This window comes from Cibotium barometz, chromosome 23, assembly GCF_041138505.1.
Source record: "Cibotium barometz isolate CiBa-2024 chromosome 23, ASM4113850v1, whole genome shotgun sequence".
NCBI lineage: Eukaryota > Viridiplantae > Streptophyta > Polypodiopsida > Cyatheales > Cibotiaceae > Cibotium > Cibotium barometz.
Window position 1 is genome coordinate 18,717,292 of NC_141068.1, and position 55,193 is coordinate 18,772,484.

General features: G+C 43.5%; 2 protein-coding genes across 3 annotated transcripts; both read right to left on the reverse strand.

Annotated features, from left to right (window-relative positions):
* Window positions 1-12,364: 12,364 nt before the first annotated feature.
* LOC147625704 (uncharacterized) lies at window positions 12,365-24,579 on the reverse strand. 2 transcript variants are annotated; one of them, XM_086817224.1, is made up of 2 exons: window positions 22,433-24,579; window positions 12,365-14,095 (listed from the first exon to the last, which is right to left on the reverse strand). In XM_086817224.1, exon 1 carries the CDS (start codon window positions 24,562-24,564, stop codon window positions 23,623-23,625), a length of 942 nt encoding a protein of 313 aa, XP_086673350.1. In that variant the 5' UTR covers window positions 24,565-24,579; the 3' UTR covers window positions 12,365-14,095; window positions 22,433-23,622. The 2 variants fall into 2 exon arrangements, with proteins under 2 accessions (XP_086673350.1, XP_086673349.1); XM_086817223.1 differs by having other exon boundaries at window positions 22,433-23,624.
* A 4,203-nt stretch (window positions 24,580-28,782) lies between these two features.
* Window positions 28,783-30,255, reverse strand: LOC147625705 (UBP1-associated protein 2A-like). Its single transcript, XM_086817225.1, has one exon. It carries the CDS (start codon window positions 30,181-30,183, stop codon window positions 29,068-29,070), a length of 1,116 nt encoding a protein of 371 aa, XP_086673351.1. The 5' UTR covers window positions 30,184-30,255; the 3' UTR covers window positions 28,783-29,067.
* Window positions 30,256-55,193: the final 24,938 nt, after the last annotated feature.

Here is a 55,193-nt window from a genome sequence, read left to right on the forward strand (position 1 = left end):
TAATATAATGGCATGGCTTTTGACAGTAGTTGCATTTACTATTCTTCTTAGGCTTATCATCTCTCTTCTCTCGGTTATCCTTTCCAAAGGACTGGGCTGATTCTGTCTATGGCTTATAGTAGCCACCCTAAGAAAATGATTTTCCTTTACCTTTTTGACTGGCAACAGAGCAAATACTTGATCTCCCATACGCATACTTGTTCAAATACTAGTTTGGTTTTGCTAAGATTGCTCTTCTTGTTCAAATACTAGTTTGGTTTTGCTAAGATTGCTCTTCTTGCAAGAGCACATCAATCAACTCATCAAAAGTAAGGGTATTGGAGTTCCCCTTCATCATAACCCAAAGTGTAGATGCAAAACTTGGTATAAATCCAGTAGAGCTGTGAGAGACCAGTAGACACCAATGAACTATATGGATAGAAGCTGCTCCATGAGATCTTTAATCCTTGTAAGAAAATCATCCATTAAATCTCCCTCATTCATGTGCTCGGACTCTAACTGTCTGCACAAGTAAGCCACTCATTACACACCACGTAAAGTGCAAGCGCATCCCAAGCACGCTTTGCAATTTCATATGAGCAAATATAAGGAATAATGCTTTTTTTTACTGAAAGTGCCACTAATGCATGTGCATGAGTGCGCAACCCTGCTACTTGGCTTGTGGGGGAGGTGTGAAGGTAGCTATACGAAAGCTACATTTGAACTAGTGTCACCATCTAAAGTACCTGTACTATCCCGTGTGTGCTGGCAAGATAGGACATGCCTCAATGCCAATGACGACGTTCCAAAGCCCTTTGGAAACCAATACATAATGCATCATATATATAATCACAAAGTGTAGTTGGTCTCATCAAGCTAATCCTCGACGAGAAAAGCATCCCAAATACATCATTTCCATTTTAGCCTACTAATAACTAATCTCTAACACAAAATGTAAATATCCCTACTACTTGTTGCAAGTCCTGTCAATGTGTCCCCGCTGAATACAACCAATATGTCTACTACTGCCAACAGATTACTAATCAGACGAACGAAACCTGCAAACTGCATGAAAAATTGTAGAGTTTAGAGTGTGGAAATGATACCTAGCAAGAATGTAGTAATCAATGATAATGTTAATGATGCTATTGAAGATGAGCTTGAAGATGCGATGTCGAAGATGAGAATGGCCTTGTTTACACACCAAATGCTGCTGTTGTGCAAAAAACCCAAAATCAAAAAAAAATAGTTCGAACTAACACTCCCTCTCGAAACACGTGTGAATCGCTTTAAAACGCACAAAAACATAGTTTAGTTAATAGCACACCACGGAGTATACCTCCTTCATCTAATTTGAGACAATTAAAACAGCAACTCAAGAAGAAGATGACAAGGGGATAAGGGCAAAGAGAACCTACTGTGATACTAATTGTTGGAGTAGAGATCAATGTAGAAACACACACATGGATGCAGCAAAGCAAGGAGAGAGAGAGAGAGAGAGAGAGAGAGATAAAAGCACGACGCTCTACGTAGATTGATGGGAATGAGTAAAGTACAAGTGGCTTGACATGATAAGGTCACTTACACACATTCATAAAAGTGCGTACATATCCTTTGGAAAAAAAACCTCCTAAAGAGAGAAAAAGTACCTCAACCCATAACTACCATTTAAATGGCTATGCAAGGCTCAAGCACTAACATGAGAAAAGGTACTGGAAGATGATTTGGAAGCACCAGCAATGGAGTTACCTTCATCGTCTTATCCTCCACAACAATATTGATCTCAGATAAATTTCAAATTTCTATAACTTTTCCAAAAATTCAAGCATTCTTCCTATTCCTCAAACTTTTCCAACCCATGAAATATAGCACCAACTTTTTGATCTAGAACAACAAGTAGCCATGCTTGCTTCTAAATTTGACCAAATATCTATCCGGATCCTTGAGACACAACAAAGAGGAGGGGAAAAAAGAAGAGGTCCTCCAAGGGAAAGATCCAGTATATCAATGTGGGAAAAAAAGGCATTATAGATGAGCTGGCAAAAATGCCTCTCTGATTAGAGAAGTAAACCATGAGATTGAGATGATTCTTTATAAAGAATACCTACAAAGAAAGAGTGTAAAAAAGGGACCCACGTGTAAACATATTGGGTTTAGATGATTCCTTGTTAGTTCTAGGATTATTTGGGGTTAAGAGGACAAGGGATAGTGACAAAAAGGGACCCACATGCAAACATATTAGGTTTAGATGATTCCTTGTCAAACCTAGAATTATTTGGGGCTAAGAGGACAAGAGATAATGAAACTTCACCACCTAGGAGAGTAGGAAGAGACCGAGGAAGCTAGAAAGGAAGGAGCCTAGCAGAGGGAGTCCTTTAGAGCCAATGGTCTTACCTCTAGAAAGGAAGGAGCCTAGCAGAGGGAGTCCTTTAGAGCCAATGGTCTTACCTCTAGAAATTGTAATGAAAGACAAGGGAAAAGAAATTGAGAAGAGAGAAACTACTAAAATGCCTAGAAAACTTACGAAGTGCATTCAACTTAATGATTTGGTGATAGGGGAGAGAGAAGCACATTACTCCATTGTGGAAGATATAAAAAAATGCATGGTATCAATAACGCTACCCCAGCTCCTAGCCCTCAGCCCACAAATAAGGAAGAAAATGTTTGTGTGTCACTTTACAAGACACGCAAGAAAAAAAAGCCTTTCCTGGCTTGATTCAAGAAGTTAAGATGCTTTCATCAAATGTGGACCATTTTAATCACACAATAGATGTTAAATTGAAGGGATAAGGATTAAGGGTGCTTGTGTGGATGGTGAAGCTTCATGCAATGTGATGCCGACATGTGTATGATTAAGAGATGATTAAATGGATTTGAAATGCACTAGGAAAACACCAGTAAGAATCAGAGCCATTGATGGCCGTCGGATTCCTCCAAGGGGTGTGGTTAAAGAAGTTATAGTAACAATGTTTGGTGTAACTACACTTGTGGACTTTCATGTTGTTGATCTAGGAGAGGTTGCACAAGACTATCCATTGATCTTGGAAAGACAGTGGCTATGGAAGATCAATGTAGTAAGTTATTAGGGAATTGGGCACAAGACCCTAGGTGATTCCCTAGTAAAAATTATAGTGCAACCAAGAGCTGGAGAAACATTGGAGGAAGCCATGACTTCTTCAAGTGAGGAGGAAGATTCTGAGGACTTGTCTCAAGAAAGTGATTTCAATGATGTAGATGTAGATGTAAACGTATGCACAATTGGTATGGAGGATCATGAAAAGGTTGACTCTCTCCTACCTTCACCAAGCAACCACATACCTAACAAAACTAGAAGCAGCGAGGCAAATTCATGGTGTACAACACAAGATAGAACTAGAGGAGGGTTGCAAATCAATGGTTCTAAGACAATTGGGGCCTCTTTGAACTCAAGTGCTACTAGGAGACAAGGTGACAAAACTTCTCAGGGTAGGGTTCATTATTTCCATAGAAAGTTATCAATGGGCATTTCCCGTGTAGTGCTAACACCAAAGAAGAATGGTATTTGCATCAACTACAAGAAGTTGAACAAGGTAAAAAGAAGGATCATTATGCTATTCCTTTTCAAGATGTGATCTGGGAAAAAATAGCATGCAATGAAATGTACACCTTTTGTGATGGATAGTCAGGGTACTACCACGTGTCCTGAAGATGTAAAGAAAACCACCTTCACCAGTTAGGATACTTTTGCTTTTAAAGTTATGCCTTTTGGCCTTACTAATGCACTTGCTACCCTCCAGAGGTTGATGGACCGTATCATTTGCACCATACTTGGATATCTTCGTGCAGGTTTATATGGATGATTTTGTAATTTACAATTCTCGAAGGAACACTTGGAAAAAGTGAAAGCTACCTTTACTGAGCTGAATGAGATGCAAGGAGTTACTTGAACCCAAGCAAATGCAAGATTGCTACAAAGGAAGGCAGAATGGTTGGTCATATCATCTCAAGAAGTGGCATAAAGACTGATGTAAAGAAGATTGCAAAGATCCAAGACTGGAGTCCACCTCACAATGTGCAACTAGTAAGAGGCTTTTCCTTGGATTAGCGAGATATTACCACAAATTTGTTTTAAACTTTGCAGTGATTTCCAGACCTCTCACCTTACTTCTTCGTAAAACAATGAATTCTATTTAGGCAAGGAATGCCAGTCTAGCTTTGAAGCTTTAAAAGAAGCATTAAATAGTGCACCCATTTTGACAACAGAAGCATTAACTAGTGCACCCATTTACAATTCTCAAAAAAAACACTTGGAAAAAATGAAAGCTACCTTTACTAAGATGAATGATGCAAGCGGATACTTGAACCCAAGAAGATGCAAGATTGCTACAGTGGAAGGCAGAATGATTGGTCATATCATCTCAAAAAGTGGCATAAAGACTCATCCAAAGAAGATTGCAAAGATCCAAGACTGGAGTCCACCTCACAATGTGCAACTGGTAAGAGGCTTTTCTTGGATTAGCGAGATATTACCGCAAGTTTTTTAAAAAACTTTGCATAGACCTCTAGACCTCTCACCCTACTTCGTCGTAAAAACATTGAATTCTATTCAGGCAAAGAATGCTAGTCTAGGTTTGAAGCTTTAAAAGAAGCATTAACTAGCGCACCCATTTTGAGGAATCTAATGTGGCATGAAAGATTCTATCTGAATGTAGACTGCACTCCCCATGCACTTACAAGAATCCTATTGCAAAAAGGGGAGGACAATAGAATGTTTGATATTTTCTTTACCTCAAGGTTGCTGCTGATCTCAGAAACCAAGTATAAGGAGGAAGAAAAGCTCGGACTCTCATTAGTATTTGGCCTAAAGAATTTTAGGCACTATTTATAGGAAGATTGTTTATCGTACTGGTAGAAAATCGTGCTTAGAAGAAGAGAATTCTATAGGTGTACTGGTAGAAAATGGTGCTTTGAAGAGGAGAAATTAGAGGGGGTTCCCTTGTGGAAGGCTTGTCAAATGGAGTCAATTCTTTGTAGGGTTTGATTTTTGATGTCAAAGTAGTAAAAGAAGTAGCTGTCTTAAAAATGCATTATGACTTTAAAGTGGAGTTTTGCAGTGCTTGCCTTTGGTTTGGAAAAGGATGCATTATGTGGAAGTGAGAAATTACCTTAGCACTTGTTCTTATCCCTTAAATGCTACAACCAAAGAGGAATGAAAAATCCATCTAGATGTGAGGCGATTCTCTCTTGGATAATGTGCAATATAGGGTAGGAAGGGATGGGATCATCCGAAAAGCCATCATTACAAGGAAAGGTCACCACATAAAAGCGCCATGAAGGCATCTGTGGAGGACATTTTGCAATTGATTACACAACTAAGAAGGTTTTGAATGCAAGGTATTACTAGCCAAGTATGCACAAAGATGTGCTAGAGCATTGCAAGTCTTGTGAGGCATGTCAATTCTTTTGTAGGATCTCAACAAAAATCTTTTGCATCCTACTTTTCTCCTCATGGCTTTTCAAAGATGGGGACTATAATTTATAGGTCCTGTGTGCCAATCACTACTATAAAGAAAAGTTACATCTTGGTGGTGGCTACAGACTACTTCACCAAATGCGACGAAGCCTTGACCACTTCAAAGTGCAGTGCTGTCACAAAAGTTATTATCAACATCTATGCCAGTTCTGGTTGCCCCTTCAAAATAATGTCTGATCAAGGTACACATTTCACAAAAGAGGTGGTGACAAAACTCTTGAAGAAATTCTCGGTGAAATGCAACAGAAGCAATCCTTATTACCCCCATGCTAACAGGCAAACTAAGAAGACCAATGGCATTCTCTCTCATCTTTTGGAAAAAGTGTCCATCGAAAGCAAAAGAAATTGGAATAAGCTCTTAGTATCAACACTTTGGGCTTACAACACCACTCATAAGGTAACCACAAAATACACACCCTTTGAGGTGGTGTATGGAACTAAAGACAAAATGCCCTTTAGAATATGAGCTCCCTACCTTGAAGGTGTGGATGCAACACAAATTAAAGATGCGAAGAAGATGAAATTCAAGACTCTCTAGCTAAGAAAGTTGGAAGAAACTCACCAGAACATGGAAGAAATGCAAGTCGAGAGAAAAATTGTATTTGATAAAAGCCTTGACGAAGTCAAATAAGAAACCTAGGACCTACAAAAAAAAAAAAAAGGACTTGGAGTTGATGTTTGATGCTCCGCAAGGAAAGACTTTTAATAAGTTCCTACCCACCACTAGAAAGGACCATATGAGGTGATTGCAATGCTAGACCGAGGAACCGTGGTGCTAAAGAGGTTGCATGGAAGACAACTAACAAAGGTATACAAGTCCATCTATTAAGAATCTCATTTTAATATTGTGGAGTAAATTCTTGTAGTAAAGACGTAGGAAGTGGTTATCGATTGGTAGATGTCCCATTCACACTCTACCCTACTTCTATCCACCACATGTATGGATTAGCTTCATCCACTTCACCTTGTCTCCCATGTGTGCATAGAGTGCCATGGCATGTACCCATGTACTTATCATGCCTCCGCTTGCTATATAAGGAGAGCCATTCCTTTGTATTGAAGCATCAAACTTTTCTTAGTGAAGCTTTTGTTCTAGAAGTCCTCGTCTTTAGCCATGTTTTTAGTTCTCATCCCTAGATATTAAGTGAAAGAGAGTCCTTGTATAGTTCTTTACCCGAGAGTTCTTATATAGTTCTTTACCCTAAACAATCAAGTGTATTGGTTTGTAGTCTTCTCTCTTGAAAGATAAGTTTTAGCTCTTACAAAGTTTAGCTTAATATCACCATGGTGCGATAATATAATTGGGTTTGTATATCAGTTGCATGTAAGACAGAGCGGGTGTGAGATTGTAGTCTTCTCTCTTGAAAGATAAGTTTTAGCTCTTACAAAGTTTAGCTTAATATCACCATGGTGCGATAATATAATTGGGTTTGTATATCAGTTGCATGTAAGACAGGGTGGGTGTGAGATGTTGAGAGATTAAGAGTGTTTTCTTATAAGGTTGAGAGATTAAGAGTGTTTTCTCACAAGGGATTTTGGATCCACTCCCTTAATGGGAAAATTGGTCCATACAACCTACAATACATTATTGCATGGATGCGCTTTTTTGACCTTATTTGTCAAAGAACTCATCGGCATGGATTTCGATGGCCATCTTTTCAATGATCAGTGGCTTTATTTGAGGCTAACTCCATCTCCACATGGGGAAAGCGATGCATATTGATATGCATCTTAAAAGCATTTTCCACAAAGCATTGCATGATTATCATAGAGAAAAGAACTATCATAAGCTTCATAAATGCTTTAATGAAGCATTAGAACATAACTATGAATTCCACTTATAGAGAGTGTTGATACATGTCAAGCACATATGGCTATCCCATGGTGACAAATCATCAAAGAAATTTGCTGCTGATCTGTTGATATGCAAGAGTTGTTCCATACCTATATTTTAGAGCTACTGATTTGTTGGCATACAAGAGTTGTTTCGTACCTATATTTTAGAGGCATGACGAGCAGTTCCGCATTTTCAAAATGAAAGGAAACACCTGGTACAATCGGAAAGAGAGAAGAGAGTGGCAAAAGCTGAAGCCAAAACCATCTACCACTAGTGATGGAGAAGGTCAAGAAGGCTGAAAAGATCAAGAAGATACCGGGGGCACTGATGAAACCGGAATAAATAGGGAATATCTTTGAGGTCATCAAAATCAGCTTGACAAGAGCAAGAAAGGATCCAATCGGCCGTTTGAAAACTGAAGGATACTCAAAAGAACAACCCAACTTATGTAAGCAAGATGTCAATACCCAAGTATTTGGTGAGAGCAATGCCATCCTTACCCTCAAGATTTTGACCACTAGTATCATGCCCCTCGAGCAGTTACCCAGCTATCAAAAGCTCTAGTTCAAGGTTCACAGCCCCTCTCTGGACATGAGGACATCCTCAACCAGATTAAATATGCTGAAACAAGAGAAAGAGCCAATAATTCAACTTGCTAAAAGAGTCCAGATTGGCTGGACAACTCAAAAAGGCAGATGAAAAAGAAAATCCAAGTACATAGTTCATGAACGGAGCTGAAGGTGACAAATGCAAGAAGTATGAGCAACTTAAACCCACAAAGACATTGCTCGATAGCGTAGTCGGCATGGAAGGGCTTAGCTGAAGATGACAAAACATACTCCCACAAAAGTAGTGACTGCTAATGTCACTAAGGAACCAGCTGTGTAATGAAGTCTGACCTTGTGCAATCCTCAGCACAGGCAGATTCGGAACACGGGTCTACAACTGATTGAAGGTAGCGTACTGGACAGCCATTTTCTACCTCCTACCATCGAGTGTAGGGGCAAATAATACTGCATTACGTGCTGTAATCTTGCACGTCCCAACCCATCACTAATAAGCACTTACAACCTCACTAACATGAAGCAGGGGGCCATCTTTCTACCAGACTGTTTAAAGTACTACTAGGTTCAAGAATGTGTTAACAGAGATATATAAAAAGAAAAAGACTTGCAACACAACTCAAACACAAGCAGCTACTCTAATCATGTACGAATGTAAAGAGTATTTACAACAATTGTCTGCACAGTAATATGGAAACTAATTTTGTGATCATTGCAAAGGTAACCCAAGTTCAAGAAGAATACCTGTTATCCCAATCGTTTACTATCTTATCTGCTGCTCAATCCTGCCTTCAATACATGCTAGGCCCTTCTCTAGCTGCTTGACTATTGCAAGAGGCCTGATTGATTGATTATTGACTGGGGAAGGGAAGGATCCTATTTTTAGGCAATCAGTCCTACGAACCGAGTTGGTTGCTCCAAGTTGGTCATTGACTGAACACAACGAGTAAAAATCCCACAAATTACCCTTAAGATATAACACAACTTTCATATGTGCTTGCCATCCCAAATCTGTCTTCCCAACTGCTGCCCATTGCTTGACCTGCCCAACCTACCCCACAGGTGCCCAGCCTGCCCATTCAGACCTGTACTACTTGGGCACCCGATATTATATGGCCTTGGAGCCTATCTGGTCCTGTCCAGCACCCATGCAATGCTTTCTGCTTAAAACTACAAGATGGATGGATGTAATATACATCCAATGATTAACGCAAGTTGCTTAAGAAGAGAATTGGGCACTGAAAATAATCGGTAGATGAGAAAACCCTTGTTGAATTTATAGAAACCACTAGTCTTCCACATAATTCTGGATCAAAGAGGAAAGCGTACTAGATATACTGAGAATTTGAAATATCTAATAAAGTGGAAGGAAAAGCTTGAGAAAAGTTCAACTTGAAAGAAAGTAAGCAATTTAAAAAAGAGATTCCTTAATTTTGTTTTTGAGGACGTAAAGCTTTCCATACCCTATAATGACAAGCCCCAAGGGACATATCTGCGCTAGGGAATCTAGGGGGCTTTGGGTCCTTTGTGTGGATTAAGGCATTGGCCAGCCCACATGTGAAAGGGCCAGCAAGGGGGGTATTAGAGACACCATTTGTATGACAAGTGTATTGCTAAGCTACATAAATTGAGTGGCCACCTTGCAAGAAGCTAGAGGGTTGTTGATGTGAGAGCACATGAAGGGTGGCGATGATACATGATGCGATATGTAGCAACAAATATCTCTTATTCTCTTTACTCCATGTAATAATGCAGCATTCTCCCCACTGAGACAGCAACTGGCCTGTGTCCCAAAAAGTGCTATGCATGGAAACTCCAATCAAAACTCATCCAAGGCACTGGATATCTATAGCATCGTGAGACTACTTTGGAAACCAACGTTTTGTCCTCACAAACGAATCTCTAGATGAAACCTCTAAATCAATTATCAGGTCAGAGAGAAATGCCCTAGTCGCCTTTCCTGAGGTTCAGAGCACTGCAAAAAGTAACCCAAGTTAAAGAAGGTGACTTGCTTTCCCCAATCACTAGCTCTATACTGTTTAATCTATAAGGCTCAGCCAAGCGCTTATTGAGGCATCTCAGTCCTGTAGGGGCTAAATCATAGGATAGGATTCGATAGAGTCAAGATTACCTTTTTACTCAGCTCTCTCTCTCTCTCTCTTCTCTCCATCTTCTATTTGCATTTTGCATCTATATGTTCCTCGAAAGGTGTTTAGGGCTGAAAGAAAACTCCACATGTGACATTGGTATCAAAGCATCAGGCTCAGCAAGGCTTAACATTGATGGTGTCCCAGATGAATGTGCACAGTCCGAGAAGAGTAACACAAGACATGGAAGAAGTTCCCAAGAGGTTGGTTGATGGTGTTCCACATGACCCATGCCCTGTGAGTCGGATGCCACTTGGGACATACTAGGGAAGGCTTGCAAGAAAATGGTTCCAAGGGATGATGATCATCCAAGGGGTGGAGTGAGAGTGCCAAACTCAATATTCAGGAAAAGAAGACCAAAGAAAATGTTCAGGGTCAAGACAAGAAGGAAAGGGGACAAAGTGGAACAGATGCACAGAGCTTCATCAGATTAGGAGTGGAATTGGAGAATAGGGCAAGGTTTTCAGTCAAAAGGTTGCCAGGAAGGGAATTGTAACCGATAGGGAACCGGGAACAGAAGAGATACACTTCACATACTCACAGAGGATAGCAACAAGAAGCCACAAAATATAAATAGACAGCACACTAAGCCGGAACGGCCGGGCCCCCATAGGAACAACTTTATTACGTAGAAGCTTTTACAAAGAATCCAAGGTAAGGGTACAAAAAGCACCAGATTTTCCACACATGTTTTGGGCAGCTTTCCACATAGCATACAAGAGACTCTGACAAAGTCCTAGCCAGGCCAAGTCAGTGCCACAAAACAGTCCTAAACGAGCTCCAACTCCATCCCAAAAACACCCCTCTGTTCAAAGCCTGTTCCACGCGAGAGAACTCAAACGACAACTGTCTATAGCCTGTTCACAGGCGGCCAGAAGATAGAGAAACTTGCACTGTTTCTGTACGGCCAGCTTCTACAACAACAAAGCAGGAGAGAGGAGATGGCTGCTGTATGGCCAGTCCCTCGTGGAGACAATGTGTTCAACCAGCTTCTACTACATCCAGTATTGAGTAAAAGCGAGATAAAGAGGACAGTAGTTGCTGTACGGAAAGCTTCTGCAGCCACTAGGCGGGGGAGCGAGAAAACCAGATGCTGTCGGTCAGCCTCTGTGGCAATCAGTCAAGAGAGAAAGGAATCACTGCTGCAGGCGGCCAGCTTGTAGGTGACCAGTGGAAAGGCAGGTGCAACATTGCTGTCAACCAGCTCAAAGCCGGCAGCAAAGAAAGAGAGAATCAGCTCCTGTACGGCCAGCGGAGAGAGAGAGAGAGAGAGAGAGAGAGAGAGAGAGAGAGAGGAATGAAATGAAATGAAATGATATATTAACGTCTTCAAAAGGCCAAAATGACCTATGAGACCAAAAAGGTTACAACAATTGGTGGATCTAACACAATGTCTGTGCAAGAAAAGCTAAAAACAACTAACTGAAACTGAAATAACTGAGAGGAAAAGTACGGTACTAGGAGCTCCTAATGGATAACATCTGGGAGGAAAACTCTAGCAACAAAGGTAAGCATCATACACATCACTATCCAAAGATGTCTCTCATCGGTCGATGGCGGATATCCTCAATGTCCTCCATGGTGAGTACTCTGACTGGACGTCTCCCATGCCGTGCTAGTATGGTCCTGATCCTCTGTTGTAGTCTCCGCCAGTGTCGAGATGGGCCTGTCATCTTGGGGCGCCTGGACCGCCCCAGCTCTATAGCCCGATCAATCAGTGTACCTCTAGTGCGGCTATACTCTGGGGCTAGCTGCAATGCCTGCTGACCTGACTGCTCAATCTCTGGTCGAAAGAAGTCTGTAATCTGCCTCTGTAGGTGTGTCTCCCTCTCTGATCCCGTCCCTCTCAAGAGACCCTCTCTATGTCTACGAAGCTCCAGCAAGTATAATCCGAGGCATCTCTGATCCTGGTATCTCATGACTCTAGAAAGTGGTCCGAAACCCTCTCTAAACAGGCAGTGAAAACGGCCTCGTATCTCATAATATACTGGACAGTGACATATGTAATGTAACTCTGTCTCTGGCTCCATCTGGCATAGCTGACAAATCCTGGCCTCAGTCGGTACTCCTCTGAATCTGCCAGTCTCAATCTCTAGCTGGTGTGAGGATGTGCGCATCTGACCAATAACACACCGTCCCCCATGAGAAAGATGAGTATCCATGTAGCTGGGTCTAATCACAAACCCATCCTGCGTGAGCTGGAGAAGATGATCTCTATAGAAAGCCATCTTCGTACCAAGCTCCTGTGTCGGCTGTATCCATGTCCTCCTAGTGTCCAGCTGAATCAAGTCCTGCTTGATAAGTCTGGTAATCTCTGCCCGTGTGAGAGAGAGGGAGGGTGCATCCAGGGAGCACTGAAATGGAGGTAGCTTTTCCATACTAAAGCCATGCAACTGGAACCAAGCTGTCATCTGTGCATACCAACATGATCCGTCTCCCTGTGATGCCAACTGTCGTGAAGACTCCAGGGCTAAGCGAGCATATCTGTCTCTAGGGAGAGCGCAAGTGCTATGTATAAAGGAGACTGATCGAGTGAGTGCCTCTACCACCAATGGGGGGGCAGCCATCTCTGCACGGATAATATCATGTGGTACGGAGGCCTTGGCCCTAATCATCCGGGAAATCATAGAAACCAAGAGCCTCTCCATATGTCTCCATCCATCAGTGCTACCAGCTCGGCTGTGGTGATCCACTGAGGGTCCCCATATCTCCACTCCATACAGCATGGCTGAAGTGACCAAAGTGTCAAAGAGCCAGAGCTTTGTTCGAGGTTCCTGAAACTAAACCTGCGAACACATCCTCTCTAGTCTCTCCAATGCTGCATAAGCTCTGGTCAATCTGGTCTCCGCTGCTCTCCTCAAGGAAAATAGTGGGCCACTGAAAACCACACCAAGGTAAGTATATGCATCTGTATACTCCACTGTCTCCTGACCATATGTAAAGGTGGGTACTGACCTCCTAACCCACTGTGCTGTGGTGTTAAACACCATCACCTTGGTTTTACCAAGGTTAACAGACAATCCACTGTCCTGTGCAAATGTGTGCAATGCATCCAAATGACGCTGAATCCCCTCTGGAGAATCTGAGATCAGCACAATATCATCAGCATACAATAACAGCGGAATCCATGTCCCTGCTAGCTGTGCTCCTCTGTCACCCTCCCGCTCTACATAGTCTGAAACCTCATCCACTTACATCCCAAATAAGGTGGGAGAAAGGGGGCAGCCCTGTTTCACTCCAATAGTGGAGTGAACCATCCCAGATATACCCTGAGTAGTACGTACCTGTCCCACAACTGTCCTGTATAAAGCCATGATTCCCCAAATCAGCTCTATGGGCACTCCCATCTCCTGTAGTCTGCGCATCAATCTGGCTCTCGGTACTGTGTCAAAAGCTTTGCGGAAATCCACAAAGCAACAATAAATCCTCCTGCCATATAATCTGCCCTCCTCAATAATAGCTCTGAGTGTCAATATATGGTCAAGAGTGGAGAAACCTCTCCTAAACCCTGCCTAGCCTGAAGCACGTATGCCCTCTCTCTTTGCCCATCTACTCAACTCCTGCTCAAGAATAGATGCATATAATCTAGCCAATGTGTGACCAATTCATGATGGTACGATAATTCCCAGGAAGCATGGGATCCCCTGACTTGAAGATAGGCACAATCGTGGACATATTCCAAGTCTCAAGAAAACCCTCACACATGGCTCGGTTAAACATCATAGCAATAAGCTCTGCAAGCATATCTCTGGCATGAATAAAGTGCTCTGCTACCAAACCATCATGATCATATGCTCTCCCAGTCCTCATCCTGTCAATAGCTTTCTTTACCATCCCAGCAGTAAAGAAAGCACATGTCTCTGGGCATGGCTCCGATGGGTCTGGCAGGGGCGGCTGTCTTGCTGCTGTGTACAGGGATGCTGCATACTCACCCCAAATCTCTGTGGAGGTAATGGCTGGTGATGGTGAATGCTCATGAAATAGTCTCCATGCCTCGCCTGAGTCCCGACTCATAAATAACTGATACAAATCCCTCTCTAACTGAGCAAGATAAGCCCTCTTGAAACCGGCCTCTGATAGAAAACCAGAGTGCGGTAGATTAGCAATCACCCGTCCACTTGTAGTCTAGATGTGAAAAGAACACAGATTGGAGCTAGAGTGCCCAAATCTGAAAACACAGCGACACCTGTTGGCCCCAAAGCTTGGCGCCCCTTGCGGTATTTCTTTATTCAATTATAATAAAATGAATGGCTGAGTACAAAACAAAGATCAGCCAAGAGTTTACACCTGTATATCCAATCTGACGGCCCACAAATCCTTCTCAGCACAGAGGATCTATGCACACAGATCTGTGTCTCCAAATAACACACTGTGCCTCCCTCTAATCAGCCAAGATCACTAAGCAGGCCAGCCACGGGCATACATCTCGCATAACTCAAGTGCGTGATACATCATCTCACCTCAAACATACATGTGCTGTCCAAACTCTGTCTCAACCCTTGTCAATCTGCCATACCCCTCCTCTCACAAGGGGCCAGATAACTCATATCTGCAACAGACATCAAGCAGTAGAAAGAGAGATAGATGAACAGAAACAAGGCTTACCACGTTCAGCTCGTGAAACAGCAATGGAGGAAGCAACAGCACCAATTTGTACTTGCAGGCACTTGTATCCACAACCCTGCTTCACACATGTGCTTGTTCTTGCCTGTATCCTCCTCCTGATGTTCACTGTTATGCTGTCCTTGAAAATACAGATCTGAAAATCAGCACTGTACCCGTCTGTACCACCTCGGGATACGTGCCAGGAGTTGTACTTGCACACACAGTCCGCTGTCCACTCTTGTACCTGCCTGAATCTGAGTACACAGTCCTGTCCAGCACCTGTTAATGCCGCCTACAGCAGTTGTACTTGCTGTACCTGACTGTCCGTACACTGTACGGCAGTCGTACAGTATGGTACGGGCTGTGTACTTGCTGGTACAGCCTGTACAGGGCCTGTGCGCAGAGTATCCAGAAGAGGGAACACAGCGCTTGCAGCAGATTTCAGCAGCCGCCTGTACTTGCACTGTACGGACTGCACACGTGGGAAGTGCAACTGTTCATGCAGAAGAAAAACAGCAGCAGTACACAGAAAACAGCAGCCGCCTTCTTTCTCTTGTGCTTTTCCACGCTTGAGAACATGCGCATGAAGGCTCCTCCACTTTTGCTCCACGACTCCCAAAAAGGGAAGAGAGAGAGAGAGGAGAGAGAAACACTCCTCCCCAAAATAATCCCTAGGGCCCCAAACTTTAATAAGTTCCCTAGGGCCACTAAGGCCTAGGGGCAAACTTTAATAAACATTAAAGTTTAATGTTTCTAGTTCCCCCCTTCACACCTAGGGATGTCCACACATCTTAAACTCTATCCGGGCACCCCCCATGTGAATCATAAAATATTCTGACTCTGCAACCACTATGCCCACACTTGTACTGTTCCATTTTCACAGGGCCATGACATACCCCCCTCTTGAAAAATGGCAAGCGTCCTCGATTGCATTCTGGTGATGCATCAAAATATCCAAAGTGAAATATACAATATGGCAAGATCAGCGTCCCAATCTCTCTAAGCCATACACATGTATCAACATTCACTGCAAACCAATGGCATAGTAATAGTCCAAGTTGTATACCACTGTGAACCATACATATCCACAAAAATCTCATGTGACTAGTACACATATATCATAGAAGTCCCATAAACAGATGTACTGTCAGCCTCAGTACCTTCAGGTGAGCACCAAGCGCCCTCTAGATGTCATCTGAGCCTGTCTGTATCAAGGGAGTGGAGGTGCTACCCCCCTCTTAAGCATCAGGTAATGCTCCAGACCCATGCTCTGCTGAACCTGAATGAGCCACAATAAGAGTCGGCTCTAACTCAAAGGCATCGAGATAAAGCTGCAAAACCTGAGGTGAATCTGTTAAGTCACCTTCCTCCATCCACTTCGCATCCATCGGTGAATAATTCTTGAACTTCACAAGATAGCGACGGGAAACTTTACCTCGTACCTTCCTTTCTTTATGTGCCAGTATCTGCTTTGGAATCAGAACCTCATCAAGTTCCTCAACTTCCGGCTGAGCCTCATCTGATACATCCTCAGGCACATCCCCACGGAAAGGTCTAAGAAGACTCACGTGAAAAGCATTGTGAATCCTCCAGTGATCTGGTAACTTCAAACGATAGGTTACCTCACCAATCTTTTCCAAAACCTGAAAGGCCCATAATATCGCATGCTCAACTTAGGGAATAAGCGCTCTTTACCCTTCATCTTCTTGAGTCTAGCCTTTTCAAAGCGCAAAAGAACCCAATCACCCAATGCAAACTTTAAATCACGTCTGTGACGGTCTGCGGCTTTCTTTTGCTTCTGCCGAGTTTTCTGGAGGGCCAACTTAACTCTCCGATAAGCTTCATCCAAGCTCTCCACATACTGATCCACCTCAAAGATCTTATCCTTTGTATGCAAAATGGGTGGTACTTTCTTCCCTCCTCCTACAATCTCAAAAGGTGCCTTGCCTGTCGAGCTATGTACAATGTTGTTATATGCAAACTCCACCAAAGGAAGATACTTTTCCCATTGTTGCTTGTGTTCTGACACATAACACTTGAGAAGATCCAATACTGTAGAGTTAGCCTCTTCTGACTGACCATCTGTCTGTGGATGAAATGACAATGAAAACTTGAGAGTTGTACCCATGTTGTCAAACAAACCTCTCCAAAACAAACTCGTCATCCGTGGATCACGGTCACTAATGATAGACGTAGGCAAGCCATGATACTTGAAGATGTTCGCCATGAACAACTTCACCATATGATCCACTTTAATTGTCTTCCGCACGGGAATGAAATGAGCCTGCTTACTGAACCTGCATATGATAGTCCAGATGCCATCATTTCCCGTTTGTGTCCGTGGAAGATCAAATACAAAATCCATGGCAATGCTCTCCCAAGGTCTATCCGGAATAGGTAAAGGTTGTAATAACCCTGGTGTCTTCTGACAGTCAAACTTTACCTTCTGACATACGATGCATTGCCTCAAAGGCATCAACATCTCTTCTCAAGGTTGGCCAATAAAAGAAAGTCTCCACTGCTTTGACCGTGGCGTCAATACCTCTATGACCTGCATACGGTGGAGCATGACTTTCAATCATAACCTTGATGCGCAATGGCCTGGTAACACACAGTCTGCCATGCATCAGCAAAAACCCATCTCTGAGAGTATAGTGCTCATGCCGCTGACCCTCAGACATCTGATCATACAACCTTTCAAAGTCCTCATCATGGGCATACTGCTCTTTCATTTCATCAAGCTCATGATGATAAGCAAGTGAAACTGCAGAGACCTGTGGCTTGCGTGACAAAGCATCTGCCACTACATTCTTTTTGCCTTCCACATGCACAATCTGGAAGTGAAACATTGACAAAAAGTTTGCCCAACGCATATGCTTCTCTGAAAGCTTAGTCTGCGTGAGGAAATATCGCAAGGTCTGATGATCTGTCTGCACAGTGAAATCAGCCCCAAGCAAGTAGTGTTTCCAAGTAGAAAGAGCGTGAATTACAGCCAACATCTCTTTCTCATACACCTGCAAATGCTTCTCAGCATCTTGCAAAACTCTACTCTCATAGGCTATAACATGTCCCTCTTGCATGAGAACTGCACCAATGCTACTTCCACATGCATCACACTGGACAACAAAAGCCTTTCGGAGGTCCGGTAACACCAATACTGGGTCCGAAGTAAGCTTTTCTTTGAGCTTTTTGAATGCTGTAATTTCCCGATCAGCCCATCTAAACGGAGTTGCTTTCTTCGTCAAAGCATGAAGAGGCGAAGCAATTTCAGCAAAGTGCCGTATGTAACGCCTGTAATAGGAACACAATCCTAGAAAGCTGCGTACATCATGCACGGTCCTCAAAGCTAGCCAATTAAGTATTGCTTCCACCTTTGCTGGATCCATACGGACTCCATGACCAGACACAATATGTCCCAAGAAATGTATCTCTTGCAAAAAGAACTCACTCTTCTTGCCATTAACAACCAACCTATGGTTTCTGAGTTCTGCAAACACAATGGCCAAATGCCTTCTATGCTCTTCCTCAGTTTGTGAATGCACAATCATATCATCAAAGAATGTGCCCACAAACTCTCTATGAGGCCTGAAAATCCTGTCCATCATTCTGTTAAATGTGGCAGGCGCATTTGTCAAACCAAAGGGCATAACCAAGAACTCATACAACCCAAACGTGGTTCGGAATGCTGTCTTATGCACATCCTCGGGTCTAATGCGTATCTGATGATACCCACTTTTCAAGTCAATACGACTAAAAACTGTGGAGCCCTGTAAGCGGTCCAAGATGTCATCGATCCTCGGTAAGGGGAATCGATTCTTGATGGTATTCTTATTCAGCGCCCTGTAATCTATACACATGCGCCAAGAACCATCCTTCTTCTGCACTAAGAGCACATGTGAGCAAAAGGGTGATGAGCTAGGCTGAATCAACCCCTTATTCAATAGCTCCTGCACCTGACTCATAATCTCTTCCTGTTGGGCTGCACTAACACGGTACGGCGATCTATTCGGTGGAGTACTACCAGGAATCAGATCTATGGCATGATCTTCTGGCCTCTCAGGAGGTAATTCTCTTGGCAATGACTCGGAAAAACAGTCTTGAAACCCACTTAAGAAATCAGCCCTGTCCTTATCTAACATTGACAAATTAGACTTAGACTCATCATCTTGTGCATCCTTTACATAAATCAAGTACGCGGAAAGATGCTTTTTCATTACTGATGAAATCGCCGAAGCGGATACAATAGGAATAGATTCCCCTTTGAGTTTTACATCCAATACATGCTCTTTCCCTCTATGAGTCAGAGTGATTTTCCTATTGTAAGTATCCACCACCGCATGTACCCTGTGGCACCATGGCATCCCCAACAAAACATCACAGCCATCCAAAGGCATGATGAAGAACTCTTCGCTGTCCACATAACCCTGCAAATGAAGCCGAAGCTTCCCAATAATAGGAGTAACGGGTTCTGCATACCCTGGACAAGCCATATTAGCCTCATGTAACGGCCCTATCTCCTCTGCGCAAATCCCCAATCGGCCAGCCAAATTTGGTGAAATGAAGTTGGCTCTAGCACCTGTGTCAAAGAAGATCAAAGCATTCTGATCTCTCACTTTGCCCCATGCCCTGCACAACTCTGTAGCTTCACCACCTAGCTGCTCCCCCACAAGATCAGGAACTAAGCCTGCAGAAGGCTTTGGTTTCTTTGGCTTGGGCTCTCGTTTGTTGTCAGAGTCCTTTTGGGACTTTCTTTTGGGACAATTGAATGACATATGCTCCTCTTCAGTACAGTAAAAACACTTTTGAGCATCTCTCAAAGCCTGTCTTTCCTCAGAAGTCCTCTTGGGCATTGGCAACTTCTTATACTTTGTCTATGAAGACCCTTTAGCATCACGAGAAGCATGCCCAAATTTTTCAGCTTTCTTGCTCAATTTCTTACTGCCTTTAAATCCAGATGAACCACCCGTGAGTAACGCATTAGCTGTCATAGCATTTTCAATCATCTGTGACATGTTCGTTACTCTTGTCTTTATACAATAATCTCGTACCTCCTTGGGCAGCCCACAACAATACTTCTCTACCTGCTCAGATAATGGCACGGCACGATAAGAAGTCACTGGGAGTAGAGCTTCCCAAAACTTCTTGTTATAATCCTCCGAACTATCACACTTTGAAGCATCCAGCTTGTGCCATGCGGTCATAACATCCACCTCAAATGTAGATGTGAGCCATACGGAAGAGAAAACCTGTTTGAATTGGACCCATGTGGTGGGTGCTATGCCCTGCAAAAGAAGAGTAGACCACCACTGCAAAGCATTGCCCTTGAGAAAAGTGGCAGCTTTCCTCACCTTAGAGGACTCTGTGTAATTCCCACCAGAAAAAGCAGCATCAAACTGCTGTAAAAAGGTAAGTGCCTTCAATTTATCCTTGGCCCCACTGAAAGTGTCAAACTTCACTGTAGCTCCCCCTTCCTTGTAATCCTTCGCCTTTCCCATAGGCGTTAGATTATCATATGGAAGTGGTTTCGTAAGATTGCTGCCCCCAACATTCATACCCATCATTGGGTCAACATTTCCCATTCCCATGCCAGGCATACCATACATTTCCCATTCCCATGCCAGGCATACCATACATTCCAGCCATGTTTCCATACATTCCATTATGCATACCTGGCTGCATGCCACCAAACATATTGCCTTGCATCCCAGGTTGCATGCCTGCAAACATATTTCCAGCCATACCGGACTGCATACCACCATACATATTCCCTTGCATGCCAGGCTGAAAATTGGCTCCAAAAGGCCCATACATACCCATGCCTCCCTGAGAGTAACCCCCAGTCATGGATTGGAACACCGAGCCACCACCAAAATAACCTGGATGCATATTCTGCTGAGGAATAGGTGGCTGTCCATAGAAGGAACTCTGAGAGTTTGCACCATAAGCATGCTGCATATTCGGAAACTGGCCAAAAGATGGTTCCTGTGGGATGGCACCACTATGACCCTGAGGAAGATTCTTCGAACGAACCTTCTTTTTCTGGGGCTCTGTGCGGGGTTCTGTGCGAGATCTCAAAAATTCAGCAAATCTCTCGCTCTGAGTGAGCTGCATAAAAGTATCCATAACACTAGCCAAGCGATCTTTGAACCGAGCATCATCATCCTCTTTACCATGCACATCTTCTAACTGTGTTACATCCTCATAAGGCTCAACATCTACAGCCTGTTCTCCTGCAAAAATATCCTCAGATACATCTCTTTCAGGAGAAGTCTCTTGCTCTTCTTCTTCATGATAGAAGTACTCAACCAAGGTATCAGACATGATTGCTGAATTTTCAGCGATGGCTTTCTTCAAAGCAACCACGAGCTCACCCCCTTCAGAAAGTTGATGATTGGTCCCGGGGACGGAACCTTGAAACCGGCCTCTGATAGAAAACCAGAGTGCGGTAGATTAGCAATCACCCGTCCACTTGTAGTCTAGATGTGAAAAGAACACAGATTGGAGCTAGAGTGCCCAAATCTGAAAACACAGCGACACCTGTTGGCCCCAAAGCTTGGCGCCCCTTGCGGTATTTCTTTATTCAATTATAATAAAATGAATGGCTGAGTACAACACAAAGATCAGCCAAGAGTTTACACCTGTATATCCAATCTGACGGCCCACAAATCCTTCTCAGCACAGAGGATCTATGCACACAGATCTGTGTCTCCAAATAACACACTGTGCCTCCCTCTGATCAGCCAAGATCACTAAGCAGGCCAGCCATGGGCATACATCTGGCATAACTCAAGTGCGTGATACATCATCTCAGCTCAAACATACATGTGCTGTCCAAACTCTGTCTCAACCCTTGTCAATCTGCCATACCCCTCCTCTCACAAGGGGCCAGATAACTCATATCTGCAACAGACATCAAGCAGTAGAAAGAGAGATAGATGAACAGAAACAAGGCTTACCACGTTCAGCTCGTGAAACAGCACTAGAGGAAGCAACAGCACCAATTTGTACTTGCAGGCACTTGTATCCACAACCCTGCTTCACACATGTGCTTGTTCTTGCCTGTATCCTCCTCCTGATATTCACTCTTATGCTGTCCTTGAAAATACAGATCTGAAAATCAGCACTGTACCCGTCTGTACCACCTCGGGATACGTGCCAAGAGTTGTACTTGCACACACAGTCCGCTGTCCACTCTTGTACCTGCCTGAATGTCCGTACACTGTACGGCAGTCGTGCAGTATGGTACGGGCTGTGTACTTGCTGGTACAGCCTGTACAGGGCCTGTGCGCAGAGTATCCAGCAGAGGGAACACAGCGCTTGCAGCAGATTTCAGCAGCCGCCTGTACTTGCACTGTACGTACTACGGACTGCACACGTGGGAAGTGCAACTGTTCATGCAGAAGAAAAACAGCAGCAGTACACAGAAAACAGCAGCCGCCTTCTTTCTCTTGTGCTTTTCCACGCTTGAGAACATGCGCATGAAGGCTCCTCCACTTTTGCTCCACGACTCCCAAAAAGGGAAGAGAGAGAGAGAGGAGAGAGAAACACTCCTCCCCAAAATAATCCCTAGGGCCCCAAACTTTAATAAGTTCCCTAGGGCCACTAAGGCCTAGGGGCAAACTTTAATAAACATTAAAGTTTAATGTTTCTAGTTCCCCCCTTCACACCTAGGGATGTCCACACATCTTAAACTCTGTCCGGGCACCCCCCATGTGAATCATAAAATATTCTTACTCTGCAACCACCATGCCCACACTTGTACTGTTCCATTTTCACAGGGCCATGACACCTCTTCTTCCGTCGCACTAGGTGCCGGAAGGTAATCCGTGACTGTCTGTGAGTGGTAACACCCATGAGCACCTCTCTCTGTAATCTGATCCTCATCTCTCTGCACTCCTCATCATACCAATTGTTCTGGGGCATGTTCCCAGATCGTCTACGTGTAGGCTGACTATGGGGATATGCCTCTGATGCTGCAGCATGAAGCGTATCTATCAATATCTGAGTGAGCTCATCTAATGGCCGTCCCGGCTCCTCGGCACATAAGCGTCTGTATATCTCATCCGTGTACACGGTGTCAGTCTCCCTCGTAAAGGTATAACGAGTGTGTGTGGAGACCTGTCCCAATGGAGCGGTGCTGAACTGAAATGTGAGAGTGAAGGACAAGATAGCATGATCCACTGCTATTCCAACCGGCCTAGTGCCTACCATAAAATCCTGAAAAGAGGGAATGAGACTGGGCTGAGCCATAACATAGTCCACTGTACCAGCACCATGCCTATGTGGAAAGCAAGTGAAACCGCCCGATGTCGAGAATCTCTGTAGGCCATTCAGGATGGCCAATCCATGTGCAGTCCCCATGTCTATCAAATACCGCCCATACACTGTATGTTCCTCATCCTATGATAGTCTAGATAGGCCCATATCCCTAACATCAAGCTCCCTCAACATCTCCTCTGAGGTATCATAAAATACTGTCTGGTTATGGGCGGTCCTGGCATTGAAGTCCCCTAGGAGAATGATGTCACCATCCCTGGAGAACTCCCAAATATCATCATCCAAAATAGAAAAGGGAGACTGCCCGCTAGGTGATGCATACACTAATGTACTAGGAGCAAAATAGCATATAGCAATGTAGAGATATCTGCCCGTCTCTGGCCTCAGTCTAACCCACATGTACCTAGCCTGCTCATCTCTGCGGACTATATGTATCAGTGGCTGTAGCTCCTCTCTAAACAATACTGCCACTCCTCCTGAGCCCCGTCCTCTATGCTCTGAACGAGTCTCCTGTCTACAAGCTGTCTCCCATCGGTATCCACTAACATGTGGCATAGACTGTCCAGGAGCCTGATGCGTCTCACAGTAGAAGATGATGTCCCTCCCAGTGAAACTATCCTCAAAAGCCCCTACATCAAGACGTAGAGATCCATTACAATTCCAAGTAGCAACTTTGAGTGTAGTCCCATAGGTCTCGCGCCGTCATGAAGAGTGCCTCTCCATAATCACCACTCTACCATCTCTATAGAAGGCCACTTTCCCTCTCTCTCGGGCTGCCCTTATCTCTGGCATAACTTCTTTCATGTGAGCAAGTTGCGAGAGTGTGAGGTCATCTCCAAGAAATATTCCCGTCTTCTTGAGTGTAGGACGTCTCTTCAAGAAGTCCTTCTTCGCTTCCATGGAGGGGAAACGAATGATAAGTGCTCTCTCCTTAGAAGATTCGCCACCACTACCTTCTCTCTTCTTTCCCACTCTCCATGCCTTTGTGTGCGTGGCTTCAATGCCCATCATAGAGAAGAGCTCCTTGGTTTCCCCTTCCGCATCATCACGGTCTTTTAGACCGGACACTCGTACATGTAAGGCCCGGGTCTTCCTCCTTTGCTCCTCTTCAAGGGTCATGTTGATGATGGTGGGAGTGGGGATGGGTGGCGATTCTTTACCTTTCCCTTTCTTGGCGACCTCGATCCATTTCTCCGCCTCGTCCATCTTCTTTTGTGTCTTTGTGATCACCTCCACCCATGAAGATGTCTTCTCTTTATGTTGCTCCTCTTCCTCTCGAATGATCCTCATTTGCTCCTTGATGGTATTCAGCTCTTCAAGAAAGGAGGGCTGAAATTTTCCATCCTCAAGATTGCTTTTTGAAGTGGCTGCCAACTCTTTTTTGAGGGCTGAGATTTCAGCCGCTTGACTCTTAGCATGCAATTTGGCCTCCACTAGTTCCTCCTTTAAAGCTGAAATCTCAGCCTCTTGCTTGGAAGATCTCTCTTCGAGCTCTTGGATTTTGTCAAATCCCTTCTCGAGTTTGGAGAGGCGGTTTATGATTGCGGTGACGGAAGAGTCGACCATCTTCTTGTTTTCTTTGATAGTTGTGCCGAGCTTGTCCTCCATCTTCACGAGCTCCTCTTTAAACCCGGTCTTGGTCATGACTTTTTGCAGATTCCCACAGCCAATGGACTGAAAATTAATCCATGGCACAGGAGCAAAACAGCAGCGACAGGGGGGGTTCAAGTCATGTAGGGAAAAGAGGAAAGAGAGGAGAAGAGAGTTATGTTGCTGCCTTGGGGGCCTGAGGAAGGGTGGGCGGGAAAAGGGAGGCAAAGGGCCCGAAACAGGCGAGCAGGGAAGGGGGGGGGGCGCAAGCGGGCAGCGGAGAGAGAGAGAGAGAGAGAGAGGGGGGGGGGGGACGAAACAGGCGAACACGGGAGGGGGGGAGGCGCAGGCGGGCAGCGAAGAGAGAGAGAGAGAGAGAGAGAGAGAGAGAGAGAGAGAGAGAGAGAGAGAGAGAGAGAGAAGGAGCATTCACTGTTGCCAGCTTGTGCGCATCCTCCAAGGGCAGCCCCTTCCTCTTGCCTTTTTCGATTCAGCCCCAGCGACCAGCTAAAGATGCCTGCAGAAGTCACTTTTAGCATCCACTTGAAAGAGCTCATGCAAAAGGCCAAGATCCATCATCTCAAACTCTGTCTCCGAAGCATCCATGACTGAACGGATCCCCACAGATAAGAACCTGTAAAGATGAGGTCATCAACATAGACCACAATGATAACAACTAACCCCCTCTCAAGGAGGATATAAAGGTTCGAATCTACATGAGAACGGCGCAGGCCAAGCTTCTGAAAGAACTCATCAATCCACTGGTACCAAGCCCACAGAGCTTGCTTCAGACCATACAAAGCTTTCTTCAGTCCCAGTACACCTGGTCCTATCTACCTGGAACCTCAATTCCCGACGGCTGATCAACATACACTTGTTGTGTAAGCTCTCCATTTAGGAAAGCCGACTTGACGTCCATCTGATCTATGATGTCCTGCAAGAGCAAGAACGGTTCAAATGGTAGTCATCCAGGCCCTCAGAGCGAAGGTCTTATCGAAGTCGACTCCAAGACGCTAAGCATAGCACTTGGCAACCAACCTCGCCTTGTGCTTGTCCAAGCTGCCATCAACTCAGTACTTCATTTTGAAGATCCACCGCACACCAATCACCTTACACTGTTGTGGCCCAGGCACCAAAATCCAAGTGCCATTCCATTCAATAGCATCCAGCTCTGCCTGCATAGCACGACGCCAAGGCTCATGTGAAGGAGCCTCGCCCACAAAAGTGGGATCAAAAGGACCATGAATAATAGAGAACATAAGAACATAGTTAATAAACATCTGGAATATGAGCCATCTATGATGTCCTGCAAGAGCAAGAACGGTTCGAATGGTAGTCATCCGAGCCGTCAGAGCGAAGATCTTATCGAAGTCGACTCCAGGGCGTTGAGCATAGCCCCTGGCAACCAACCTCCTTGTGCTTGTCCAAGCTGCCATCAGCTCGGTACTTCATATTGAAGATCCACCGTACACCAATCACCTCACGCTGCTATGGCCCAGGCACCAAAATCCAAGTGCCATTCCATTCAATAGCATCCAGCTCTGCCTGCATAGCACCCCGCCAAGGCTCATGTGAAGGAGCCTCATCCACAGAAGTGGGATCAAAAGGACCATGAATAATAGAGAACATAAGAGCATAGTTAACAAACATGTTGCCCTCATGAATTTGTTTCCCTATATTCTGGAAGATCGCCTGAGAAAACCAGGGGGAAGAGCAAAAGGAAGCTCTCGTAACCCAGAATCACGAACTGTCAAAAAATACCATCCAAACACGGATCTACTTGAACTCGCTGGAGGAGGAGTAGAGTCATCATCATCATCTGACTAAGAATCCACAATTGGAGGTGTAACAGAAGCAGGGGGAGAAGGAGGAGGAGGAGGAGGAGGAAGAAGAAGCTCACCACCCCCCTCAAAAGATGCAAGAGTCTCATCGAACAACACATCACGGCTCACAACAACTTTGCTAGCCTATTGATCATACAGACGATATGCCTTGGACATAGAACTATATCCGAGAAAAGTCATGCGCTAAGACTTCGAGTGCAACTTGGAGCGATGCTCCGTAGGCACATGTACATACGCCGAACAACCAAATACCCGCAAATGAACAACAGAGGGCTTCTCACCATGGAAAGCCTCATATGCAGTTTTATCTAGAAGAGCAATAGTATGAGACCTATTCTGAATATAGACAACAGTAGAAGCCGCCTCAGCCCGAAAACACGGAGGTAAAGAAGAATGCTCAAGCATAGCACGAGACATCTCCATGAGAGTCCTATTCTTCCTCTCTGCAACTCCATTCTGTGAGTATATGCTCTAGTAAGCTGTCTCTGAATGCCATGAGCCTTGCAATATTGTTGAAACTCCTACGATGTAAACTCACCCCCTCTGTCGGTCCTGAGAGCCTTGACCGAGGAATTGGTCTCTTTTTCCACCTCAACTCTCCAATCACAAAAGTGCTGAAAAGCCTCATCCTTGGACTTCAGAAAGAAGACCCAAGTTCAGCTGGAGAAGTCATCCACCATCACGAGCATGTACAACGCCTTACTCAAAGATGCCGCACTCATAGGACTACATAAGTCTGCATGAATAAGAGCAAGTGATGTCGAAGATATGTGTGTCGCCTCCTTCGAAAAGGCGCCATCCTTTGAAGCTCGCTGTAGAAGCTGATAGCTCAAATGGCCAAACCGAGCATGCCAAAAAGCTGTAGAAGAACCAATAGAGAGCAAAGCGATCAACTTGTACGAGCCACTATCTTCGAGTCCCTGAGCCAAGATGCAACCAAGTCTCCTTATCACGAATAGTACCCTTCCTCTAACAAAGACAGAGGGACCACTCAAGGCAACGACTACATACCACAGCATGGGACCCTCTGCCCCAGGCACCCACGGAGTCGCTAGAGAGAGCCCGAACCCTTATGCATCGACCTTCTATCCAGCAATTGCAGATCCAGGACATACTCCAGCGACATGGAGAAGTCCTACCACAGGAGGGGTACATCATCGCCGCATTGCGCTGTCACAAAGGACATGGTACCATTATTGGACTATGGAGATGGATATCACAACCCTATACTCCGTCCAAGACACACGAGAGTTTTTTGTTTCATGCTTACTACATCGTATATGCAGGGACCTATGTAGTACGAAAGCCCTGCTCTTTTTGTCTTGACATTACATGGATTATATGTAACATCTTTTTGGTCTGATAGCTCTTCGGATCTTTGGTAGACATTAATAAAATCTTTCTTTCTCTCTCTCTAGAGCCATCTGCCAAGTCATGAACAGGCTAGTGTCTTATGGACTCTCTTGTTCATACAAGTCAAGAGCGGTGGCGTCCTCAGCACTCTACCCCTCCTGTGGCCCGCTTCTGATGATGTCAAACTCTAACGACCCTTGCCACCTCTAATGGGTATTGCTACTCTCATAGCAGGTCCATCTCTAATGGCCACTGCTAGGCTAGCCACCCATGAGCTCACCTCCTTCAAGCCTAAGAGATTTTACATTTCATCCATAAGTCTTCTGTTTTTCCACATAAGAAAGGGTTGATTGATGGTCTATAAGTCGTAAGATCTTCTTTTCTTCTCTCCATTCTTTCGGTCAAACTCAACCTTGCAAGTTCCTGTGCAGTGCCAAAACCTCTTCCATATCCCATGGCTTACTTAAATTCTTATGCAAAATATTTGATTTTACACAATATTCAATACAAAAAGGTGATGGTCCAAGACACTTGGAATCCAGCTATTCAGAGTGCATTGGGCAAGGCAACATATCAAAGGGGAATACATATCAAGACAAAGAATAACAACACAAGCACTCCTTAACAGTAGACAAGGCAACATACAAAACAAAAAGTAGTGGGGCCAGCCCAACAGCTTTGCAGCATCTAGGAGTCCAACAAAAATATGTTTAAAAAGATATACCAATAGAAAGTTCAGGTAATCCCCAAACTTAACAAAAAACAAAGTGCGATCTTGACTCCCTGAGAGTCTACTCACAAAGCTCCAAACCATCACCTCCATCATTCATAGCACAGACTATGTGCTAGCATCCCCACTCACGTCATCAGTGCCCAAGAATAGGTGCAGGTTCATGCGTAAAGATATATCAACACAGTGGAGAAATCTTCACAGATAGACCATCGAACTGAGGCTCTTATCAGTTCTCCAGAGGTGAAGAGCAGACTCGGCCATGATTGAAGACTAGAGATACAGCACAAACAATACAAGAACAATAACAACTCTTGATCCCAGACACGTGGAAACACTGTGGTATAAGCACAAAGATGAAGCATTGTAAATGACTGGTGGCAGCTATGTGAAACAAAAGCATATGTCTACATCACTTAGAGTGAATCAAAATACTAACTGAGTACCTACAATAATGCACTTGGCAAAAAATAACAACCATGTCATTCTCACTACTCTCATCATGTAGAATAATGAGCTAATACCATCACGAGGCACCCTTGTCTGATAAATACCCTGGTGTTAACAGAACAGGGACAGCTCGATACCTGCGGTCACACGTGGGCACCCCCCATCCACTGACATCACTTGTTAATAAAAAGAGGAGTGAGGTAGAGAAGGGTACCCCGAGGCCTGAGCATTGTGCATCGATGCTAAGGAGGGGTGAACACGGGATGCCTGCAGGAGAGAGCTGTGAGAACTGGCAGGGAGGCCATACAAAGAGGCCACAGAGCCAGGGGCATATGCAGAATCAGGTGCCAGCAGCAATGAACCGCGGGAACTCTGAGGATCGATGCCATGGAGACCATATGAAGACAGACCTGCTGGTGAAATAAGAGATTGGCCAAAGCTTTGAGTGCTAGTTTGCATAAAGGAGGGATTGTATGATGCAATCACTGCCGGGCTTGTGAGGTCATACCCAAGGGCAGATGAAGTTAGGGTTACCCCTTCATCTTTGCCCTTCTGAGACTCAGCCATTTTGCATTGCACCTGATGACCATTGATCTTCTTCAAGGGCTCTTCCAAGCACTTCCTAACAGAGTCGAATGACTTGTATATGAAAAGCGCAAAACCCTTGGATTTTCCTGTTTGTCTGTCAAACCCAAAGGGTCCTTCCTCAATTTCGCCATACTGGGAAAAAAACTCCAGCAGGGTACCCCCTTGCATGGTCTTGGGGACGTTTCCAACATAGATTTTACGAGAAGCAGCACTTTCAGAGCTTACCTGGGAGGGCAGGGGTACAGAAACAGTGGCAGCAGGAGCAGCCGTGTCCCGGGCGGCACCCGAGAGATGGCAGACGGACATGCGGCCCTCGATCTTCTTGCTGGGCTCCTTGAGGGCGCGTATGGAGGCGTCTCTGTGCTTGAATGTCACAAAACCAAAGCCCTTGCTCTTACCGGTGCTCTTGTCGGTAATGACGACGGCCTCCTCGACGGGGCCGTATTTCTCAAATGTGCGCTTCAGAGCTTCGCCGCCTGTGGTCCAGCTGAGGCCGCGGACAAAGAGCTTTCGGGCGGCCGGGTCTTCGTCGGCGAGCTCCCGCACCTCTGACAGGATATCAGAATGCGACAAGGCGGCCTGCCGCACGATTCTGGCGAGCTGCTCCTTGGAGAGAGGCTCCACGAGCTGTGCGATGTCGTCCTCCGACACAACACTGTCGGGAGAAGTTCCGTTCTTCTGTTCGACCTTGCGCTTCTTGAGGTCCATAGCTGCTATGAAGAAAACAAGAAGAAAAAAGGCAGGGCAAACCTTCAAGAACCCTCTACGCCCTATTCCTTCCTAATATAAGCCAAAATATGCCCCCACAACGTTTTTTTGTGTTGCGAATAATTAATTAGTCTGATGAATTTTAGTTTGTATTAATTAAATAGCAAAGAGTTGAAACGTTTTAGTGGGTTTAATTTTTTAAAACCTATATTAAGTATTGAATTTTTATGAATATGTGACCAAAATCCTTTTTCTTGATTAATTAATTATTTTCTCCCCTTGAACCTTATGTTCTTCTTTTTACGGTGATCAAAATGAAAATTTTAAAAAAAAACATCGACCTTAAAAGTAATGTTCTTGAACCCATCTTTTTTAGTAAGAGATCGTGTGATACAAGGCATGTTTGTGGGCAGATGTCTTTTTTTGCATAAATCAATTAATTTTTCTTTTAAACAATTAATATGGGTGATGGCGATTCTATCTCAGCGTTTCAGAATTCCATCCGTCTCTCTCTATGTCTCAAGAGTGAACGAGCAAGAGCTCTCTGTTAGAGAAGTGTCTCTATGTTTATTGCTTCCTCTCTCCCTGCTCCGTGCGCTTGATCGATGGGGAGACTCGTCTGCTCAAAGAGCTCTCTCTCTCTCTCTCTCTCTCTCTCTCTCTCTCTCTCTCTCTCTCTCTCTCTCTCCGTTGTTGTTGGCATATGCCATCTTGGATCCCTGTCTTTGCATGTTATGGAGGAGAAGGTGTTGAGGAAGACATGGAGTTGGGTTCAAAGAGGGGGGTTGAGCTGTAGATACAAAGCCTAAGGTTCATAACCTTAGGCTCACGTAAGGTGTGAGCAATAAATAATTAATGCCCACGCTAGTGAGCATTAATTATTTAATACCAAAAAAGGTAATTAGGCCATTTTCCCATGGGCACCAACTATTAACATTTTCCCATGGGCACCAACTATTAAAATTTTCCCATGGCACCAACTATTAAAATTTTAAATTTTGCAAACTTTGGCCCCCTATTATCAAACGATAATAATCTAAAATAATAATTCACCTAGCTATTTGTTTTGTCCTTTAAAGCTTGACACAAAATTTGTGGTGCTACAAGTTTAGCCTCAAGCATTGACTCATAAGGTGAAAAGCTTTATAGCCTCAATTTTCAAATGTCGAAGAGCTGGCAAAGCACGCACATCTATTATGGGGTCCTCTTGAAATCTAGAAAGTGGCTTCTTTTTCTCACAATTTAAATGGTTATTTGTTGGACTTGCTTTGAACGTCCTTGTTAGACAAGTTACACAAGCAAGGGATCAAAATCCTTTGAAGTGCCTGCGCTCCTAATTATACATCCTTGTTGTGAAATACTTTGAACACTTTAAAATACAAAGTAGTATCTTTCTCTTGTTCTTATATATACTTAGTGGTGTACTTTGAACACTTTGAAATATGGAGCAATATCTTTCTCTTGTTTTTCTCTTATATATTTGGTGATGTATTTGGTAATCACTTTTTCTAACAAATAAGATGATGTTTTTGTCAAAACTTATATTAATGATTTTATGAAACTATGGGAGCTATTTACCCTCGAAAACACGAATGACGTGGGCAAATGTTAATGCTTCTATTGAAAGTTTTGCTATGCCAAAACAAAATAGTTTTTGACATTGAAGCTTGATAACTCCAAACTTCCCTTACTTTCCCATAGCCTAGGATAGTGCTTATGGAAGGGTGCTTATGGAAGGGGTACTTCAGCCTCTAGGTATCCTCACAGATAAACCCAAGGGCCCCAACATACACATGCAAGATTTTTCGTACAAATAGTTTTTAGCTAGATGGCTAATATAGTCCAGATTTTGGGTGCTAAAACCTTGTGCATTGAAGGCACGAAAGAACTTACATCATAGCAAAAAGAATAACACTGATACCACTAAAATAGCACCATTGGACAACGACAATGGTGGTTCTGTTAGTGCTCTTAGGTGATGCTTAGCCTACTTCTTTGGAAGAAGGTATTGTTAACTTGGTGAACATTAGTGGTCGACTTGGGTTAATTTGGCAAACTTTGGGGCACTTCAGGGGTAAGTTGAGGTTGCTATAAAAATCAACAAGATCTTTACACTTAAGGAAGGTTATCAACAAACTTTTAACAAGAATAAATAAATGCTCCAATCTCAAAATTTATTGTGCTTTAGTGGAGAGTAGTCATGTTTCAACAATCACCCAAATATCCCAATTTTGACACTAGATGGGACCATGTGTTGTGATGACCGCAGTGGTCATGATGGCTTTACATAAAATATCAAAAAATCCACAATTAATTCCATAATTCTCATTTCCATAACACTCACTCTCGCTATCCTTCTCTTTTCTCACTCTCTATGTCCTCCCTATATCACTCTCTCTCTATCCTTCTCTTTACTCACTCTCTCCATCTTGCCCCTCTCTCTCTCTCTCTCTCTCTCTCTCTCCTTCTCTTTGCTCACTCTCTCTATCCTTATCTTTACTCACTCTCTCTATCCTCCCTCCCTCCCTCACTCTATCCTTCTCTTAGCTCTCACTTACTCTCTCTCTCTCTCTCTCTATCCTTCCTCGCTAACTCTCTCTATCCTTCTCTCTCTTTGCTAACTTTCTCTATTCTCCCCCTCTCACTCTCTCTATCCTTCTCTTTTCTCACTCTTTGTATCCTCCCTATCTCACTCTCTCTATCCTTCTCTTTACTCACTCTCTCTATCCCCCCCCTCTCTCTATCCTTCTCTTAGCTCTTGTTCTCTCTCTCTATCCTTGTCTTTGCTCACTCTCTCTATCCTTCTCTTTGCTCACTCTCTCTATCCTTCTCTCTCTTTTGTAGCTCTCTCTGACCTCTCTCTCTCACACTCTCTCTATCATTCTCTTTTCTCACTCTCTCTATCATTCTCTTTTCTCACTCTCTCTATCCTCTCTCTCTCTCTCTCTCTCTCTCTCTCTCTCTACCCTTCTCTTTGCTCTCTCTCTTTCTCACCCTTTTTTTTTTCTGTCCTTCTCTTTGCTCTCTCTCTCTCTCTCTCTCTCTCTCTCTCTCTCTCTCTCTCTCTCTCTTTATACCCTTCTCTTTGCTCTCGCTTCCTCTCTCTCTCTCTCTCTCTCTCTCTCTCTCTCTCTCATTCTTTTTGTCCTTCTCTTTACTCACTCTCTCTATATTTCCTTCTCATTTCTTAACACAGCACCCTTAACTCATGTTTTGCATATAGATCCTTGAGTCTACAAACTCTTTACTACCTTATTCATCCACAATACAGAAAATGTCGATTCTTTATTGCTTTGTACAACATGTACGTAAACATCGTTGCAACTGTGAATGATATCACTGTGAATGATATCTTATTGCAAAACCCCAACATGCGTTGCTCTCGCACTCTTTCTCTCTTTTTTAATATGAAAAATCAGATCATGGTACAATTATAAACAATTGATAAACCTAGTCACTTGAATATTCACAAATAAGTATATTTACTACACTACAATGAAATCTTCATCAAGACACTCTCCACTACGTCCTCTTAGGGATCAATACAAACAATGTTCATGCCTAATTTTTGTGCTACCATAGCACAATCTCCACATCCAACATAAAGCTACTTGCCCTTTTTTTACATGATGCTTTAATAGGTTATCCTAAAAGTCATATACACGCTGAGATCCACTTGCAAAGAAAACATCCCTCTTAATTCCACCAAAAAATGTAACACCCTTATTTTGGAGCACAAAAATGTTAACTCCATACCTCGCCATGATGTCCCATCTGGGTGTCTACCCCAGTGCATCATGCTGCAAGAATCAATGATATAATCAGGTGAGAAAGGTTGTGTAAGGTTTTATCCAACTATGCTCGTCGTCGTGAAGGTAGCAGCGATGAGGGTATGTATCTACACAGGAGTATGAGATGACTTTTTGTAGCAAGAAGTGATGCTCAATAGCAACCTCTATGGTTAGTGTTGCTTACCTCTTGTCTACCTCTTGTCTAAACGCCTTTCCAATATGTGTTGTACATCGCACAGTCACCAAGGTTAGTGTTGCTTACCTCTTGTCTAAACGCCTTTCCAATATGTGCTGTACATTGCAGATTCACCAAGGTGTCTAAGGAGAAGCCAGAGCACTCGGCCTGCGCTATAATGGTTGCCACTTGATACACAGTATCGATGGCAATAATAGAGCCATTGTTGTCTAAGATGGTATCACAAATCTAAAGCAATACAAGATCCTCTTCATCTACGTGGCATCGGAATGACATACACACAACATATACACAACAACACATTAATGAAGCTTCATGGAAGATGACATCATTGCTGCGTACTATGTTTCTTTTCTCGGGATCCCATAGTCTATATCCCATCTCACCCTTGTCACCGTATCCTAGGAATATGCATTTATAGGACTTTGGTTCCAGTTTGCTGCGTTCTTCTTTCCGTATGTGCACAAAAGCCTCGCTGCCAAAAACTTTCAAATGAGCATAAGAAGGTGGCTTGCCCGACCACTCTTCCTGAGGGACTCCCCCCCCCAAAGACCTGTTCAGTGACCTATTAATCAGATGAACGGCTATCATAACAGCCTCTGCCCAAAAGCCATGGGGTAATGCAGCATAAGACAGCATCGTAAAACGGACCTTATCCTGTATGGTCCGATTCATGCGCTCTGCAACTCCGTTTTGGGGTGGATTATGAGGGGCAGTGAGCTCCCTCTTTATCCCCTTACTGTCACAAAATGCTTGAAAGGCTTTGGACACATACTCCCCACCATTGTCAGGAGCGAAGACACTTAAGTGTCTTATCAGTCTGGTTCTCAACCAATGCCAGGAATTTTTAAAACTTTTTAAGAACTTTGTTTTTGCTACGAATAAGGTAAACCCATGCCTTCCGTGTAGCATCATCGACAAAGGTGACAAAGTATTTCTTTCCCCCTAGAGATAACCCTGGCATCTGACATACATCTGAATGTACTAACTCTAGAGGCAAAGATTTCAATGAAAGAGACTTTTTATGAGACGTCTGTGCATGCTTACCATAAACACAATGATCACAGTGCTCAAAATCAGCATAACGAAGACAAGGCAAGTAACCTAAACGAGAAAGTACTTTCATTCCTGTCTGACTCATATGTCCCAATCGGCCATGCCACAAGGAAACACTTGGCTGCTCGGTCACGACAACAACATGGTCATGCACACTAGATACATGAAGTGGATACAAGATATCACTCTTGCAATCTCTGGCAATAACCCCAGATCCCTTACAAATCTTCCATTTCCCATCGCCAAAGGTGGTATGAAAACCATCATCATCTAGCTGCCTAGTACTAAATCAAGCTCTTCTTGAGCTGTGGTACATGCCTTACATGCTGAAGAGTGAAGACAGATCCATGCTGAAACTGCAACTGCACACTGCCAATGCCTGCAATGTCACATGCATAATTGTCCCCCAAATGGACAACACCATGTCTGCCCCCCAGTGTAGTCTGATGAAAATCACTCGCGATGAGGGGTGATATGAAAAGAGGCACCTGAATCTAAAATCCAAGTGTGCATGTCATCATCCGTATCTGCAATCAAGGCATGTGCACTGAAGCAAGAAGAGACAAAGAGTACATCACTCCCACTGTCGCTCTCATGGGCTGACTACATTCACTTCTTCGATCTTTACACTGCTCTTCTTATTAGCAGGCTGACTCTCTTTCTTCTCTTCCTTGCTGTCATCCGTCTTCTTGCCCTTTCCTTTCTCTTTCTTCCATCTATAGGCAGTCACGTTTGAAGTGACCCTTCTTGCCACAGTGATGGCATTCAACATCCTTACCACCACGAGATTTACTGCGTCCCTTGCTATTAGATTTCCCTTTCTGCTGTGATCTGCCTCTAGTATGCAAAGCACTGGAAGACTTACTGGATGCATGGTTCTGTCGATTCATTTCTTCCATGAGCAGGGAACTCTCTACATCAGAGTACAGCAGCATAGCATTCGAGTTGCTCATAGATGTCCTGAAAGTATCCTAGCTTTTAGGTAGAGTGCAAAACAGAAAGATAGCCTTGAACTCATTATCGATATTGAACTTCAAGGCAGCCAGCTGGCTGAAAATAGAATTAAACTCACTGAGGTGAGTAGACATGGCAGTGCCCTCTTTCATGCGCAAATCCATGAGTTTCTTCAGCCAATAGACTTTACTTGTAGCACTCTTCTGAGCATACAACTCTTCCAGTCTCATCCACATAGCATAGGCAGTGTCTAATCCCTCTAAGAGTTTGCAACTTACAGTTCAATGGGAGAGCGTGCAAGCTCATCCAGATCATCCCAATCGTCTTGTGCTATGTCGGCTGGTCGTATTCCCTTCGCCTTAATAGGCTTCACCTGCTTCTTCTGCACCAGGATGTTGTAGCACTGCTTTTGCCAAATTGCAAAGTTATGTGCCCCTTCAAGCTTCTTGATGTGCAGTAGATTGCTGCTATCACTGCTACCAGCCATAGTTGCAGCCCAAAATGACACAGATGCAAGCCAAAAAAAAAATGTCAAGACAAGTGACCAAGAAGAGCTGTAAATTTCAACCAGCAAGAGATTCCAAAGTCTTTGATTCAGTTCAGTTTACTGATCATATCTCAGCATATCAATGGCATATGGACTCAGTTACATACATCAATGTATATCCAACAAGCATTTGACAGTTCCATGTATGACCTGTCTGCTGTTTGCAGACAAGGCCCGCTGTCAACTGTTTACAACTTCAAAATGTTTGCAAGAATTGATGCATTTCAGCCCAAAGATGACATATAAAGCATGTCCAATCACTACCCAGAGTGTATGCGGGTGATCTAGTACCAAAATAGTGTCAACTGACTCAATCGGGAAGCATAGAGTTCAAGTAAAACTCTCTCAGATTTGTCCTTGTGACTTGCAATTTTATGACAGTCAGAAGCAAGATTTCAATCCCCCAAAACAAGCACAAGACATTCCCAATGTCATTTCCAGGTATGTGACATCAAGGCCCAGCGCATCAATACATGATTTAGAATGCCCGAGATCAAGTTTGGAAGTAGGACATAATGCATAAATCCTCAAAATGGCATTCAGCCCTATTTATTACAGCCAACAAATCCCTGTAAAATTGCAGGCTGTAATCAGTGTAATCCAGCCACACATATGTCTGCAAACTGAGCCAAATCTTTGCCAAGATTAGCTCCAAATGGCCTCAAGACAATGCCACATGATCCCCGAGACATCCAGCATCAAAATACATCCAAAAGACCATCACATAAGCATCAGCCACATAGAGGTATGTGCTGCCCTGTAATTTCAGACCTGTGAACAGTGTATTTCAGCCACTGTACTGAATATTCAGCACAGCAGCTCAAATGAAGATGTAACACCTCAATGCTCAATGCCAGACATTTGGTGCAGTGTCAGGAGCCCAAACATGATGCCAATGATGCTTCTTGAAGGAGTATGATGCTGCCAATGATTAGATGTTGCTGTTCAGATGCCTACAGGAGTAGGCACAAATAGCGTGATGCTGTCCTAGGTCCTACTGCATGTGTTGAAGATGGGGGGGGCTCAAGGAAGACACCAAAGGTGGCCAAAGAAGGCCCACACAAAGCCTAAACAAGCTTTGATAGGTTGCAGGTAAGATAGGGAGAGAAAAGCTCCAAGAAGTATGAGCTATGGCTGCCCACAACCTGTGAAGTTTCAAACAGACTTGTTCTTCCCTGTTGCCAAGTTCCAGCTTCACAATGCCAAGCTCCGGCTCCCGAGTCCCGTGCTCTCATACCACTTTGTTGAGCAAGGATCAATGGAGTGAAGCTATTATTGATGCAGGTTGAGAGAGGAGAGACATAGACAGTATCTAGTGGTACTAAAGAGTACCTTAATGCAGGTTGAGAGAGGAGAGACAGAGACACAGTACCTTAATGCAAGTTGAGAGAGGAGAGACAGAGACACAGTATCTAGTGGTACTAAAGAGTACCTTAATCTTTTAGATAGGTATATAATGCATGTACAGCCTAGCCCTTAAGAGCGGGCACGGGCACTGCACTGGGCACTGCCCTTTATCCCAACAGCTTCTATAATGGTAGAGGAACTAGCACTTTGATGTTCACTCAAAATGCCGAGGACTACTGGTGTGGTATGATGAGACACTCCTACAAAGCATACATTTTGTAAGTACATACACTACACATATACATCACATTATTATTACCAATGAGTAAAATCATGCCTGGCAAATTCATTTGGATTGGGGTCAGATCACCCAAGCTAGGTAGATTATTATGTCGCAATGGTGCATTTGGCGCTTCATCTCTTGCCAGACTTATCTGGATCTATAACTTAATCTATGCTAGTATCCAAACAATGTAATAATAATACCAATGAACCACACGTAAAAGAGTGCCTTGTCTGTGTTGCTGCATGACCCACTTCTTTAAACTTTTGGGGTTGCCTCAATCTTGCGAGAGTGCTATTTCTTTCGTCATATTCTGATGGAGAGGTATTAGAGTCTCGTCTTCCTGTAGTGCCTTTCCTTTTACTTTTCCTTCGTTTTGCATCCTTCTTTGGCACTTTCTCCCCTTTATCATCATCCTCTTAACTTCATCATCCCCTTCATCTTTCATAAGACCTTTGCCCTTGCCTTAAACATGTGATTGGTCACGTAGACTTCTAGGCTTCACAATAGGATCCACGATTCAAAAAGATATAAGAAACAACATTTAAATAAAATGAAATATCTAGCTATATAATTCATACCATGGTTGATTGCTTCGCTTTACTGGCCTGAGTACACATCTCCTTCTCGCTCTTGGAAAATTTGCCACTTGCAAAGTCAAGGAACAATGGGCATCTCTTTTATATCCATGCAGCCCAAAGGTCTCGAAGTTACTGCTGCTGGTGTATACATAGTGCTCTCATGTTTTGGATTGTGCGAATCTTTTAAGATTGTAGGCACATCTGCAATAGATCTCTCCGCATGTATTATAGGTATATATGTTTTATCATATTTTTAATGAATTAATAATTGTAGAAGAATATTCTTGATTTAATGTGTACAGGAATTGGCTTAATGGAATGTGTGAATGTGCACAAGGTTATTATATATGTGTGAGTGTGCACAAAGTTATTTCATGTGTAAAGATCCAATAACATTTATATTTGGGCAAAGGCTTTTATATGTGCAAAACCTTAGGAACTTTCATATGGTTAATAATATGTAAAGCGATACCCAAAAGTGGAAAAAGCAAGCCCAATTTGTACGCACAACTATTATTAGATCCTTGGGTTATTTTTATGAATACAATTCTCTAAATACTCATGTCGTGGAAGTGGAGCTACATGCATGGGGGGGAGATTGCACTTAATCATGTCTTGATGGTGATGATATTCTATTTCTCTTGTCTTATGTTATGCTATGCCCTTTAATATTAAATTGATTCAGGTCTTTATTTTAATTTTTGATGTATTTTGTGAGTTTTTAATTATTTCTTCAAGAAGTACAAAAGGGTCCCATGACAGTGGTATTAGAACTTTGGTTTAATTCAATCTTCTTGAAAACAAAAAGACTTGTGAACTTGTGGACAAAAAGGTGAAAGAGACAAAGGGACAAGTGATATTGGTAATTTTTTAATTTAATTTGAACAAGAATACGTTTATGATTATGGATGGTTGGAAGAAGGCTTGTTTTAACCATTGGACAACAAATCTCCATCAATCCATTCTCCAAAGGGTAAAGCAAGGTGGAAAACCATTAGTGGGTTTTTGAAAACCATAAACCACCTTTAATCTCACTAATCCTCTTCATAATCCATCTCTATGGAAGAAATCAGCTCATTGAGGTGATCCTTGGTCTAGCTTCAGAATTGCTAAACCTATCCTCTGCTCAATTTGTATAATGGAGGGTTCAAGATTTTTCTTTCTTTCTTCTTTATTTCTTAATAAACAAGGCGACAATTTATTTTCATCAATTAGAGATTAAATTATTGATTAAGAAGCTTAAAATTAAGCTACAAATTGTGGCATCAAGGGCAGGAGCGGGCAGATCTAATGAAATATAATGGCAAGAATAGATTTCTTCTTCTCTCTCTTCGCGGGCAATGCAGCCTGAATTTCCTCCTTCCTTTTGTTTTCTCACAGTGCTGCGTGCTGTTAAAGCATTTGGAGAGGCTTGTTAAGCTTTGTAATAAAGCTTTTGCTTAAATCCTTTAAAAAAGTAAATTTTTTAAAAAAGAGAGAAGAGAGAGAAGTGATGCTTGTAGCACGTAGGTGGTTCAATTTTTATTTTTTGTCCTTCTTCACTATAGGGCAGCGCACGGGCTGCGGATTCCTAGCCCGTGAAAAAAAAGATTGGTCACTGTTAACCTATGGCGAACATTTAGACGTATTACTTTTTACGTCATAATTATTTTACATATTCTGAGTCATGGGCTGGGCTTGTTGGCACCACATGTAAAGGGTAAAGGGATTGGGTGATCGCCGCACCTCGAATTTCATCAAGATAAGGGTTAGGATCGGCCGACCATATGTGGGCGCCCATGTGTGAACGGCCAGGTCACATATAAAAGTCAAATGTAACCTAAAACCTCTCGTTCGGTAAGTGTTGAATACAAGGAGTGCTCTTGCTTCATCTTCTACATCTCCTTCTCCAGCGTGTGTGTGTGTGTGTGTGTGTGTGTGTGTGTGTGTGTGTGTGAGAGAGAGAGAGAGAGAGAGAGAGAGAGAGAGAGAGAGAGAGAGAGAGAGAGAGAGTGTATAGCGATCGAGCATTGCATGGTGGCACGGCTGCGGGCGGCGGCGAGGCGGTAGAGCAGCGAGGGCGGCTCCTTCTTCATCGCGACGCGAGAATCCTTCATGAGATGGCGGTCTGAGCGATGAGTGACACACCATTGCTCCCTGTTTTGAGCTTGATGGTTTCCTGGTTTTGTGCTTGCAGTCATTCATGGCTCGCACACGGTGCTTGGCAAGTCCCTCTAGCGCCGACACGTGTGGCAAAAGCGCACATTTTTGGCACCGCTACTGGGGAATTGCCCTGCACCAAGCTCCAAATGCAGCTCGGGCTACTGTTTGAAGTCTATTTTATCTTGTAAGAAAGGCAAAGAGAGGCGTGTTTATGTGTTGCTATTGTTCTTCAGTGTTCTGTTGTCTTCATTTTCTGCACATTCCAAATGCAGCTCGGGCTACTGTTTGAAGTCTATTTTATCTTGTAAGAAAGGCAAAGAGAGGCGTGTTTATGTGTTGCTATTGTTCTTCAGTGTTCTGTTGTCTTCATTTTCTGCACATTCCAGAGCTGTGTGTTAGCTGCTGCTGTCAGAGCAGTAAGTTAGTAAGTTAGTTAGGGCTATTTTTCTCAAAAAATATTTTTCAGTAAAAAAAAAGAGGGTAAAAAAAACTATTTTTTTTAAAAAATAATAATAATTAAAAAGAAATTTTTTATTGAAAAAAAAGTGAAAAAGAAAAAAACCCCCAATTGACCCCGACCTCGGTCTCAATCTTTTGATATATATATATAGGAGAGTGAGCCTCCATAGCTTTCTCTCAAGTGAAAGCTTAAGGGGAGTGAAGCTCTATATATAGTCTATCTCCCAAGGAGGAGAGTGGGCATGTGGGACAAAGCCTTCACCTTTCCCCCCACAGGCACAAATAGAGTGTTTTGAGGGCCACGGGAGCTCCGGATAGGCGAACACTGTGCTGTAAAGCACGCTAAGACCCCTTGAAGGATACGTTCGTCTTGAGCTATCACATGCCTTAGTCCAGTTTTGACCATAAGTAAGGGGATAAAAATGGGTTGAAAACAAGAAAAAACCAAGTAAAAAGGAGGTGCGAAACACCTGAGAAACCACTTGTGTTTCTCAGGTGCGAAACACCTGAGAAACCACTTGTGTGGGCTTCAAGGATAGTTACCAACGCCCGTAGGATACCCATGTCACATGCATCTATGCTCTGGTCGGGTGCTAGAGTCTGAGCAACTAGAAAGTGTTTCAATTTACGCAGGCTCACACCATCCCTCCATGTTAGCATCTTGGCCTTCAGTTTTGGAACCCAAGGAAGTGCAACCCAAGATCCACGAATAGCGGCTAGTGACTCGTCCTCTGACTCTGAAGTCATGGAAGGGCATCCTACCCAGAACTCTGAGGAAGCAAGCCAAAACGTGCCAGTTTGGGCCCCACAACCCAGATCTAGCATGTTTAGTCGTCTAATAGATACTTTTAGTAAAGCTACGCGCTCTGAACCTGTGACAAGCGAAGTAAACGAAGGAGGTGGGGAAGTAGATTTGCCATTCATATCTCATGTAGACCCTACCCTCCCACAGAGTGTCCATGTGGATATTCTACCCACTTCATTTAATGAAGGCCCTACTGAGCTACCACCTTCTGACACTTTTCCTAAAGTAGAGGCCCCTAGAAGTCAAACCACAAGAAGTGACATTGCGTCCACTTCGAGAGAACCTTTTGGCACGCCAAGTTTAGATGGGATATTTCTCAATGAAAACTGGGAATATGACCTACACATAGAGACTTTGACTGACCTATACACGGGTTACACATACCATGTAGGTTGGTTAGAAGTCATACGATCTACATCTAGTGCCACCAATCTAGATGAACAACAACAAATGATATGTGTGAAGTTATCCATAGAATTATCCAATTCGAGAGGCAGAATAAGGGAGTGACCTAGTTTCAACTGGCCCTATGAGATTTTTGGTATGGATACGGGCAAGGCTAAACAACCAACCTTGTTGCAATTGGAGACTCCCTCGGTGAGTCCCGTAGATTCTTTGTATGTTGTTTCGCCTGGAGTCTCAATGCAGGTTGAGCCCATGAGCAGTAACTTTAGCTTTCCAACTTTGGCTCAACTTTCCATTAGGGAATCCACAATGCCTACTCCGATGATGAGCATGATGGAAAGTGCACCCGTTTACCACTGTAGTTAGTACAACACCACTACCTAGTGGTACAGTACCTACAACAGTGCGTACCAGTGCATATCGACCAGATATACCTATCGCTACTCATGCTCATGTAGCTCCTACGCCTCGTGTTATGGCAATGGCTTATGCTCCATGAATGCCTTATCAGGACCCTTATCCAAGAGGAGCTATGCCTAGTCACATATCATATCCTGTGTCAGCTGCATACATACCAAGACCAATGCCAACTCCTGTCAACCAAGCCATCCCAGAAGTGCCTCCACCAGTTATGCCTGCTCACTTAGGTGATCTAGCAGCATTTGCTCAAACGATCGGATGATCTATTGCAAAAAACATGCGTGGCATACCTGAAAGAGAGCCTAGAAGCAAGGCGGTACAAGTTGCCAAGCTCACTCAGAACTTCAGTGGTAACGAAGATGTTACGAAGCACATTGAAGTTTTTGAACACGTGTGTGATTCCTTGGAAGAGCACAATGAGCTACATAAGTGTAAAGCCTTAGGCTTAACCTTGAGTGGAAAAGCCGGAGATTGGTAGTATCAAACTTTAAGGGTTGAAGAGCGTACTCACTATCCCACTCTCAAGAGATTGTTCTTGAAAGAATACATACGTGAGGGTGTGCTTTGGGGTGTAGCATCTCAACTCCAAAAAAGCTGAACACGAGGAAGGAGAGTCAGTGAGAGACTTTATTAGTCGACTAAAGCATCTAAATTCTCGCTGTATTCCTGAGATGAGCGCTTCAATAACAACCAACTTCTTGATAGATTCATCCGAGGATTGCACCACGAGGGCATATACAATGGCCTAGTCATTAGAGGTCTTACGACGTGGGAAGCAGTCACTGCCAATGCAATCCAGTTAGAAGATAACTTGATGATTGTAGGTAAAAAGGTGTCTTCGGAGACAAAGTCTGTTAGTTCGTAAGTATCTGGGCACGAGCCAATGACTGTAAAACCTATTGCCAAGGAGCCCACGATATCCGAAATGTCTATAGCTGACCTTACTAAGGCTCTCCAAGAATACTTTAGGGGTAATCGAGCTTCTCAAAATAGCCATATGTACCCAAGAAGAGAGCAACAATGGTGTTCGGTTTGCTTAGGACCACATAGCACGAGTGAATGTCCCACATTTAGAGTTAAATTCAATGGGACTTTCAATACATGTGGTAAGTATGGCCATCAATCTAAGGATTGCCTAGTACTTAAGCGTATGTTAGCAAATCAAGCACCACTAGCCTGGTCAAACACACCTCAAGTACCTGCACTGATGCCTGCACCACCTGTCGAGCAACCATCACAACACATAGTTCAAATTTAGTCTAGTCTGTGCCATTACCACCGCCAGTGCTAGGACCACCACCTCCGCATCCGAGGGTTACCCCTATAAACCAGATGGGTTGTGAGTCACATAGTGCATGTGGGGATTATGAAGAGGATATAGACCCCACTATTCCATATGGGATTGATACGTTTGAAATGACTCCCCAATATTACTTGGAGGATCATTTCGGGCAAGTCAAGCCTGTATATCAAGCGGCTGCTCTCGCCACAAGAGGGCAAAACCTTAATACCTTTGCCAGGAGACCACCTCTTCAATGCTACGATTGTGGTGGACCGCATCATGTAGCGGAGTGCCCTAATAGGCTACAGAAGATCGCTACTCAAATGCAACCAAATCAAGGGAGCATGTCGGGAATGCCGGTACTTACATGTAATCGTTGTGGCATAGATCATTTGATTGCTCAATGTCCACATAATCCAAGTGCACCCAAGATTACGCCATTGTGGCATAGATCATTTGATTGCTCAATGTCCACATAATCCAAGTGCACCCAAGATTACGCCATTGAATTTGGCTGAGGTCACCAATGAGGCACTAGGAACCACACCTGTTGTACCCGCAAATGTAGTCACACGATCAATGCTTCAAAATCAAAAGTACATTCTTGAAGAGAGGGATACTGCATCAATTGCTCGAGCAAAGAAAAAGAAAGCGCGATGGAAGAGATCACTTAATGCCACAAGCTCCAAACCTAGTTCAAAGACTAATATAGGGACAGGAGACGACCCTGTGTATATGAATGATCCTGAAAATGATTCTGATTCAATAGAAACCATGGGGACCAAAGCCACTACTTTAAGGGAGGAACCCACTCGGGAGCGTAACGAAGGAGAATCAAGCAGGAGAATCAAGCAAAGACATAAATCGGGGAAAACAAAAGGAAACTCCTCCTGCCCCACAACCAAGTCAGCTAATGCCCTCTCGGCTACCCAGACTGACTGAGACTCTCAAAGACAAGCCACGTGGGCCAAAAACCCTTAAGAAAAAGATTGGGACTTACCCAAACCCAGTAGATGAGATTGAACGAGTGCAACACTTAAGGCGTTTGGTGGAAGAAACACAAAGAGAACTGGAGCCAGAACCTAGAAAAATCAAGATTCCAGACACAATGTTTCCTACACAAGTTCAGCCTCACAGGTGCCATAAACCATTAGCTATACCTAGTATCATTCGAGAAGAAAGTGAGGATAGAACATCAGGAAGTGGGCAGACACCCTTCTTGCTTGAAAGAATGTTTAGTGAGGGAATGCCTGACTCCATCGAAGAGGAAGTGATTCCATCTTCACCAGTCCCTAGCCAGGGGCCGATATCTTGAAAAGTACCGTTGAATGTGTCCAAACTAATGGATTTCATGTCCTCTAAAATGAGAACCACGATCATATCCAAGTTATACAGAGATCCTGAGCTATTCTTAGCTCTTCGGGAATTTCTCAATGGAGTATTGAAGGCGGGGCTACCACAATTTGCAAATATGGATAGACCCGACACGCTTCAAGATGTGGAGGAACATTTGGATCTACAGCCCAACCTAGATGAAGACTCGGTCGTTGAAATACCTGTTAACAAGTTGGGAGAGTACTTTGAAGGTGACGAATCTAATGCAACCCTCCCCCATTACTACCAAGGGATTAACTCTAAAGGGAATCCTTGATGGTGGTGCTGGAGTGAGCATTGTGACTAAAAACTGCTGGGAATCTATGGGAAGACCTCACCTAGAAGTCACAAACATAGTGGTTAAGATGGCAAACAGAACTATAGCTAAACCTATTGGAATGCTAAGGGACCTTAAGATCAAGGTTCTGGGATACAAGGTAAGGCATACCTTCATTGTAATGGATTTCTCTAAGCATCCTATGTCATATCAAATGATCTTAGGACGTCCTTTCATGAGGGAAGCACAAATGGTGCATGACTGGTCGAAAAACCATGTCTACTTATAATTCCGGGACTCTATCATTCGAGTTGATCTTTGAGAATGGTCGCGCGCATCCTTTAGGAAGCAAGGTTATCATTGATAATCGATCGGATACCACTATTCACTCAGCCCCATTAAAGTATTGCTATACATGCAAAAAAGAGACCGATGGGGAAGATTCTCCTTATATGGATGTCCTACCGGGCATGACTGAGTCAGATAACGTAGATTGGGTACACCTAGCGGTAACCATAGACACAAGGAAAAATAGAGACACAAGTTGGGTAACACCTGAGGGGCAAGATATGCCACCATTAGTGCCAGTAAACATGATAGGTATTATGCACTTGACTTCTGATGGCAAGAAAGTGGTAAACTCCCTTGACACTGAAAGTAGCGAAGACTCTGACCAATGCGACTCCGAGTCTGAATCCCAAGAAGAAACTGACTCTGAGCCTGATAGGGGGTATGAATTGAATATTCACCCAAGTGTGGAAGCCACGTGCTCAAGGCCTAGGACAGTAACCTGTTGCAGTTCATGTGAGAGTGAGGGGGGCACAAGTGAAGATCGATCAAGTGAGTCTGAATCTGATATAAACAAAAATCAGAAACTAGGTAAGAAGAAGACGAGACATAAGCAACAACGCTATCAAGCTAATGTACGAGCTAGAATAAACAAAGAGAGATCCACCGCAGAATGGCTTAGTTATGTATGTAGGAGCATATGACGCTCATCGAAAGTTAGTGGATAATTGGGGAGAATATCTCCAAGGTGTCATGTGGTGTAGTCCACAACCTCATGACATTGCCCAATTAGAAATCGAAGAGAAGCCGAAACTAAGTCGTACTGCGAGAAGGCGTCAAAACCAAGAGTTAGCTCAGCAACAAAAGGAAGCGGAAATTAAAGAAAAAAGCATGGCACAACAAGAACCGGTAGACTTACACCCCGTACCCGAGTATTTCAAATCTTTTACCACGGGGGAACGTAAAGTTGTCTACACAAAAGCCCAACGAACGCCTACCAATGGGAGTAGCGGTGTCTATGATGGCCCGGCGGTAGTTAAGGAGATAAAACTAGCAGATCCAAGTGAGGAGTCTAAACCAGTTTTTATTGCTCAAGACCTCACCAAGACGGAAGAAGCTACACTTAAGATGCTTCTTAAAGAATTCAAGGACATATTTGCTTGGGCATACCATGATATGAAGGGTGTTCCACCCAATGTGGTGCAACACACAATTCCAATGATTAGCACTGCTAAACCAGTCCAACAACGTCCCTACCTAATGAATCCTAAGTATGCAAAGATTGTACAAGAGGAAATTGAAAAGCTTATAAAATGTGGATTCATATACCCTATTGAGCACTCAGAATGGGTTTCTCCGATAGTCATTGTACCAAAGAAGAATGGGAAACTCAGAGTGTGCATTGATCTCAAAAAGGTTAATGCAGCCACCAGAAGAGATCATTACCCCTTGCCGTATTCAGAACATGTGCTTGAAAGAGTTGTAGGCAAGGCTTATAGCTTTTTAGACGGGTACTCTGGTTATAATTAGATCACAATTGCAGTAGAGGACCAAGCTAAAACAGCTTTTATAACGGAGTTTGGAGTGTTTTCCTTTCACGTCATGGCCTTTGGCCTAACCAATGCACCTGCAACATTCCAACGATTGATAAACACAGCCTTTACTTTTGTGAAGCCTTCTTAGATGATCTTTGTATTCATTCCTCTTGGGACGAGCACTTGATGTGTTTGGTGTAGATTATATCGCATCTCATTGAATCCTTTCAAATGCCAATTCTGGGTTAAACTTGGAGTTATTCTAGGGCAATAGTGTCCAAAAATGGGATTTTCACCGACGAAAGTAAAATCAAGGTCATTCTGGAATTGCCGCCACCCACCAACTAAGGGAGTCCAGCGCTTTATGGGCCATGTTGGTTATTATCGAAGGTTTATTTTATTCTTCGCTGAGATAGCTCGACCATTGTACAAGCTTCTCATCGAGTTTATTTGGACCGAAGATTGTGACCATGCATATGAGTTATTAAAGAAGGCCGTGGGTGGCGAGTGCTCCAATCTTGCGAATGCCTAACTGGGATTTAATCTTCCATGTGCATATTGATGCATCAAACTTTGCTATTGGGTGTGTACTAACTCAACCTGGAGAACACAAACTAGACTACCCCATTAGCTTTTCCAGTCTCACCAGTTAAACGATGCTGAAATGAACTACACCACTACGAAGCGACAAGGGTTGGCAATCATATATGCAGTAAAGAAATTTTGTTATTACCTTCTTGCCACCAAGTTTGTTTTCTATGTGGATCATCAAGCATTGTTGTATCTGGTGAACAAACCATGCTCCACAGGAAGAATCACACGATGGTTGTTGATTCTTCTTGATTTTGATTTCACTGTTGTTGTGAGACCTAGCAAAAAACATGTCATGGCTGATCATTTGTCTCGCATACCTAATGGTGAAGCTCCTACCGGAGTTAATGATGACTTACTTACTAACACTTCCTTGTTCATGGTGGAGACAATGCCTGAATGGAGTGAGAAGATTGTTAACTTCTTGGTTAATGGTTTTCCACCCAAAGAGCTTCGTAAAGATCTAGGTCGAAAGCTGATCAAGGAATGCGAACCCTATTGCCTAATGGCTGGGACTCTTTATAAAAGAGGAAAGGATGACGTTCTTAGGCGTTGTACCTGAGAGGATGAGTATCTATATATTTTGCAAGAGGCACATATGGGCGTAGCCGGTGGTCACTTTTTAGGAGACTTAACTGCGCGAAAGATATTGCAATCAGGGTATTGGTGGCCCACTATGTTCCAAGATGCATCACTTTTTGTGAAAGGTTGTGATGAATGCCAATGCTACAAGAAACCCCGGCGGAAAGATCAGATGCCCCTACATCCAATTAAAGTAAACCAACCATTTGAAAAGTGGGGTTTAGACTTTGTAGGTCCAATTAGCCCAGCGGCACGTAACACACAATCTCGCTATATTATTGTGGCCACCACACTGACATGTGACCAAATGGGCTGAAGCGAAAGCAACACGTAAGGTAGATGCGAGAACAACAACCAAGTTCCTCTTTGAAAATATAATCACACGCTTCTGTTGTCCTTTTGAACTTGTGAGTGACAATGGTACGCATTTTATAAATGAAGTGATTAAGGAACTCACAACAATTTTCATGATATCCCATTATAAATCTACTCCTTATTATCCGTAAGCGAATGGCCAAGCTAAGAGTACCAACAAGACCTTAATCTCTATTCTGACAAAGACAGTTGAGGCTCATCGCACGGATTGGGATCTAAAGCTTACGTCAGCTTTATGGGCCTATTGTATTGCATACAAAGTGGCTATTAATTGCACACCATTCAAGATGGTATATGGCCAAGAAGCAGTCATGCCATGGGAATTTGTCATTCCTAGTCTTCGTGTTGCTACTCAAGAGGGCTGGGATGGTAATCCCTTAGTAGAGCGTTTGTATATCCTTGAGACGAAGAAAGACAATTGGCGGTGTACAATGCCCTTGTAGAGAAGGATAGAAGGAAGAAATGGTTTGATCGCCACCTGAAAAACAAGGACATCAAAGTTGGGGATAAAGTCCTGATGTATGGAGTGCGTAACAAAAAGAAGAAGCTAAAATATGCTGGTAAGGGACCGTACAGAGTATGTAAAATTACCCCGCAAGGTACCATCCGAGTGGAGACTCTCGACGGAGTTGAAACGGTTGGATTCCTCAATGGGAGTAAATTCAAAAGATACTATGACCCCCTAAGCCAAGAGGAATTACATGCAATCCATCAGAAGAAGGAACAGGCTGAGCTTAAGAAAATACAAGCGAGAGTTGAAGCTAAAGAACATCACCAGCGCGTGTTAGGCGCTAATGAGAGGCCAACTTGGGGATTACGCAAGCATTTTTCGAGGAGGCAGAGGAGGATTCACTAGAATCTGACCCGCCTCTACGATACCCCATTGAGCTACAGAGTCCTTACGGCGGGGAGGTGCTATATAATGCATTATTGGATATGGGAGCTCAACACAATTTGCTATCATATGGAGTGTGGTGTCAACTTGGAAAACCACCCTTATCCAAGAGTACCATCCAAGTTAAGGGTATCAATAAGAAGAAAACCACTGTCTCGAGAATTCTGCACACTCCTGTTGCCTATGACAAGGGGACTGTGGTTCAAAGCTTTTTGGTTATGCCTGCTGTGCTGCTGGTACCATGGATATATCTTTCTTTATTTCTTTCTCTTCTCTCTCTCTCTCTCTCTCTCTCTCTCCCCCCATTCCCACTATCGGTTTCTGTCCCCTAGGCGCGATGATGAGAGGTAAGAGGGAGAGAGGGTGGGGCACTTGGGCAACAAATCTTGATGGGGCATCAACGAAAGCATAATAGCTTCGATGGCTCGGGGTGACAATAGCTCCACAGATTGGGGCACTAGAGCAGCTTGATAACTCGAGCAAGATTGCGTGAGAAAATGATAGCGAGAAAATGTGAGGAAGAAGAAAACAATTAGGGTTTTCAGGGCCTAACTATCTCGAGAGCGAGATATGTGGCAACCAAAAATATTTTTTAATTTAGGTATCTCGTCCGAGATATTTTCAATTCAAATAATTATCTTACATGAGATTATTTTTATTTATTATTTTTCTCCTCCGTGTACGAGTTAAGTTTTTATTTTCGTATCTCAACCGAGATCCTCTTTTTAAATTATACATCTCGTCCAAGATTATTTATTTTCATTTTTATATCTCGCCTGAGATAATTTATTATCATTTTATGTATCTCGCCCTCAGATAATTTATTTTTATTTACTTATCTTGCTTGAGATAGAATTATTTCTATTATGTTTAATAGAAGACATGACTGGGCCATGTAGTGAGCATCTCCACGTATCTTGGGGTATGTAGAGATGCTGACTAGATAGCTCGATCATGATGCCATGTATCTCGGTCGAGATATGGCATGGTAATTTTTATGGTAAACGTGTCAATGGCATGGAATTTTTTGCTCGGCGCTGATATACATGGCTATGCCACATATCTCGGGTAGGCGTGGCAATGTGTAACTTGCTCGAGATATGCCGAATATGGGTTCTAGCCACTTGAAAATGTCCCACTTTCATCCAAACTGCCCCGAAAATAGCCACCTTATCATGCTATCACCCAACATAATACCTGCAACCTTCAACATTATAGTCTTGGTTGGTCCCTATATACCGAATATATAACATCCAATGCCCTTACATTTTAACGTTATTTCTATGTGGGAAAGCATGTTTGGCCTACTTACCAAGCTGGCATTCTTTACATACTTTATGCATACCATCAACCTTAAACTTTGGTAAACTTGCAAAACAATATTTTGGGCTTACATAGACTTCAACCAGTGTATATTCACATGACCAATGCGCTTGTGTCATACGTCAATATCTATAATCACACCTGTCCCATGCACAAACATGGCTACATTTACCTCAAGCATATTCACATCCAAAGTAAACATCCTGTCATTTCATTTACCCTTTTTGTAACCAAGTGGTGGCACTGATTCTTGAAGTCTTCTACACAAAAATCCTTGAGGATTGAACCTCACTTGCAGATCATGCTTAACCATCTATCCAATAGAAACTGGCACTTTACTAACATGCACAATATCATCAATTGTTTCTACATAACCTGGGTTTTCCATTTTTTACATATCTCTAAACACTCACCATGATTGGTTATGTGGTTAGAGGCATCCGAATCCATATAATATCTCTGGTTGGTTCGTGAGTCTACTTATATCTCAAGGAGTTTACAAAGGAAATAGAAGGTTATGAATGCATAAATTAACATCAGAATCGAATGAAGGGAAGAGATCCACACTAGTATCAACAAGTAAGCAACAAAGTGAGTGGTAATCTAAGTATAGGCCTCTTGTCCCATGATAAAAAAACATAATCCTAAATGACATGTGACATATCCAAAAGTGAATGCCTCAGCTCCATAGACAATAGGATCATGGTGCCATCCACAATGGCTAAATGAGCATGTCTCATAGGTAGAATCATACACCCTTATCATAGATATCATCCCCTGAATGATCCAAGGCGTGGTTGTTAGACATCATCCCCTTGTTGCTGGCTTCCTGTTTGGTGTCCTATTTTAGCCTCTAGGGATGACCATGTTAGCTATAGGACTGGTCACCCCTCACATATGTTTTCCCATATTATTCCCATATTATTTCCCATTTTATGGAGTCTTGGGCTTTTTTCCCTAGTCGTGGAGGACCTTTTTCCCTAGTCGGCTGCCTTCATATGGGCATATATATAGCTGGCTTGCCTCCCTCATTCTTCACTGCTTGCTTTGCATTATTTGTTGCTGCAATCCCTCACATATGAGGCTTTCTCCCCTCTTGCTTGGGACATGTATTCCTTTGGATGATAATATTGAGAGCAGGTTCTCACCTGTGTTTCCTCTCCATCTCTCTCTCTCTCACTCTGTCTCCTATGTTTCCACTTTCTCTTCTTCCACTGCACATTCTATCATGGTATTAGAGCGTTGGTGATCTTCAGTGTTGGATGCTCCCTCCTCTACCTCCCGCGTTTCTGCGTTTTTTCTACAGATGGACAAATCTTTTCTACAGATGGACAAATCTGCGTTTTTTTCTCAGAATTGTTGCTGGTCGCCTGCCTCTTCCAGGCGTCTTCTCCATTGCAGATATTGGTCATCCTTTACAGGTTTTGATCCCTGATATTCATCCTTCAGTATTCCGCAGCATCTACCCCCCCTCTGTAGTGCTGGCCGCCCATTCTGTGCAGGACAGCAGCAACCTACATGTTGCGTTTTTTCTCCTATAGTTTTTCTGATGCCGATTTGTTGATCTGAGGCTTGGGTGTACCTATTTCTTCTGCGTTTCTAGAGTTTGCCCTTTCTACTGCCCCGAATACCTGTGCATTTTCAGATTTGCATCCATGGTTGCTGCGTTTTTCTGAACTGATCTTGTTGGTAGCTCTCACTTGGGCTCCTCCCATTGGACCCAAAGGTACCATCTCTTCAGTGTTTTTCCTCATAGGAGGTGTGGACACTGGTTGGCCTGAATTTTTAGGTTTGTAGCCTCTTGTTTGGCTGTGTTTTCTTCTCCAAATCACTTGCAGAGGGGGTTTCTTGTTTGGATTGTGGCTTTGGAGGTAGTTTGGTACTTGAGGAGGATATTGAATTTTTGATTTCAATCAGCGTTTTGCTCATTTTGGAGCATCTATACCTGTGTTTTGTTCCTGGCCTACACGGTTTCCCAGTTTCTTCATGTTCCTTGCCTTGTATTGGCGGTGGAGTGCTACTTTTGCTGGACAACAGTGTGTTGGCTGCATTTTGCTTCCCAAAGAAGTTTTCTACACTCAGAGGGGGCCCATCTCTAGCTACTTCACTTGAGGATTAGTTTTGGGAGCTGTTTTGTATTTGTGGAGACTTTCTTTTGTGATGACAGAAGTTTACAGATTTTGGAGGAGAGCAGTGATCTTTTTAGAGATCTTGAGCAGAGTTTATTTTGTCGAGCCTATGTTCTTTGCAGTGTTTGCAGAACAAGGAGGGTGTTTTGCCTGTGAGGTGTGACCCTTTCACATGGATCAGTTATTTTTTGCTGCGTCTTAGGATTTGATTCTACTTATGGAACAATCTTTTGCTATCAGTGATGCTTTTGAGGACTTTGTTACCACTGCAGTTTATATTCCTACTTCCCTTCCTCATTGTGAGGAGTCTACCTTTGCCTCTCTTTGTGATGCTTCTGAGGATGCCCCTCCCCTTTTGCCAGTTTTGTAGGTTTGTTGTTTTGGAGGATGATTTTTGGACCCAGTGGGATGCTTTGGATCTGTGGTTGCTAACTGTGCCTGGGGCACAGTGGTACTTCCATAGTTTTTTAGATTTGGATTAGAATCAGGTTAGGCTTGTACCAGTCCGACGATATCTTTTTTCAGAGGGTGATGTGGAATCCTTTCATCTGGCGATGCCCACCTCAGTGGCGTGTACTTATGTACAGCATTGGGCAACTCATGGTATGGAGTTTGAGAATATGGACCCCATCTTTTCTACAAAGTCTTTACATCTTCCGATGCCGACCTTTTCAGAGAATGCTTTTGTACAACATTTGGCTACTCTTGGTACAGAGTTGGAGCAGATTGACTCTATTTCTTTTGAGGGTTCCAGTGAGGAACAGTTTGCTTCTCCCAGGATTGATTATCTACAGGGTTGGTTATGAGGTTTTTCATACCTTCTCCAGGATGGATACACGACATTCGACTTTGGGAAGTGTTCTTACACTTGGGTTTGGAACCATTATTTGGAGCAGCACGTCGCAGCCTACATGGTTGTTTTCTTCCAGAGAGGAGCGGTGTACCTGGCAGCTTGTTTTGTTGCTTCTATAGCTGAGTTGTTGAGGAGATTACTTGTGGCTTCTGTTTCTGTAGTCTTTCATCTATGATCGAGGGTGGTGTCTCTAGCTTCTTGGAGTTCACTCAACATCCGGTGTTGAGAGGGGGTGTTAGACATCATCCCCTTGTTGCTCGCTTCATGTTTGGTGTCCTATTTTAGCCTCTAGGACTGACCATGTTAGCTATAGGGGCTGGTCACCCCTCACATATGTTTTCCCATATTATTCCCCATTTTATGGAGTCTTGGGCCTTTTTCCCTAGTCTTGGAGGACCTTTTTCCCTAGTCAGCTTCCTTTATATGGGCATATATATAGCTGGCTTGCCTCCCTCATTCTTCACTGCTTGCTTCGCATTGTTTGCTGCAGTCCCTCACATATGAGGTTTTCTCCCCTCTT

Excerpts from the sequence above, each read along its gene's own strand:
- LOC147625704 (XM_086817223.1), bottom strand. The coding sequence starts at position 23,004 with ATGGGGACTGCACATGGATTGGCCATCCTGAATGGCCTACAGAGATTC. Across the intron at positions 14,096-22,432 it reads CTAGTGCGACGGAAGAAGAG|GGCTTATCTTGCTCAGTTAG; the intron begins GTGTCATGGCCC and ends CGGTTTCAAGAG.
- LOC147625705 (XM_086817225.1), bottom strand. The coding sequence starts at position 30,183 with ATGGACCTCAAGAAGCGCAAGGTCGAACAGAAGAACGGAACTTCTCCC.